At 43.5% G+C, this 72,089-nt stretch overlaps 1 protein-coding gene across 1 annotated transcript; it reads right to left on the bottom strand.

Annotated features, from left to right (window-relative positions):
• Positions 1-19,100: 19,100 nt before the first annotated feature.
• On the bottom strand, positions 19,101-72,084 carry LOC134203926 (uncharacterized; the record flags this gene model as incomplete). Its single annotated transcript, XM_062678760.1, has 5 exons — positions 19,101-19,878; positions 43,507-43,634; positions 45,062-45,218; positions 71,650-71,792; positions 71,858-72,084. Coding segments are annotated over 5 exons (693 nt in total), but the record flags the coding sequence as incomplete, so codon positions are not given.
• Positions 72,085-72,089: the final 5 nt, after the last annotated feature.

The following is a 72,089-nucleotide window of genomic DNA, read 5'->3' as shown; positions in this document are numbered from 1 at the left end:
TTTCCAACTCAATATCTTCCACATAATGTACATATTCACATAAAAATATATTTTTTGTCTTTAAAAAGGCAATACACGAACGGCTTGCTTTCATAAGAACTTGCAGACATTTTTAAATGTAGTGCCATTTCTTAACCCAAAGCTTTTAAATCCTCTTTTGTTCAATAGAATCATTGGCAATAAACTTATCTATATGTGTGTAATTTAATGTTGTGAATAAAAACAATATTAATTGCAGAATTTACTACTTTAATAACACTACATAAAATAAAAAAATAGAATTTTCGTTATTTCATATCCCTAGCTTGCAGATTAAGAGCTATTTTTATAGATCAATGTTGAAATAATAAATTAAAATGTTTCTATTCTTAAACATTGAGGGTTCGCCTTGGGTGGCCCATCTTGCCCCATCCAGCTGCTTAGACGGGCGAGGATTTAAATCATGCATGGCTAAGGAAAGTCATTCCAGCACTGCTTCTGGTCCTCTGACCGACAAAACAACATTCAGTAGTGCCTGCTTAGGGTTGGTACTTATAACGATCGGATGATAACGACACAGTATCCAAGCTGAAATTTTTATTATCGACCTTTTTTAATTGCTTCTAGGGCAAGATGCAGCAGTGCAGCACTCTTTAGTCTAGTGGTTAGATACGCGGCTAGAAAACAATACAATGCTGTACGTGGCTGGTTCAAATCTCGGTTCGGTCGCCATGTGCCACTTTGGATAGGTCTCCTACTCGGTTGAAACGCGCATTTGTATGGAACTGTCAGACAATTCTGTTCCAATTCTGACACTTGACGACACTGTTATTATAGTCACTGTAGATGCAACGAGAAGCCATTTCCCCACAGTCAGCTACTGAGTTGTAGTAGCTCATTTGAAAGCAAACTTAACTGTTTTGAATAAATTCGTCTTATTTTAGAAAATATTTTATCTAATTAACTTCCTTGACCAAAAATTCTGCTCAATGTTTCTCCTGCCAGATCGGTGTCCTGATCAGCGGTGTCAGAACCGCATCAACCACATTCGGACGTGCCATGTGCGGACGGCGTACTTCAGCAACGACTTCCGGGTGCTCAACATCGACAACCTGATACCGTACGACGAGCTGCAGCTGAGCGCGGTCAACCTAAGCCCGCACTTAACCGGCGAGAAGCGGGACACCATTCGGTTACAGGTCATCATTGCGCCGCTCGGTGAGTACGCCTGCACAGATATGCCAACGTTCGAGTTCAAAGACTTATAACGATAAGAAGCGCGCGCGTAGTTGAACCGAAGAGGAGCGCTTTTTCGATTGCCATGCGATCGGTCAATCACATCGATGGAGTCAGGCAGAGAGAGTTCACGAACGCAGGACGCAGATCAATCACATGGCTCTGACGACACGGCAGAGCAGTCGTTCTTGCGAGAAAGTAGCAAAAGAAACATTTTCGTTGAACGGTTGTTTTTAGTTTATATTGCGGTTAGAAGGCAAGGTGATGTCGATTTCCAGTTAATATTAGTAAATCTGTGCTGCAGCTGGAAATAATTATACAAAAATGGATACAATATATAGATTACCAAAATAATTATATGACGCAGATTTACAAACATAATTGATTCATGTGCTAATATCTTTCACACCAGTAAATATAAATCTATTCGAAGAAAATCCACTAGTTGCAGCTCAATTATTTCATCCGAAAGTCTTACTAGCGCAGTTCAAGATGGGTGTCGTTATCCCCAGCATCCATAATAAGTCATTTCCCAATATCTAGTCCAGTCCAGATGCGCTTCGTGGTGCAATCGTCTTCGGAGCGATGGTTGGTCGGTACATTACCCGCAATGTGCACATTTATGAGCGACTCATGTCCCAGTTTGTAATTAATTTTATTAGGAAAAGTGTAACTGTTTCCAATCGATTATTATGTCGGGAACAGGTCGGTGCATATGCGTCCATACGTAAGCGTGCACGACTGACTGTAGTACGAGGGAGCTCACTGATGGTGTTTCATTTCTCTTTTCATCGAGTTCGCATCACTTTCTTTGGTTTGTGCTATTGCGATTACAATCATAAATGAATGCCATGTTGCAATTAGAGAGATGCTGGTGCGCTTGGAAGACAATGTAGACAATTTTTTTTCTACTATCGCTTCATTCATTTTAAAGGGGACGTAGACTAAATTATTATCAATTTAACATGCGTCAGTTGGCTAAAATGAGCTTTTCCGTTTTCTTGCAACTATCCGTACCTGATGGATGTTTTGGAATGATTGCAAATATGAAAACATCTGTTACACCAGCGGTTCTCAACCTGGGGTACATGTACCCCTGGGGTACCTTCGCTGCCTTAATGATAGAAGTGCGTAATGGAGGATGTATTACAGTTCAAATGAAAACTTATTGAGAAAAGAGAAACTTTCAAAGTCTCAGAAGCCTCCTTTCAAGAGCTCGAAGCCTCCTTTCAAAGAGCTCAGAAGCCTCCTTTCAAGAGGCTCAGAAGCCTCCTTTCAAGAGCTCAGAAGCCTCCTTTCAAGAGGCTCAGAAGCCTCCTTTCAAGAGCTCCGAAGCCTCCTTTCAAGAGGCTCAGAGCCTCCTTTCAAGAGCTCAGAGCCTCCTTTCAAGAGCTCAGAAGCCTCCTTTCAAGAGAGCTCAAAGCCTCCTTTCAAGAGGCTCAGAAGCCTCCTTTCAAGAGCTCAGAGCCTCCTTTCAAGAGGCTCAGAAGCCTCCTTTCAAGAGGCTCAGAAGCCTCCTTTCAAGAGCTCAGAGCCTCCTTTCAAGAGCTCAGAAGCCTCCTTTCAAGAAAACTCAAAGCCTCCTTTCAAGAGCTCAGAAGCCTCCTTTCAAAGAGAGCTCAAGCCTCCTTTCAAAAAGCTCAAGCCTCCTTTCAAGAAGGCTCAGAAGCCTCCTTTCAAGAGCTCAGAGCCTCCTTTCAAGACTCAGAAGCCTCCTTTCAAGAGGCTCAGAAGCCTCCTTTCAAGAAGCTCAGAAGCCTCCTTTCAAGAGAGCTCAGGCCTCCTTTCAAGAAAGCTCAGGAAGCCTCCTTTCCAAGAGCTCAGAAGCCTCCTTTCAAGAGGCTCAAGCCTCCTTTCAAGAAGGCTCAGAAGCCTCCTTTCAAAAGAGCTCAGAAGCCTCCTTTCAAGAAGAGCTCAGAGCCTCCTTTCAAGAGGCTCAGAAGCCTCCTTTCAAAGAGCTCAGAAGCCTCCCTTTCAAGAGAGCTCAGAAGCCTCCTTTCAAGAGGCTCAGAAGCCTCCTTTCAGAGGCTCAAGCCTCCTTTCAAGAGGCTCAAGCCTCCTTTCAAGGTTCAAGCCTCCTTTCAGAAGCTCAAGCCTCCTTTCAAGCTCAGAGCCTCCTTTCAAGAGCTCAGGAAGCCTCCCTTTCAAGAGGCTCAGAAGCCTCCTGCTTTCAAGAGCTCAAGCCTCCTGTCAAGAGGCTCCAGAGCCTCCTTTCAAGAGGCTCAGAGCCTCCTTTCCAAGAGAGCTCAAGCCTCCTTTCAAGAAAGGCTTAGAGCCTCCTTTCAGTAAGCTTAGAGCCTCATTTTGATAGGCTTGAGAGCCTCCATTCAAGAGGCTTGAAAGCCTCCTTTCAAGAGGCTCAGAGCCTCCTTTCAAGAGCTCAGAGCCTCCTTTCAAGAGGCTCAGAGCCTCCTTTCAAGAGGCTCAGAAGCCTCCTTTCAAGAGCTCAGAGCCTCCTTTCAAGAGGCTCCAGAGCCTCCTTTCAAGAGGCTCAGGCCTCCTTTCAAGAGGCTCAGAGCCTCCTTTCAAGAGGCTCAGAAGCCTCCTTTCAAGAGGAGCTCAGGAAGCCTCCTTTCAAGAGCTCAGAGCCTCCTTTCAAGAGGCTCAGAAGCCTCCTTTCAAGAGCTCAGGCCTCCTTTCAAGAAGGCTCAGAGCCTCCCTTTCAAGAGGCTCCAGAGCCTCCTTTCCAAGAGGCTCAGGCCTCCTTTCCAAGAGAGCTCAGAAGCCTCCTTTCAAGAGCTCAAGCCTCCTTTCAGCTCAAGCCTCCTTTCAAGAGCTCAGAAGCCTCCTTTCAAGAGCTCAGGCCTCCTTTCCAAGAGAGCTCAGAGCCTCCTTTCAAGAGCTCAGAGCCTCCTTTCAAGAGCTCAGAGCCTCCTTTCCAAGAGGCTCCAGAAGCCTCCTTTCAAGAGGCTCAGAAGCCTCCTTTCAAGAGAGCTCAGAGCCTCCTTTTCAAGAGGCTCAGAGCCTCCTTTCAAGGCTCAGAAGCCTCCTTTCAAAGAGCTCAGGAAGCCTCCTTTCAAGAGAGCTCAGAAGCCTCCTTTCAAAGAGCTCAGAGCCTCCTTTCAAGAGGCTCAGGCCTCCTTTCAAGAGCTCCAGAGCCTCCTTTCAAGAGGCTCAGAGCCTCCTTTCAAGAGGCTCAGAGCCTCCTTTCAAGAGAGGCTCAGAAGCCTCCTTTCAAGAGCTCAGGAAGCCTCCTTTCAAAAAGCTCAGAAGCCTCCTTTCCAAGAGCTCAGAGCCTCCTTTCAAGAGGCTCAAGCCTCCTTTCAAGAGGCTCAGAGCCTCCTTTCAAGAGGCTCAGAGCCTCTTGTCAAAACTCAGAAGCCTCCTTTCAGAGGCTCAAAGCCTCTTTTCAAGAGCTCAAAGCCTCTTTTCAAGAGGCTTGGAAGCCTCCTTTCGATAGGCTTAGGAAGCCTCCTTTCGATAGGCTTGGGAAGCCTCCTTTCAAGAGCTCAGAAGCCTCCTTTCCAAGAGGCTCAGGAAGCCTCTTTTCAAGAGCTCAGGAAGCCTCCTTTCAAGAGAGCTCAGGAAGCCTCCTTTCAAGAGGCTCAGAGCCTCCTTTCAAGAGGCTCAGAAGCCTCCTTTCAAAACCTCCTTTCAAGAGGCTCAGGAAGCCTCCTTTCAAGAGCTCAGAGCCTCCCTTTCAAGAGGCTCAGAGCCTCCTTTCAAGAGGCTCAGAGCCTCCTTTCAGAGGCTCCAGAAGCCTCCTTTCAAGAGGCTCCAGAAGCCTCCTTTCAAGAGGCTCAGAAGCCTCCTTTCAAGAGGCTCAGAGCCTCCCTTTCAAGAGGCTCAGAGCCTCCTTTCAGAAGCTCAGAAGCCTCCTTTCAAGAGGCTCAGAAGCCTCCTTTCAAGAGGCTCAGAGCCTCCTTTCAAGAGGCTCAGAGCCTCCTTTCAAGAGGCTCAGAGCCTCCTTTCAAGAGCTCAAGCCTCCTTTCAAGAGGCTCAAAGCCTCCTTTCAGAGGCTCAGAGCCTCCTTTCAAAAGAGCTCAGGAAGCCTCTTCCAAGAGCTCAGAAGCCTCCTTTCAAGAGCTCAAGCCTCTTTTCAGAGCTCAGAGCCTCTTTTCAAAGGCTTAAAGCCTCCTTTCGATAAACAGAGCCTCCTTTCGATAGGCTTGGAAGCCTCCTTTCAAAGGCTCAGAGCCTCCTTTCAAGAGAGCTCAGAGCCTCTTTCAAGAGCTCAGGCCTCCTTTCAAGAAGGCTCCAGAGCCTCCTTTCAAGAGGCTCAGAAGCCTCCTTTCAAGAGCTCAGAAGCCTCCTTTCAAAACCTCCTTTCAAGAGGCTCAGAAGCCTCCTTTCAGAGAGCTCAAAGCCTCCTTTCAAGAGCTCAGAAGCCTCCTTTCAAGGCTCAGAGCCTCCTTTTCAAGAGGCTCAGGAAGCCTCCTTTCAAGAAACTCAGAAGCCTCCTTTCAAGAGCTCAGAAGCCTCCTTTCAAAGAGCTCAAGCCTCCTTTCAAGAGCTCAAAGCCTCCCTTTCAAGAGCTCAGAGCCTCCTTTCAGAGGCTCAAGCCTCCTTTCAAAAGCTCAGGCCTCCTTTCAAGAGGCTCAGAGCCTCCTTTCAAAGAGCTCGGAAGCCTCCTTTCAAGAGCTCGAGCCTCCTTTCAACAGGCTCGGAAGCCTCCTTTCAAGAGGCTCGGAAGCCTCCTTTCAACAGGCTCGGAAGCCTCCTTTCAAGAGGAATTCCCGGAGGAACTTCCGGAGGAATTCTCGGAGGAATTCCCGGAGGTACTTCCGGAAGAATTCCCGGAGGAATTGTGGGAGGAACTTCCGGAGGAATTCCAGGAGAACTTCGGAGGAATTCCCGGAGGAACTTCGGAGGAATTCCTGGAGGAACTTCGGAGGAATTCCCGGAGGAACTTCGGAGAATTCGGAGGAACTTCGGAGGAATTCCCGGAGGAACTTCCGGAGGAATTGCCGGAGGAACTTCCGGAGGAACTTCCGGAGGAATTCGGAGGAACTTCGGAGGAATTCCCGGAGGAACTTCGGAGGAATTCCCGGAGGAACTTCGGAGGAATTCGGAGGAACTTCCGGAGGAATTCGGAGGAACTTCGGAGGAATTCGGAGGAACTTCCGGAGGAATTTGGAGGAACTTCGGAGGAATTCCCGGAGGAACTTCGGAGGAATTCGGAGGAACTTCGGAGGAATTCCCGGAGGAACTTCCGGAGGAATTCGGAGGAACTTCGGAGGAATTCCGGAGGAACTTCGGAGGAATTCCAGAGGAACTTCGGAGAGAATTCCAGAGGAACTTCGGAGGAATTCCAGGAGGAACTTCGGAGGAATTCGGAGGAACTTCGGAGAATTCCAGGAGGAACTTCGGAGGAATTCGGAAGGAACTTCGGAGAATTCCCGGAGGAACTTCGGAGAGAAATTCGGAGGAACTTCGGAGGAATTCCCGGAGGAGGAACTTCGGAGGAATTCGGAGGAACTTCGGAGGAATTCGGAGGAACTTCGGAGGAATTCCCGGAGGAACTTCGGAGGAATTCGGAGGAGCTTCGGAGGAATTCCCGGAGGAACTTCGGAGGAACTTCGGAGGAATTCGGAGGAACTTCCGGAGGAATTCGGAGGAACTTCCGGAGGAATTCGGAGGAACTTCCGGAGGAATTCGGAGGAACTTCCGGAGGAATTCCAGGAGGAACTTCTGGAGGAACTTCGGAGGAATTCCCGGAGGAACTTCGGAGGAATTCCCGGAGAAACTTCGGAGGAAGAGGCTCAGAGCCTCCTTTCAAGAGGCTCAGAGCCTCCTTTCAAGAGGCTCAGGCCTCCTTTCAAAGAGCTCAGAGCCTCCTTTCAAGAGGCTCAGAGCCTCCTTTCAAGAGGCTCAGAAGCCTCCTTTCAAGAGGCTCAGAGCCTCCTTTCAAGAGGCTCAGAGCCTCCTTTCAAGAGGCTCAGAAGCCTCCTTTCAAGAAGGCTCAGAGCCTCCTTTCAAGAGAGCTCCAGAAGCCTCCTTTCAAGAGCTCAGAAGCCTCCCTTTCAAGAAGCTCAGAAGCCTCCTTTCAAGAGGCTCAGAAGCCTCCCCTTTCAAGAAGCTCAGAAGCCTCCTTTCAAGAGCTCAGAAGCCTCCTTTCAAGAGAGCTCAGGAAGCCTCCTTTCAAGAGCTCAGAAGCCTCCTTTCAAGAGGCTCAGAAGCCTCCTTTCAAGAGAGCTCAAAGCCTCCTTTCAAGAGCTCAGAAGCCTCCTTTCAAGAGCTCAGAAGCCTCTTTTCAAGAAGCTCAGAAGCCTCACTTTCAAGAAAGAGCTTGGAAGCCTTCTTTCATGAGGCTTGGAAGCCTCCTTTAAAGAGGCTCAGAAGCCTCCTTTCAAGAGAGCTCAAGCCTCCTTTCAAGAGAGCTCACAAGCCTCCTTTCAAGAGAGCTCAGAAGCCTCCTTTCAAAAGCTCAGGCTTCCTTTTCAAGAGGCTCAGAAGCCTTCTTTTAAGAGGGTCAGGCCTCCTTTCAAGAGGCTCAGGAAGCCTCTTATTCAAGAGAGCTCAGAAGCCTCCTTTTCAAGAGCTCAAAGCCTCCTTTTCAAGAGGCTCAAAGCCTCCTTTTCAAGAGAGCTCAGAAGCCTCCTTTTCAAGAGCTCAGAAGCCTCCTTTTTCAAAGCTCAGAGCCTCCTTTTCAAGAAGCTCAGAGCCTCCTTTTCCAAGAGATCAGAGCCTCCTTTTCAAGAAGGCTCAGAAGCCTCCTTTTCAGAGCTCAAGCCTCCTTTTCAAGAAGGCTCAGAAGCCTCCTTTCAAGAAGCTCAGAGCCTCCTTTTCAAGAAACTCAGGAAGCCTCCTTTTCAAGAAGGCTCAGAAGCCTCCTTTTCAAGAAGAGCTCAGAAGCCTCCTTTTCAGAAGGCTCAGAGCCTCCTTTTCAAGAGGCTCAGGCCTCCTTTCAGAGAGCTCAGGCCTCCTTTTCAAGAAGGCTCAGGAAGCCTCCTTTCAAGAGGCTCAGAAGCCTCCTTTCAAGAGGTTCAAGCCTCCTTTCAAGAGCTCAGAAGCCTCCTTTCAAGAGAGCTCAGAAGCCTCCTTTCAAGAGCTCAGAGCCTCCTTTCAGAAGAGCTCAGAGCCTCCTTTTCAAGAGGCTCAGGAAGCCTCTTTTCAAGAGAGCTTGGAAGCCTCCTTTCAAGAGCTCAGAAGCCTCCTTTCAAGAGCTCAGAGCCTCCTTTCAAGAAGGCTCAGAAGCCTCCTTTCAAGAGGCTCAGAAGCCTCCTTTCAAGAGGCTCAGAAGCCTCCTTTCAAGAAGCTCAGAGCCTCCTTTCAAGAACTCAAGCCTCCTTTCAGAGGCTCAGGAAGCCTCCTTTCAAGAGAGCTCAGAGCCTCCTTTCAAGAGCTCAGAAGCCTCCTTTCAAGAGAGCTCAGAAGCCTCCTTTCCAAGAGAGCTCAGAAGCCTCCTTTCAAGAGCTCAGAAGCCTCCTTTCAAGAGGCTCAGAGCCTCCTTTCCAAGAAGCTCAGAAGCCTCCTTTCAAGAGCTCAGAGCCTCCTTTCAAGAGCTCAGGAAGCCTCCTTTCAAGAGCTCAAGCCTCCTTTCAAGAGCTCAGAAGCCTCCTTTCAAGAGCTCAGAAGCCTCCTTTCAAGAGCTCAGAAGCCTCCTTTCAAGAGAGCTCAGAAGCCTCCTTTCAAAGGCTCAGAAGCCTCCTTTCCAAGAGAGCTCAGGAAAGCCTCCTTTCAAGAGGCTCAGAGCCTCCTTTCAAGAGCTCAAGCCTCCTTTCAAGAGGCTCAAGCCTCCTTTCAAGAGGCTCAGGAAGCCTCCTTTCAAGAGAGCTCAGAAGCCTCCTTTCAAGAGGCTCAGAAGCCTCCTTTCCAAAGAGGCTCAAAGCCTCCTTTCAAGAGCTCAGAAGCCTCCTTTCAAGAGCTCAGAAGCCTCCTTTCCAAGAGGCTCAGAGCCTCCCTTTCAAGAGCTCAGGAAGCCTCCTTTCAAGAGCTCAGAAGCCTCCTTTCAAGAGAGAGCTCAGAAGCCTCCTTTCCAAGAGCTCAAGCCTCCTTTCAAGAGGCTCAGAGCCTCCTTTCAAGAGGCTCAGAAGCCTCCTTTCAAGAGAGCTCCAGAGCCTCCTTTCAAGAAGAGCTCAGGCCTCCTTTCAAGAGGCTCAAGCCTCCTTTCAAGAGGCTCCAGAAGCCTCCTTTCAGAGGCTCCAGGAAGCCTCCTTTCAAGAGGCTCCAAGCCTCCTTTCCAAGAGAGCTCGGAGAATTCGGAGGAATTCGGAGGAACTTCCAGAGGGATTCCCGGAGGAACTTTCGGAGGATTTGTTGGAGGAACTTCAGGAGGAATTCCCGGAGGAACTTCGGAAGAATTCGGAGGAACTTCGGAGGAATTCGGAGGAACTTCCGGAGGAATTCCCGGAGGAACTTCGGAGGAAATTCGGAGGAACTTCGGAGGAATTCCCGGAGGAACTTCGGAGGAATTCCCAGAGGAACTTCGGAGGAATTCCCGGAGGAACTTCGGAGAATTCCCGGAGGAACTTCCGGAGGAATTCCAGAGGAACTTCAGGAGGAATTCCCGGAGGAACTTCGGAGGAATTCCCAGGAGGAACTTCGGAGGAATTCCCGGAGTTCGGAGGAACTTCGGAGGAATTCCGGAGAACTTCCGGAGGAATTCCCGGAGGAACTTCGGAGGAATTCGGAGGAACTTCGGAGGAATTCCAGGAGAACTTCGGAGAATTCCCGGAGGAACTTCGGAGGAATTCCGGAGGAACTTCGGAGGAATTTGGAGGAACTTCGGAGAATTCCCGGAGGAACTTCGGAGGAATTCCCGGAGGAACTTCGGAGGAATTCCCGGAGGAACTTCGGAGGAATTCCCGGAGGAACTTCGGAGGAATTCGGAGGGAACTTCCGGAGGAATTCGGAGGAACTTCGGAGGAATTCCCGGAGGAACTTCGGAGGAATTCCGGAGGAACTTCGGAGAATTCGGAGGAACTTCCGGAGGAATTCGGAGGAACTTCCGGAGGAAATTCCCGGAGGAACTTCGGAGGAATTCCAGGAGGAACTTCGGAGGAATTCGGAGGAACTTCGGAGGGAACTTCGGAGGAATTCCCGGAGGAACTTCAGGAGGAATTCGGAGGAACTTCGGAGGAATTCGGAGGAACTTCGGAGGAATTTCCCGGAGGAACTTCGGAGGAATTCGGAGGAACTGGGAGGAACTTCGGAGGAATTCAGGAGGAACTTCAGGAGAATTCCCGGAAACTTCCGGAGGAAGAGGCTCAGGAAGCCTCCTTTCAGGAGCTCAGAGCCTCCTTTCAAGAGGCTCAGGCCTCCTTTCAGAGGCTCAGAGCCTCCTTTCAAGAGGCTCAGAGCCTCCTTTCAAGAGGCTCAGGCCTCCTTTCAAGAGGCTCAGAGCCTCCTTTCAAGAGCTCAGAAGCCTCCTTTCAAGAGGCTCAGGCCTCCTTTCAAGAGCTCAGAGCCTCCTTTCAAGAGGCTCAAGCCTCCTTTCAAGAGCTCAGAAGCCTCCTTTCAAGAGCTCAAGCCTCCTTTCAAGAGGCTCAGGAAGCCTCCTTTCAAGAGGCTCAGAAGCCTCCTTTCAAGAGCTCAGAGCCTCCTTTCAAGAGGCTCAGAGCCTCCTTTCAAGAGCTCAGAGCCTCCTTTCAAGAAGGCTCCAGAAGCCTCCCTTTCCAAGAGCTCAGAAGCCTCCTTTCAAGAGGCTCAGAGCCTCCTTTCAAGAGCTCCAGAGCCTCCTTTCAAGAGGCTCAGAGCCTCCTTTCAAGAGGCTCAGAGCCTCCTTTCAAGAGGCTCAGGAAGCCTCCCTTTCAAGAGGCTCAGAGCCTCCTTTCAAGAGGCTCAGGAAGCCTCCTTTCAAGAGGCTCAGGAAAGCCTCCTTTCAAGAGAGCTCAGAGCCTCCCTTTCAAGAGGCTCAGAAGCCTCCTTTCAAGAAGGCTCAGAGCCTCCTTTCCAAGAGGCTCAGGCCCTCCTTTCAAGAGGCTCAGAGCCTCCTTTCCAAGAGGCTCAGGCCTCCTTTCAAGAGGCTCAGAAGCCTCCTTTCAAGAGGCTCAGAGCCTCCTTTCAAGAGCTCAAGCCTCCTTTCAAGAGGCTCCAGAAGCCTCCTTTCAAGAGGCTCAGGCCTCCTTTCAAGAGGCTCAGGCCTCCTTTCAAGAGGCTCAGGAAGCCTCCCTTTCAAGAGCTCAGGCCTCCTTTCAAGAGCTCAGAGCCTCCTTTCAAGAGAGCTCCAGAAGCCTCCTTTCAAGAGCTCAGAGCCTCCTTTCAAGAAGAGCTCAAGCCTCCTTTCCAAGAGGCTCAGGAAGCCTCCTTTCAAGAGGCTCAGGAAGCCTCCTTTCAAGAAGAGCTCAGAGCCTCCTTTCAAGAGGCTCAAGGCCTCCTTTCAAGAGGCTCAGGAAGCCTCCTTTCAAAGAGCTCAAGCCTCCTTTCAAAAGCTCAGAAGCCTCCTTTCAAGAAGCTCAGAAGCCTCCTTTCCAAGAGGCTCAGAAGCCTCCTTTCAAGAGGCTCCAGAGCCTCCTTTCCAAAGGCTCAAGCCTCCTTTCAGAGAGCTCAGAAGCCTCCTTTCAAAGAGCTCAGAGCCTCCTTTCAAAGAAGCTCAGGAAGCCTCCTTTCAAGAGCTCAAAGCCTCCTTTCAAGAGAGCTCAGAGCCTCCTTTCAAGGCTCAAAGCCTCCCTTTCAAGAGACTCAGGAAGCCTCCTTTCCAAGAGGAGCTCAGGAAGCCTCCTTTCAAAGAGAGCTCAAGCCTCCTTTCAAGAGGCTCAGAGCCTCCTTTCAAGAAAGCTCAGAAGCCTCCTTTCAAGAGGCTCAGAGCCTCCTTTCAAGAGAGGAAACTCAGAAGCCTCCTTTCAAGAGGGCTCAGAAGCCTCCTTTCAAGAGAGCTCAAGCCTCCTTTCCAAGAGGCTCGGAAGCCTCCTTTCAAGGCTCAGAGCCTCCTTTCAAGAGGCTCGAAGCCTCCTTTCAAGAGGCTCAGAAGCCTCCTTTCAAGAGAGCTCAGAAGCCTCCTTTCAACAAGCTCAGAGCCTCCTTTCAAGAGAATTCCCGGAGCAACTTTCGGAGTAATTCTCAGAGGAAACCAGGAGGAACTTCAGGAAGAATTCCCAGAGAATGCCGGAGGAACTTCGGAGGAATTCGGAGGAACTTCAGAGGAATTCCTGGAGAACTTCGGAGGAATTCGGAGGAACTTCGGAGGAATTCCCGGAGGAACTTCGGAGGAATTCCCAGAGGAACTTCGGAGGAATTCGGAGGAACTTCCGGAGGAATTGCCAGAGGAACTTCCGGAGGAACTTCCGGAGGAATTCAGGAAGACTTCGGAGGAATTTGGAGGAACTTCGGAGGAATTCCAGGAGGAACTTCGGAGGAATTCGGAGGAACTTCGGAGGAATTCGGAGGAACTTCGGAGAATTTCGGAGGAACTTCAGGAGGAATTCCAGGAGGAACTTCGGAGGAATTCCAGGAGGAACTTCGGAGGAATTCGGAGGAACTTCGGAGGAGGAATTCCCGGAGGAACTTCGGAGGAATTCCAGGAGGAACTTCCGGAGGAATTCGGAGGAACTTCGGAGGAATTCGGAGGAACTTCGGAGGAATTCGGAGGAACTTCGGAGGAATTCCCAGGAGGAACTTCCGGAGAATTCGGAGGAACTTCGGAGGAATTCCCGGAGGAACTTCGGAGGAATTCGGAGGAACTTCCGGAGAATTCGGAGGAACTTCGGAGGAATTCGGAGGAACTTCGGAGGAATTCGGAGGAACTGGGAGGAATTCCCGGAGGAACTTCGGAGAATTCCCGGAGGAACTTCAGAGGAATTCGGAGGAACTTCGGAGGAATTCCCGGAGGAACTTCAGGAATTCCCGGAGGAACTTCGGAGGAATTCGGAGGAACTTCGGAGGAATTTGGAGGAGCTTCGGAGGAATTCGGAGGAACTTCGGAGGAACTTTGGAGGAACTTCGGAGAATTCAGGAGGAACTTCGGAGGAATTCCCGGAGGAACTTCGGAGGAATTCGGAGGAACTTCCGGAGGAATTCCGGAGGAACTTCGGAGGAATTCAGGAGGAACTTCCGGAGGAATTCGGAGAACTTCGGAGAATTCGGAGGAACTTCAGGAGGAATTCCAGGAGGAACTTCTGGAGGAACTTCGGAGGAATTCGGAGGAACTCGGAGAATTCCCGGAGAAACTTCGGAGGAAGGGCTCAGAGCCTCCTTTCAAGAGGCTCAGAGGAAGCCTCCTTTCAAGAGGCTCAGAGCCTCCCTTTCAAGAGGCTCAGGCCTCCTTTCAAGAGGCTCAGGAAGCCTCCTTTCCAAGAGGCTCAGAAGCCTCCTTTCAAGAGGCTCAGAGCCTCCTTTCAAGAGGCTCAGAAGCCTCCTTTCAAGAGGCTCAGAGCCTCCTTTCAAGGCTCAGAGCCTCCTTTCAAGAGGCTGGAAGCCTCCTTTCAAGAGGCTCAGAAGCCTCCTTTCAAGAGCTCAGGAAGCCTCCTTTCAAGAGGCTCAGAAGCCTCCTTTCAAGAGCTCAGAAGCCTCCTTTCAAGAGGCTCAGAGCCTCCTTTCAGAGGCTCAGAGCCTCCTTTCAAGAGGCTCAGAGCCTCCTTTCCAAGGCTCAGAGCCTCCTTTCAAGAGCTCAGGCCTCCTTTCAAGAGAGCTCAGAAGCCTCTTTTCAAGAGAAACTCAGAAGCCTCCTTTCAAGAGCTTGAAGCCTTCTTTCATGAGGCTTGGAAGCCTCCTTTAAGAAGGCTCAAGCCTCCTTTCAAGAGCTCAAGCCTCCTTTCAAGAAACTCTGAAGCCTCCTTTCAAAGAGGCTCAGAGCCTCCTTTCAAAAAGCTCAGAAGCTTCCTTTCAAGAGGCTCAGAAGCCTTCTTTAAGAGGTCAGGAAGCCTCCTTTCAAGAGGCTCAGAGCCTCTTTTCAAGAGGCTCAAGCCTCCTTTTCAAGAGCTCAAAGCCTCCTTTTCAAGAAGGCTCAAGCCTCCTTTTCAAAGAGCTCAGAAGCCTCCTTTTCAAGAGCTCAGAAGCCTCCTTTTCAAGAGGCTCAGAAGCCTCCTTTTCAAGAGCTCAGAAGCCTCCTTTTCAAGAGCTCAGAGCCTCCTTTTCAAGAAGGCTCAAGCCTCCTTTCAAGAAGGCTCAAGCCTCCTTTTCAAGAGAGCTCAGAGCCTCCTTTTCAAGAGGCTCAGAGCCTCCTTTTCAAGAGGCTCAGAGCCTCCTTTCAAGAGGCTCCAAGCCTCCTTTCAAGAGCTCAGAAGCCTCCTTTCAAGAGGCTCAGAAGCCTCCTTTTCAAGAGGCTCAGAAGCCTCCTTTTCAAGAGGCTCAGAGCCTCCTTTCAAGAGGCTCAGAAGCCTCCTTTCAAGAGGCTCAGGAAGCCTCCTTTCAAGAGGCTCAGAAGCCTCCTTTCAAGAGGCTCAAGCCTCCTTTCAAGAGGCTCAAGCCTCCTTTCAAGAGGCTCAGAGCCTCCTTTCAAGAGGCTCAGAAGCCTCCTTTCAAGAGGCTCAGAAGCCTCCTTTCAAGAGGCTCAGAGCCTCCTTTCAAGAGCTCAGAAGCCTCCTTTCAAGAGGCTCAGAGCCTCCTTTCAAGAGGCTCCAGAAGCCTCCTTTCAAGAGCTCAGAGCCTCCTTTCAAGAGCTCAGAGCCTCCTTTCAAGAGCTCAGAAGCCTCCTTTCAAGAGCTCAGAGCCTCCTTTCAAGAGGCTCAGAGCCTCCTCAAGAGGCTCAGAGCCTCCTTTCAAGAGGCTCAAGCCTCCTTTCAAGAGGCTCAGAGCCTCCTTTCAAGAGGCTCAGGAAGCCTCCTTTCAAGAGGCTCAGGAAGCCTCCTTTCAAGAGGCTCAGGCCTCCTTTCAAGAGGCTCAGAGCCTCCTTTCAAGAGGCTCAGGCCTCCTTTCAGAGGCTCAGGCCTCCTTTCAAGAGGCTCAGAGCCTCCTTTCAAGAGGCTCAGAGCCTCCTTTCAAGAGGCTCAGAGCCTCCTTTCAAGAGGCTCCAGGCCTCCTTTCAAGAGGCTCAGAGCCTCCTTTCAGAGGCTCAGGAAGCCTCCTTTCAAGAGGCTCCAGAAGCCTCCTTTCCTTTCCAGAGCTCAGGAAGCCTCCTTTCAAGAGCTCAAGCCTCCTTTCAAGAGCTCAGGAAGCCTCCTTTCAAGAGGCTCAGAGCCTCCTTTTCAGAGGCTCAGAGCCTCCTTCACAGAGGCAAGAAGCCTCCTTTCAAGAGGCTCAGGCCTCTTTCAAGAGGCTCCAGGCCTCCCTTTCAAGAGGCTCAGGCCTCCTTTCAAGAGGCTCAGAGCCTCCCTTTCAAGAGGCTCAGAAGCCTCCTTTCAAGAGGCTCAAGCCTCCTTTCAAGGCTCGGAAGCCTCCTTTCAAGAGGCTCCAAGCCTCCTTTCAAGAGCTCAGGCCTCCTTTCAAGAGGCTCAGAGCCTCCTTTCAAGAAGCTCAGGAAGCCTCCTTTCAAGAGAGCTCAGAGCCTCCTTTCAAAGAGCTCAGAAGCCTCCTTTCAGAAGAGCTCAGAAGCCTCCTTTCAAGACTCAGAAGCCTCCACCAAGAGGCTCAGAAGCCTCCCTTTCAAGAAGGCTCAAGCCTCACTGAAAACTCAAGCTTCCTTTCAAGAGCTCAGAGCTCCTTTCAAGAGGCTCAAGCCTCCTTTCAAGAGCTCAGAAGCCTCCTTTCAAGGCTCAGAGCCTCCTTTCAAGAAACTCAGAAGCCTCCTTTCAAGAGCTCGAAGCCTCCTTTCAAGAGGCTCGGAAGCCTCCTTTCAAGAGGCTCAGAAGCCTCCTTTCAAGAGGCTCAGAGTCTCTCCTTTCAAGAGGCTCAGAAGCCTCCTTTCAAGAGGCTCGGAAGCCTCCTTTCAAGAGGCTCAGAAGCCTCCTTTCAAGAGGCTCAGAAGCCTCCTTTCAAGAGGCTCAGAAGCTTCCTTTCAAGAGGCTCGGAAGCCTCCTTTCAAGAGGCTCGGAAGCCTCCTTTCAAGAGGCTCGGAAGCCTCCTTTCAACAGGCTCGGAAGCCTCCTTTCAAGAGGAATTCCCGGAGGAACTTCCGGAGGAATTCTCGGAGGAATTCCCGGAGGAACTTCCGGAAGAATTCCCGGAGGAATTGCCGGAGGAACTTCCGGAGGAATTCCCGGAGGAACTTCCGGAGGAATTCCTGGAGGAACTTCCGGAGGAATTCCGGAGAACTTTCCGGAGGAATTTGGAGGAACTTCCGGAGGAATTGCCGGAGGAACTTCGGAGGAATTCCCGGAGGAACTTCGGAGGAATTCCTGGAGGAACTTCGGAGGAATTCCCGGAGGAACTTCGGAGGAATTCGGAGGAACTTCCGGAGGAATTCCCGGAGGAACTTCGGAGGAATTCGGAGGAACTTCGGAGGAATTCGGAGGAACTTCCGGAGGAATTCAGGAAGGAACTTCGGAGGAACTTCGGAGGAATTCCCGGAGGAACTTCGGAGGAATTCCTGGAGGAACTTCGGAGGAATTCCCGGAGGAACTTCGGAGGAATTTCGGAGGAACTTCCGGAGGAATTCCCGGAGGAACTTCGGAGGAATTCCCGGAGGAACTTCCGGAGGAATTCCCGGAGGAACTTCGGAGGAATTCCCGGAGGAACTTCGGAGGAATTCGGAGGAACTTCGGAGGAATTCCCGGAGGAACTTCCGGAGGAATTCGGAGGAACTTCGGAGGAATTCGGAGGAACTTCGGAGGAATTCCCGGAGGAACTTCGGAGGAATTCGGAGGAACTTCCGGAGGAATTCCCAGAGGAACTTCCGGAGGAATTCGGAGGAACTTCGGAGGAATTCCCGGAGGAACTTCGGAGGAATTCGGAGGAACTTCCGGAGGAATTCGGAGGAACTTCGGAGGAATTCCCGGAGGAACTCGGAGGAATTCGGAGGAACTTCCGGAGGAATTCGGAGGAACTTCCGGAGGAATTGGAGGAACTTCCGGAGGAATTCCCGGAGGAACTTCGGAGGAATTCGGAGGAACTTCGGAGGAATTCGGAGGAACTTCCGGAGGAATTCCCGGAGGAACTTCGGAGGAATTCCCGGAGGAACTTCGGAGGAATTCGGAGGAACTTCCGGAGGAATTCCCGGAGGAACTTCCGGAGGAATTCCGGAGGAACTTCGGAGGAATTCGGAGGAACTTCGGAGGAATTCGGAGGAACTTCCGGAGGAATTCGGAGGAACTTCCGGAGGAATTCGGAGGAACTTCGGAGGAATTCGGAGGAACTTCGGAGGAATTCCCGGAGGAACTTCGGAGGAATTCCGGAGGAACTTCCTGAGGAATTCCCGGAGGAACTTCGGAGGAATTCCCGGAGGAACTTCCGGAGGAATTCCCGGAGGAACTTCGGAGGAATTCCCGGAGGAACTTCGGAGGAATTCGGAGGAACTTCGGAGGAATTCCTGGAGGAGCTTCCGGAGGAATTCCCGGAGGAACTTCGGAGGAACTTCGGAGGAATTCCCGGAGGAACTTCGGAGGAATTCCAGGAGGAACTTCGGAGAATTCGGAGGAACTTCCGGAGGAATTCCCGGAGGAACTTCCGGAGGAATTCCCGGAGGAACTTCCGGAGGAATTCCCGGAGGAACTTCTGGAGGAACTTCCGGAGGAATTCCCGGAGGAACTTCCGGAGGAATTCCCGGAGAAACTTCCGGAGGAAGAGGCTCGGAAGCCTCCTTTCAAGAGGCTCGGAAGCCTCCTTTCAAGAGGCTCGGAAGCCTCCTTTCAAGAGGCTCGGAAGCCTCCTTTCAAGAGGCTCGGAAGCCTCCTTTCAAGAGGCTCAGAGCCTCCTTTCAAGAGGCTCAGAAGCCTCCTTTCAAGAGCTCAAGCCTCCTTTCCAAGAGCTCAAGCCTCCTTTCAAGAGGCTCAGAAGCCTCCTTTCAAGAGGCTTGGGAAGCCTCCTTTCAAGAGGCTCGGAAGCCTCCTTTCAAGAGGCTCGGAAGCCTCCTTTCAAGAGGCTCGGAAGCCTCCTTTCAAGAGGCTCGGAAGCCTCTTTTCAAGAGGCTCGGAAGCCTCCTTTCAAGAGGCTTGGAAGCCTTCTTTCATGAGGCTTGGAAGCCTCCTTTAAAGAGGCTCGGAAGCCTCCTTTCAAGAGGCTCAGAAGCCTCCTTTCAAGAGGCTCACAAGCCTCCTTTCAAGAGGCTCGGAAGCCTCCTTTCAAAAGGCTCGGAAGCTTCCTTTCAAGAGGCTCGGAAGCCTTCTTTTAAGAGGGTCGGAAGCCTCCTTTTCAAGAGGCTCGGAAGCCTCTTTTTCAAGAGGCTCGGAAGCCTCCTTTCAAGAGCTCAGAGCCTCCTTTTCAGAGGCTCAGAGCCTCCTTTTCAAGAGAGCTCAGAAGCCTCCTTTTCAAGAGCTCAGAAGCCTCCTTTCAAGAGGCTCAGAAGCCTCCTTTTCAAGAGGCTCAGAAGCCTCCTTTCAAGAACTCAGAAGCCTCCTTTTCAAGAGCTCAGAAGCCTCCTTTTCAAGAGCTCAAGCCTCCTTTTCAAGAGGCTCGAAGCTTCCTTTTCAAGAGGCTCAGGAAGCCTCCTTTCAAGAGGCTCAGAAGCCTCCTTTTCAAGAAGGCTCAAGCCTCCTTTTCAAGAGGCTCAAAGCCTCCTTTTCAAGAGCTCAAGCCTCCTTTTCAAGAGGCTCAGAAGCCTCCTTTTCAAGAAGGCTCAAGCCTCCTTTTCAAAACAGAAGCCTCCTTTTCAAGAGGCTCAGAAGCCTCCTTTTCAAGAGCTCAGAAGCCTCCTTTTCCAAGAAGCTCAAGCCTCCTTTTCAAAGAGGCTCAGAAGCCTCCTTTTCAGAGGCTCAAGCCTCCTTTTCAAGAGGCTCGGAAGCCTCCTTTCAAGTGGCTTGAGCTTTTTTAGATTTCGTTGGAGTCCTGAATTTTTTGGGAGTCTAGAGTGGTTGTGTGACGGTTCAAGCTTTATTATTTCTCTAAAGCATTGAACAGATTTCATTTCGGCCGTTACACCGACTCAAATTTTGGTCTAGATAAGAAAAAACAGAATAGTGGGTAGCACGTTTTGTAAAATCGACCTGGATATTTTAATCGTAGAGATAAATGTGATATAAGAAAATCCATACCTATTTGATGTAAAAACGATTAACCAAGCTTTATTATACAAATAAAATGTAATGCAAGCACTGATTTGCACTTTGGCTGTAGTAAAAAAGATAATGTTTGATTCTGATGACTCCTTACTGTTAAATGCTTCCATCTTATCTTCATAATATCATATCTAACCACCGGTGCTACCAATCAAGTCTCATAAATTTGATTTACGACATCGATGCTCGCCCTCGGTTCTGCAGGAACGATCTCCTCAATATGATCGCGATCACCTATGATCGACGGCCACCGTCGCGCGGCTGATCGACCGCGTGTGGTGGTTCATAAAATAACGTCTTAATAGGATGATTTTTCATGTGTACATACATAGTCGATGATCGGCCGATGATTGCGCTTTCCGGTTCATGCTTAACCTCTCCTTCCTAATCGACAGCTCTTTGCCTTTCACGGAGCTAATTATTTATGCAATTTTATTGGCAGATAAACCGATAGCGCGGCTATGATGCGATGGATGATGCTGACCGGGGGGCTTTCTAGTCCGACAACCTGCTTTCCGCAAAGGAACGAATATACTTATTTCTATTGGCAATGTGTTTTCGTTATGTTCCGTTGCGGTAAGTTGGCGCACCTCCGTCGCCCCGTTGTGTAAGTTGATTGACTATGTTGTCCGGTGACGATCATGAGTGGTCAAGTTGGATGATGAGATGGCCGACGGAGATGTGATGAGTCGGTGGGAAGATCGTCGTTTTATGGTACATCATGCTCCCGGTAAGGTCGTTCCAATTGCAGCACAAACTGGAGATTGGGAGAAAGGATATAGGAGAGATTTTACGATTGGTTTATAAATCGAATATAGGCTTATTATGACCAAGGATCACGAATAGAAATTAATATTTTATTTTTTAGTTTTATACAATAAGAAAACAAAGTTCTTCTGGGACGAGAATAAACGGGACATAAGGCTGAAAAAGTAAAATTTTATATAAGGCTGAAATAACTTTCTTTATTAAGGAGACTTTCAGCCCTAGCCTGGCTAGTCTCCGGCAAAACACAGAAAAATCGTGAGAAACCGTTTTAGTGGAAAATTTCACATTTGACGTTAATATGGGCACAAACATAAATGATCCGCAACCTTCTTGCGACTTCTTGTTGTTTTTCAATTTTATATGGATTTCTCATTTTTTAGTTAGTACAGCTCAATAAATTTGGAGGTAACATAGAAAGGAACAAGACTTTATTGTTCTTGGTTCTTGTATTTGGTTTTTGATTATTGCAAAGATTACTTTATTATTCTCCCTTTTTCATCTTCCCTCTTTTTTCTTTCTTTTTCCTTTTTACTTTTTCAACCCTTCCCAGTTTCTTCTTCCTGTTTCTTTCTTCCTTTATTGTTCTACCTTCTGTCTTCTTAGTTCTTCCTCCATAGTTCTACTTTCTTAATTCCTTATTCATTGATCCCATTTCCTTCTTCCTTCTGGGCTTTTCTTCTCTCTACCTTCTTCCTTTCTGTCTTTTTTCCTTTACCTTCTTCCTTTTCCTGGTTTCTTCTTGCTTTTTTTTTCTTATTCCTTTTTCTCTATGCTTTCTTCATTCTACCTTCAATTATTTCATAATTTTTTCGTCTTTATTCGTCCTTCCTTCTTCTTTTTTTTCTTCATTCTTCCTTGTCCCTTGTTCCTTCATTTTTCTATCTTCTTTCGTTCTACTTTCTTCTTCCTTAATTTTTTCCTTTTTTCTTCTTTCTTTCTTCTACTCTTTTTTAAATTTTGGTTCCTCCTTCTTTCTTCTTTCTTCATTCATCCATCTTTATCCTACCTTCTTCTGTCTTCCTTCTTCCTTGTTTCTTCTTACATCAACATTGTTCCTTCTTCCATCTCTGTCTTACTTTTTTCTTCTTCCTGCTTTTAGGTTCTTTCTTCAATCTTTCATCGTTATTCCTTCTCCATTCTTCCATCTTCTTCATTTTGTTTTCGTCCTTCCTTCTTCTCTTTGCAATTTTATTCTTTACTCTTTATTCTTTATTCTTTACTCTTTATTCTTTATTCGTTATTCTTTAATCTTATCGCTTTATTCTTCTATTCTTCCTTGAGTCGCCACGAGTATCTTGGTCTATACCCTTTCCCTTTACTAACTGTTGATAATAAGATGATATCGATTGTAAATATCATAAAGTCTCGGCTCCGTTAAGTGTTATACACGCCTGAGCCTGTCAAATAAACGCAATAGATAAAAAAATTCTTCTATTCTCCTTTATTTTTTATTCTCTATTATTTATTCTCTATTATCTATTCTATACAGAGTTTGAATCCTGAAGAGAATTAAAAAAAATCTCTCACTTATCGTGTCTGTATACATATACGATATGTAGCATTGTAACATACCGTGAGAGACTCTTTCGCAAGCCGTCATGATGAAGCACTGATTCGGAGGCCTATAACTCATGATAAATTTCTTTTATAAAGCTCTTAACTTGGGGAGCACTGGTTCTGATGATGCATTTCAACTTGTTCCACATAGCTGCGCAATCCGCAACACGGAATGAGCGAAAATCATCTTTTTCTGTGGAGGCTGCCTATCCGATTCTTTGTTCTCGCACTTGTTTACAAGTTTGATAAATTTGTTATCATGGCTTGATATGATTCGGAATAGTTTTGTCTTTCTTTTATCGTTGTTCGTTATCTATTGAGAGCGTTTACTGCAATCCCTGATTCTATATTCTGTATTCTTTATTCTTCATTCTTTATTAATTATTCCTCATTCTCGACTCATATGGTTGGGATTCATTTCATCCCATCAATTTCAGCCTTTAGATACATTTCAGCCTCGATATTTCCATGAGTCGATGGTCCCTTCAATATCGCTCATGGAGGTTTGACTGTACTTAAATGCGAGTGAATTTATGTCTGCCTAACCTCTCATCGCAGTCGAGCACGTCCCGTCAGCGACCATCAACCATCCCGGTCCTGCGTTTGAGTTGAGAGACGGGGTCTTCCGAACTCCTACAGGCAAGTACGTTGTTATTACGAACAATTCTTTGTCTGAATCGAATTCCAGTGGAACTTCGTCAATACAAACAAAGTCTGCTGCTAACAGAACACCGGGATGCTTCAGTGTCACAAGTCCTAAGGAAGCCCCTATTCCCCCCATCGCAGTCGAGCCCCTCCTGCCAGCGTGCAGCAGCCGTCCCGGTCCTGCGCATGGGAAGGGAGACGGGGTCTTCCGAATTCCTATTAGCAAGTACGATCAATCAACCACCGCCTTTCTTCCTGATATTATCCCGATTTCTGGAGCAACAGCCTCTTGTCCGAAACCGCACGTCACTATGTACTATTAGAACGTTAGCGGAATGAATGTTCTAGTGGAAGATTGTCGACTAGCGGTCGTGGATAATTGTTACGATATCATAGTTCTGGCCGAGATTTGGCTAGATTCTCGCACAATTTCGAGCTATATTTTTGGAACTGGGTACGAGGTTTTTCGATGTGTAACAGCAGGAAATCGACAGAAGGTGGCATCATAATCTCTGTAAGTTCTAGGCTGAAGGCATCAGTAATCGAAGACGATTCGTTTAACAACGTGAAGCAGGTTTGGGTATAAACTATTTGTTTGTGCGGTGTACATTCCTCCACACCGAACTCGAGACTTGGAGCTAGAGGTAGGGCTAGAGGTAGATTAGATTTGCTTAATTTCATCATGAATCAAATCGAACTGATTGCTCAGTTCGATAGGAGAATAATTATTTCTAATGTTAGAGTTAGAAAGAATATCTGAAATCTCCAGCTTTCTTCTATTTTTTCCGCGCTTTGGCAGGACGGTCTTCAGGGTTGTTACGACTACGCGGATTTCGCGATTTTCGCGGATTTCGCGGTTTTCATGGATTTGGCGCGGATTTACATAACGATTTTAGGGTTTCGCGCGGATTTGGCGCGGATTTAGTTTTAGGTGGAAATTTAATAAATAAAATGCTAAATCTAAGGAAGTTTATTTGAAAATTAGTTTGATGCCTATCTATAGATGGGCTTTATTTTCTTTTACAATGGTGTTGAAAAAAAATTTACGTTTCAAGGTTATTTAACATTATTTTTCGGATATGTACAAGTCCTTATTTAATGGCATTGTATTACACTCTCAAGCATTATTAAAACAAATGTTATGAGGAGAGATACGCCACTTGTTATCATTTTTAATCCATTCTAAATCACGACGCACACTAACCATGTTGTCTATTGAAGGACATGAACGCCCATTTTCATCTTGTCAATTTCTTTGTAATTCCAAAATGTTTGTCAATTTCTAATTGGTTGTTTCTTTTACGATGAACCACTCAGCATGATATATTATATCATTCTTCAAAAGTAGTCAAGAATTCTTTCATAATATTGGAACATTTTATATTTCCTTTATAACATTCATCTAGAACGAATAAGGGTTTATACAACAATTGAAAACATAAAAATGTTCTGTGATTTAATGCAGATGTCTCATTTTAATAAGTTCTTCCGCAGAAAGTCGATCAAAAATTAGAAAATGATTCTCAGTTATTTCTGGCGGGTTTTTTATGATGTTTTCGGTTAACTCCGATTTTACAGGATTACCAACAAAAAACAAAGAAAATTCCTAAAGAATTTTCCACAAGGACCCTATGGTGATCCTTGTAGAAATTCCTTGCAAATTAAATTGCACAGCGTAAAAAGGATTTCTGCAGCATTAAAAACCCGAAAAATTATAAATACAATTTTGGAGGAATTTCCTGGAGCGGTGACCTCAGGAATGACTATAGAAAATCGAAAAGAATGCCGCCTTGAATTTACAAAAGAGTTATAGCGATAATCACAGAAATTTCTTTGATAATTTCTCAATAATAGAACCGGGAGTTTTTCCGCAGGAAGTCACCAATCAATTTTAGCAAGAATTTCTAAAGCGATTTCCGCAGTAATTCATGGAAGGATTTCTGCAAGTAAGCTCTGAAGATTTTCCGCAGGTTATTTGTGGAGAGTTTACTTGAAGTCATGATAAAATTCTTAAATGAATTACAAAATAATTTCCCAGGAATTTTTGTAAGAATACTCGGAGGAATTCCACAGATAATTTGGAGCGACTTCTGTACTTCAGCAGATTTAAGGGCAGTTGGATTTCAGCAAACATTTCTATGAAAATTTCGGAGGATGACCCGCAGAAATTTCTGAGATGAATCTGCGCACGAAAGATAAATTCCAGTAAAAATGGTCAAACATATTTCTGCATGAACTTTTAAAAAAGCTTGTTACAAGAATTGAAGGAGAAATAACGGACTAATTTCTGTTGGAGTTTACGCAAATTATTCTGCCGTATTTCCAAAGAAATTTCTTCTGAAATTTCTAAAAATATTCCTCTGGAATTTTTGCAGAGGCGCCTCGTCCATACGTTCTACCTGTTCATGGAACAGGTAACCATTTTTAGTTCAGAAGTAGGAAATTAATTTCTTTGCAATTATTTATTAGGGCAAATAATTTACCCAGTAATTTTTTTTAAACAAAGTTTCACGTAATATCTCCAATGGTGGTTTTATATCTAACGAAAAAAAAAAATGCGTAGACAGATCAACTCAACGCCACATGCTTGGCATACAGTCGAATTGCAGCTAAATATGTGTTTCTCCGACACACGACACCAGATCACATAGAAAGCTTTTCCCAGTTGTACGATTTATAATGAAGAACCAACAGCAGCGCTGCCAGAAGTCAAATTTAATGTTTTGCGCCATGACAAATGGTTTGAAATGATTTCCTCCTTGGTATATTGCGCTGTTCACACTAAATCGAACAGCACAGTTTGAAAGTGTGACGGTGTCGATTACAATGGATTTTGACATCGATAAATGGCAGACGAAAGCAAACGGTGTGAGAACCACGTGCTTTTGTTTTAAACATTTTCTTCTGACATTTTCGCATTTTGCAACTTTTTCCATTTTCTCCTTCTAAATCAGGGCTGCCCAACGTACGGCCCGCGGGCCGGATGCGGCCCTTAGCTCCATTTTCTGTGGCCCGCGGCGTGTGATAAAAAATACTTCATAACCGGCCCAAAAGATTTTGTGTCTGGCTCGGGAAGCTCCTTCTTATTATTTATTGAAAAAAAAAAGTAATTTATTACTAATTAAAAAAAAAACCTTTCCAGGACGGAAAACTTGTTAGGGAATGCATATGGGCTGTTGTTGATATGGTGTGCTCTTAAGAAAAAGCCTCATTCAGTAGTATTTATTTATCGTAAAGCATTAGAGTTTTCACAAAAGGCTTGAAAACTACGTTCCATGAAAAAGCCACCTGCTTCTGAATCTGCCTGCTTACCTGATATAGACATGAGGAAAGCTATTGAGACCTGTATGGAGGAGCTTGAAAATCTTCTTGAAAAACTTAAGGCCTAACAACTGACAGAGCACCGGCAATGACGGGAAAGAACACGGGCGTTGTGACAACTGAAAATCAAAGAATTTTTGTTTATCTGTTAATTGATTGTTAATCAGTCACAAAAGTTAATTTGATTTATTTCTCTGCACATTAAATTTATCACAAAAATATTTATGTGAAAAACGATCAATATTCGTGATGTTGCGACGAACCAACTTAACCTCCAAAATATTAAAAAAAGAGATCGACTGGAAGATTTGTTCTGGATTTTTTTTTGCTTTTTCAGTCCCATGTATTCAAAACTCACCGTTTTGAGATCCTCCAAATTATGTTGACGAAAATTGAAGCATAACACCAATGCCCAGGCTGCATGTTTCTGAATGAGTGAGTGGCCTGGCCTTTATAGTAGCTGTCACCAAACATCTCAATGACTTTAACATAAAGCTGCAAATCAGGTATCACGTCGAACTTTTATTATCCAACATGCAAACTATTGTAACAATTGGTTGTCGAAAATTTATACATCTCTTCAATCCTGTAGAAAACAGTCGAAGCCTTTCAACAAAAATATTCAAGCCTATTCGCTATTTTTTTAGAACACAGTTCCTCAACATCGTTTATTGATGTGAATAATATGTTTGGAATGTTTCAAATTGAGGTAAATGACCTCCAAAGCGCACGCAAAAAAGCGTTCCCGAATTCATGAACCAGCAAAAATACACCGTGCTTTAATTCATGGATTCAGGAACATAAATCACGTTTTTCAGAACGTTTCAGAAAACGTGACTGTATTCCCGAATCCGTGACTGTGGTTCCTGAAAAAATTAGTTCACGAATTCATGAATGCTTTTTTTGCGTGCATGCTTAAATTAAAATTTCAGAAAGATACATCTTTCGTAAGATATTTTCTTTTCTCAGAAGTACATATCCACAACTCTAATCAATAATGAAAACAGAAAAAAAGTAATTGTTGATCTTTATTATGTGCTTGCGAAATTCGATCACCGATTGCGAAATCAATATGCGTCGAGTATTGGAAGGAAGCCAACAATTCCATGATAAAGATAAAGATAAAGAAAATAAGCACACCAAAAAATGTTAAAACTGAATTGAATCGTGCTTAGTTTTTCTTCAAAACAATTTAAGTCATTCTGTAAAAAAAAAATATTTTGGTTATTTTGAAAATGAATAAAAAATATGTACCGAATATTCTCTGGCCCGCCAGCAAGTGGCCATTTTGAAAACTGGCCCGTGGCTTGAAAAGGTTGGGCAGGCCTGTTCTAAATGATGGCCAAGGTTGCCAGTTGTGCAGTTTTCATAATTATTTCCTTCAGAAAGTAATATGATTTAGTAGGATTTGCGAAAAAGAATTCGGCAACTGTGTACACGCAATAAAAAGTGTAATTAACGAAGTGCAACGATAATCCATGTTTCAAAACAAACTGCAATACTCACTCGTTCTCCGCGCCCAGAGAGAGAGAACCAGCGTGAGCGTTGCCAGCTTTCTCCGTTTTTTCACGTCATCCTCTTTCGCATGCGAAGCAAGCACGTTTAGATGCAAGATCTGCTATGCTGCGCAGGAGTCCAACCCGTTCGACGCGCTGCGAGAACAATCAACGACGCGACGTACTTTCGGTTAGACTCGGTCGAAGTGTCGGACTGTGCTTTGCCGAAAGGCGCGCGTTTGATTTTTCAAAAGAGACATCAAATAATGCTTTTTTACGAATACTCAGAATTAATCAATATAGAGAAAACTAAATTCACTAAATTTGAAAAATTAAATAACTGGAAAACATTTCTTCTAAATGTGACAACAGCTTTTAAATGTGACTCATTGGTCGTCACAATCTCGGGTTGTAAAAAGGATTATACTAATAATAATTAATATTATTTCTTTCATAACAAAAAAATATGTGATAGTTTAAATATTAGCGGCGATAAGTCCCAAAATTTTGACAGTGGCGGAAAAGCCGATTTGAAAGATCTCTTAAATTTCGGACGACTTGCGAGAGTTTAAAATTTTAAGTGCATCTTAATTTAAAACATTTTTGGAACAAAAGAGATTAATGAGTTGTTTATTGTTTTGTAAATTCTTTTCTATATGTTTTTTTTTATTCTCTAATATTTGGTTGAGTTGTACAAGAAAAGGTTGTAATATTAGATTAAACGCACAACTTTCATTCGAAACCACTCAGCTTGATACATTTTTTTAGCGGGATGGTAGAACAGGTGTACCAAATGTCCACGAGACGCCCCTGAATTTTTGAAGGAATTTACGCTTGATTCTGACTTAAAAATTAACGGAGCTTGAGCAACTATTTTAGATTTTGTATTATTTGTTTCTTGATATGAATTCAAATATTTGTTTTACAGAAGTTTTGTTTAAAAAACTGAGCTTCATTGTCTAATTTCTTAATATCTTCAAATTGCGGTTTTGACAGATTTTTTTTAAATATTTGCCACGTTTATCTTTAATCAATTATGATCAAATCTGGCCTTAAGGGGATGCGGGAAGCACGAACAATCATTAATCCGTCATCATTTCCATCATTGAATGCTTAATTTTATTTCTACAACAAATATGATTTTGAAAAAGCATCAGCGACGCGTGCTTACTCGCTATCTACATGCTGATACATTTACAGTTACATCAAACAACTAAAAACCGTAATACGCCGCTCCAAAGTTACGAGGTGATAACGCTAGAAAGAGATAAAAGATAGGAAAAACAACACGGTGTGTAGTGCTTCCCCCAGTCACCTTAACATTCATTTGTATATCAACGTACCTTGTGCTGAATTTTTGAAAGTTCTATTAACAAAAAAAACCCTGACAATAACGGAACAAAACATGCCAAAGCCATAATCTAATCCAAATAGCGGTGCTTATGCAAATAGTTTTGACTGTTTAGTTCTTGTTCCTTTAGATTCAGTACTTCTAGTGGTGAATAAGGCCATTTAGTAGGGTTGTAATACTTACTGCGGTTTTATTAGTCCTATTAGCATTTTGATACAAACATATGTTGCAGTTTAAAATCATATTTGAAATCAGTAATATTGTAAAAAAAGAACTTGAAGAGAAGACGTTCAATAAATTGTTATACAAAAATTGACATTTAACGTGTATTTGCTTAGAATTTAGATCTGGATCGCGCGGATTTGGCGCGGAATGGATTTCATGTCGCGCGGAAATGGCGCGGATTTGATTTTAGTCGGCGCGGATTTGGCGCGGAAAATATTTCAGGATCTCCGTAACAACCCTGGGTCTTGAAACCTTGTTTCTTAGATTGAAGTGGAGAATTCAGAGATTCCCCCTTCCTCTAGTTTTTATTAATGCTCATTGTTGAGCGTGGAGACGTGACCTTCTATTCCTTTTTCCCAGAACGGTGTCCCTGCAGGATTACCACCGCTTGTCGGAATTTTACTTCCGCAAACGGGTCCAACGTAAAACGAAGGCACGGGTCCAAGCAAATATCGTATCGGGATCAGTGGATACAAATAGCGCTTAGAAGCACAGTTGAAATTAAAATAGCTTCGGGTAGTATTAAAAACTTCCTTCAGCAAAGAGAGAGAAAGAACCGCAGAAAGCACGATGTGGTACGTGTGGATAAAAGATATTTTAGTTACCAGATAAAGATTGTCGCTTCGGTTCCCTTTGTTCTGCTGTCCGAAACATGTGTGGTAGCTAACTGTCAAATCGTATGTATTTTTCCTTCATTGACATTTAGATCCCCTTTCCTCACCAGCCCTCCTTAGCCGTGCGGTAAGATGCGCGGCTACAAAGCAAGACCATGCTGAGGGTGGCTGGGTTCGATTCCCGGTGCCGGTCTAGGCAATTTTCGGATTGGAAATTGTCTCGACTTCCCTGGGCATAAAAGTATCATCGTGCTAGCCTCATGATATACGAATGCAGAAATGGTATCCTGGCTTAGAAACCTCGCAGTTAATAACTGTGGAAGTGCTTAATGAACACTAAGCTGCGAGGCGGCAATGTCCCAGTGTGGGGATGTAATGCCAATGAAGAAGAAGAAGATCCTCACCAGCAAAAGATGTTCTGGACAGCGACGACAGCGACAATGTTTATCTTGTAACTAAAATATCTTTTGTGTGGATGTGCCGCACTGAATGGGCCACCACCAAAGCCGTTGTCGAAGCAGAGTCTCGAACGTCAACTGCAGTGTTTCGGCTTTTGAGACTGCCGAGCGCAGCATGACTTGCCGGACTTGCGAATCAACAGCACCGATTCGGAAGTCCAGGTATATGAGATGTAGTAAGATCTCCAAATTGTCCTGGAGTTGGAATCAAATGGTATTTCGAATCAACCAAAGCCTTCATGATGTTTCCAGCCGCGGTGTCAACCCAATTTTGTCTTCCGAGCATTGGTCTTTCACTAAAGTCTCAAAAACAGGCATATGAGATATTGTAAGATCTCCAAATTGTTCTGGAGTTTGAATCAAATGGTCTACCGAATCAACCAAGGCTTCCACGATGTCCCTAGCCACGATGTCAACCCAATTTTGTCTTCTGAGTATTAGTCTTTCACTTACGTCTCAAATACAAGCATATGAGATGTTGTAAAATCTCAAAATTGTCCTGGAGTTTAAATCAAATGGTCTACCGAATAAACCAAGGCTTCCATGGTGTCCCCAGCCTCGGTGTCAACCCAATTTTGTCCTCCGAGTATTTGTTTTTCACTTGCGTCTACAATTCCTGCATGTTTGAATTTGTAAGATCTCCAAATTGTCCTGGAGTTTGAATCAAATGTTCTACCGAATCTACTAAACCTTGCATGATGTCCTCAGCCGCGGTATCATCAAAATCATGCCCTCCGAGTATTTATCTTTCACTTGCGTCTCAAGTCTAGGTATAGGAGATGTTTTAATGTCTCCAAATTGTCCTGGAGTTTGAATCAAATGGTCTACCAAATCAACCAAGGCTTCCATGATGTCTTCAGTCGCGGTATACACTCACTTATATTCCCCAGTATTTGTCTTTCACTTGTCTCAATTCCTGGCGTATTGGGTGTTGTGAGGTCTCAATGTTGTCCTGGAGTTTGGATAGCTTGCGAATTTCGTCTCAAATTCTGGCATGTAAAATGTTGTAAGATCTCTCAATTATTCTAGAGATTGGATCAAATGGTCTACCGAATCAACCAAGGTTATGTAATCCACTAAATTCTTGGATCACATGGGATGCAACCATTTTTGGGGATGTATCCAATTAGGTTCTGATATTTACAATTAGGTTCTATGGATCAAATAGAGCATGAAGCATTTTTGAAAGAAGCTAACAACCCTTTGGTTATGCGTATAGATATTGAAGCCTACGCTACAGAGAATTCTTCGATGACCTGGAATGGAATAATAGTTGAATGCGTATCTAATATGGATCTATGGATCAAAAGAGGATGAACCATTTAAAAATAATAAACCTGTAGACCTTAAGACCTGTACTCCGTGACTTTCTTAAATTACCTTGAATGGAAAAATAGTTGAATTTAGTCCTATGGATCAAAACGGGTATGAGCAAGTTTTATTTAAAGAGATAACAGCCTTTTGGGTACGCGTGTTAACCGTAAGGAGTGGAAGCCATTGTTGATTCGGTAGACCATTTGATTAAAACTCCGGAACAATTAGAAGATCTTACAACATGTCATATGCCTGAATTTGAGACGTAAGTGAAAGAAAAATACTCAACTGACATAATTAGGTTGATACTGCGGCTGGGGACATCATGGAAGCCTTGGTTGATTCGCCAGACCTTTTGATTCGAACTCCAGGACAATTTGGAGATCTTAGAACAACTCATATGCTTACATTTGAGACGCGAGTGAACGACAAATACGCAGAGGATATAATTGGGTTGGACAGGACAATTTGAAGAATTTGAATTAGAAGAATTAGAATATCTTATATGCCTACATTTGAGACATGGAAGCCATTGTTGATACGGCAGAACATTTGATTCAATCTCCAGGACAATGTGGAGATCTTGCAACATATCATATGTTTGGATTTGAGACGCAAATGAAAGACAAATATTCGGAGGACATAATTGGGTTGAAGCCATGGCTTGGGACATCATGGAAGCCTTGGTTGATTCGGCAGACCATGTGATTCAAACTCAAGGGCAATTTGGAGATCTTAGAACAACTCATATGCCTGGATTTGAGACGCGAGCGAAAAACAATCCAAAAAACAAATCAATCCAATTAATTGCATATTATTTGGCAACTCGGCCATACGAAAACCATTTTTTTGTTAAATATCTTGGCTGTGCATATGCACAGCATATGTTTCGAAATGGACAAATTGATATGAAATTTGTGAAGAAGAATTCACGTGTCTTGGAGGGAATCGAACCCTCAACCTCCTACTCTCTAGATAGGCGTGATAACCCCTACACAACAAGACCACTTAAAGGTCTCGTTTGCGGAAAAGCCATCAGAATCCGAGTACCAACCTTCACCGCGGTTAGCTCTCTTTTTTGCAAATTGAATATCTTTCGGATGCTTGATTTGTCCAATCTCCACATGTGCTTTACTGTTGTATATCCACAGTCAAGCGAGTGCACATTGTTTATTAAACGAGAGGATCGCACTCCATGCCCCCCAGAAACGGACTGGGCGGGATGGTATAGAATGTCCGTTGCTGGGGGGCATGGAGTGCGATCCTCTTGTTTAATAGTGTCTAACGTCTAACTAAGTCCAAGTGTCTAACTAAGTAAAACACATATTCATAACCCCACAATCACGTTGAGATTGAACAAGAGTAGCCAAAGCCGAACGTCAAAGACGAGACACAGAGTACACTGTGAAAAACGCATAATGCGAATCCATATAGTTGACAATTTGTTGAAAACTAAGTAAAACACATATTCATAACCCTACTCTTATTTAACCTCACGATGAGGTTGAATAAGAGTAGCCGATTATCTCGGAGAACTAAAGACAACTACGCCATAGCTCCGGTTAGCGCAGCGAGGGCTAAAATACTGTGAAGGGGGCCCTGGTGCTTCACAGGCTCCGTTTGCGGTTAGGTGCTTATTAGACCCCCTAACCATTCATTCGTAGGCACGGTAAGCATAAAGCCGCATCACACCGAAAATTAGGGGTCACCTGTATGGTGGACTTTTACCACTGGAACATGCAATCCGTAATGTTATTCTTAGCCAGATAACCAGCTGCCGACACCACACGGCTATCTAGGCTGTTCGTGGAGAGAAGTTGACATTGACTTTACGTCAACTCTCAATGTGGCCGAACAGCCGAATGTCTATTTTCTATATCTAATTTTTTCTCAATGTGTTCTTTTTACAACAAAGCGAGTCCCGGAAGGTTAAGAGTAAGTGAGTGAATGAGTAATTCAGGTATAAGTATAATAAGGTATAAGTCAGTGAATAAGTGAGTGAGTGAAGAGTTAATCAGATAATGAGGAAAGCCTGAGAGTGAGAAATATTTAATAAACGAGGGGAACGTGTGATTCCGTGAGTTAGTAAAAGGACTAGATAATTAGTAAGGAAGTAAGCGTGTGAAGCCGTGTGTGACTGATTGGGTAAATGAGCAAATTAATGAGTAAGTGAGTAAATAAGTGGGAAGTGAGTAAACGAGAGAACAAATTAATGATTATTTGAGTAAGAATAAAAAAACGGACAAATTAAACAATAGGTGAGAAAGTGAGTGAATTAGTGACTAAGTGAGTATGCGAGATAGTGAGTAGGTAGGTGAATAAGTGATTCAGTAGGTGAGTAAGAAAATGTAAAAGTATGACAGTGGGTAAGGAACCTAGCTAATGAGATAACGAAGCAATATGTGTGTAAGTTAGTGACTGAGTGAAAAGTTTGTGAGTAGATGAGAAAAAAAGATTAAGTGAATATGTGAATGAGTGATACTGTAAGTGAGTGAATTTTTAAGATTGAAAACAATAATGAATGAGTTAGTCTTCACTAACCATTCCAACATCGCATTGATTTCACCTTTTGTGTCAAGGCATCATCAGTCTTCGAAATTCATCTACCAGCTGACCATCATTTATTTCTTCTAGGAAGAGTTTTGATGTTATCCGTGGTGACAACTTGCTCCAACGAAATCATGTTGTTTACACTGGCATCGCTTTTTAAGCAACTTATACATTTTTACGCGAATTTTCATGAGTTTTCTTAGCGCATTTTTTTAAAAAGATCGAAAACTCCATAAAAACCGTGAAAAATCGATTCTTGATTAAGTCATTTTTATGCGGCTTTTAAAGTTTTCGCGGTTCATCTTTATTCCAGCTAGATTGGCAAAATACCCCTATGTGTGCCGGTTGGGTGTACTGATGCACACACCATGTGTACATATGAGCAGCACGAATTTAACCGATGAAGAACGTTCGATAAAGCCATTGCGTAAGACCGCATTGTGCTCTTGTACTGTGCGATTGATTTTTCTCTTTGCGGAAGGAAGTTTTTAATACTACCCGAAGCTATTTCAATTTCAACAGTGCTTCTCAGCGCTATTTATACCCATTGATCCCGTTACGATCTTTGCTTGGACCCGTGCCTTCGTTTTACGTTGGACCGCGGAAGTAAAATTGGTTTGGGTCGTTGGTTTGCGGAAGTAAAATTCCGACAAGCGGTGGTAATCCTGCAGGGACACCGTTCTGGGGAAAAACCTCATAGAAGGTCACGTCTTCATGCTCAGCAATGAGTATTAACAAAAACAAGATGAAGGGGGAATCTCTGAATTCTCCACTTCCTTCAAAGAAACAAATGTTCAAGACCGTCCTGCCCAAGTGCGGAAAAAATAGAAGGAACCTGGAGACTTCAGATATTCCTTCTAACTCTAACGTTGACATCATTTCTTCTCCGATCGAACTAAGCATATTGCCATTATAACTGAAACATATTTAAAACCAGGACTCTCCATTAAAAGAGATCCAAATTATTTTATCTACAGAAATGATCGTCTTGACAGCGCCTGTGGTGGGGTCGCCATTGTCATTAATAGACGTATCAAACATAAATTATTTTCTTCGTTCGAAACCAAAGTGTTTGAAACCTTGGGACAATTTCCCTTCATTAAAAGCGGGCTTGGTAGTCATATGGCTACTGCTTCTGCCTCATACGCAGGAGGTCGTGGGTTCAATCCCAGGTCCGTTCCATTCTTCTACTTTGTATCTTTCTCTTTATTTCTCATGTTCTAGCAATCGCTAGAACTGAAAATGGACTTCCATACCGTTTCCATTACTATTCCTATACCTTCAACTTGAGTGTTCTATCAGTAATCTTGAATTTAATTGAGGCATTGCAGTTCCTAAATGTGAAATTAAATTCAACTCCATTATTATTGACGATGATCTTCAGCTACTGATCCGTGTTAAAAATGTGCGGCGAAGGTAATACCAAAGAACTCCAAGATGGAAAATAGAAGATGCGGATTGGGAAAAATTCCAAAATAACATTAACATTGAGACGAAAAATGATGTCATCGATCAAGTAGAAGAAATAACTAAACAAATAATAATAGCAGCAGAACAATCAATTCCAAAAACTAAACCAACAACTGCTGGAAAACGTGTGCCATGGTGGAGCAAAGAAGTAGCCACAGCTGTAAAAACTAGAAGAAAAGCTCTACGTAAACTTAAAAATAACATGAACAAACCTCCAAGCCAGCAACTAATATACGAATATCAAGACGCCAATGACAGAGCACACAAAATCATCACAGAAGCAAAAACTAGCTCTTGGAAAGAATTCGTCAGCAAATTCAACGTTCATACTCCGGCCAAAGAGATGTCGAGCAATTTTAGGAAAATTCAGGGAAAATACCAATCATCAGCTATCAGAGAAATCAACTTTAACGGCCAACGCATGAACACAAACATTGAAATAGCAAACAGCCTAGCCGACCACTTTGGAAAAATATCAAGCGATAAAGAGTACAATCAAAACTTTATACCATTGAAGAACAGGGGTGACATTGCGCATCTCGAATCGAATCACTCGATTCGTAAGTTTTTCGATTCGTTTCGAAAAAATTGCGGCATTATGTATTTCGTTCGACTTCATTCAGTCGCAGTACAAGATTTCGAATGGTGTTGTACTAGTTCAATCGAGTATGTTCTGTCAAACGGAATGTAAACAGAGAGAATAAGAGATAGCTGTCTCCGTGTTTAGTATGCCGCCTGCAAGAGAGACAACCTTCAGCGCATGGCGAATGTGAGTAAACAGAGAGAATAAGAGTAATTTCATCTGCGTGTAGTATGTTGCCTGTTGGAAAGGCATCCTTCATGGCATGAACTGACAGTTAATTTATAAACAAGCAAATTGTGCTCGATGACTTTAAAAAGCAATATTATTTATTGAGCAGTTGCAACCGATTAAAACATTATGCCGATACGACATGTTTTGTAAATTGAGATATTGTTACGACACAAATTATAAGTTTTTGTTTATTCGAATTTATGCCACAGATCCAATTTTGAGCTAAATAATTTAAAGCTAAAGAAGGATTCGATAATAAATTTCTTTGATGTTTCTATGTGTTTTAGTTAAATGCACTTGAGTCATCTCATGCGCGTTTTTTTTATTTAACTCATTTATTTTTACGTAGATCTATATTAGAGTGGGGCGCAGTTGTATGGAAAAACGCAAACTTCGTCCGATCAAGTGAGATCAAGGTTTTTCTGAATCGTTTTGGGACCCCAATCAACTGTGCAAAATATGGGCTCGATTGGTTGCAACCTCGCATGCCGCATCGCGTTTTAAATTTACATGAAGATTAGTATGGGAAAACGTACTTTTTTACATTTTTGCTCTTAGCACCTTCAATTTATCATCAATCACGTGACTCAATACGTTAGCATCTAGTCTGGAAGATGCCGAAAGACTTTGCCGAAGAAGGTACGTAGCTGGAAGGTCTACAAAAAATGTTATTACGTTTCGAAAATTGATTGTGTAAACCATATGCAAGAAATCAATGTTTCTGCCAGCACTACCGGACAACCTATGGCTATCGAAGGCCAAACCTATCTTCCTTCTCGTCGGATTTTTTTCTTTGTAAAATGATTCCTGATAGCTCCCGTTAGCTCTTAAGCCCTATAAGATCAATTCTCGCTTAACTTTTCAAAAGGTCCTAAGTAACATTTTTTTCATGATTTAATTTGAGTACTGCAATCAAAAGCTTTCATATTGGTCGGTTGATTGCAATATTCAAATTAAATCATGAAAAAAATGTTACTTAGGACCTTTTGAAAAGTTAAGCGAGAATTATTTTAAAATAACACTCAGTGAAATTATTGGTCTACGTAGTACGGAAGTGCTGGTAGAATAAACGATTTTTTGCATATGGTTTGAACACTCAATGTTCTAAGCGTTATAACTTTTTTCGTGGACGTTCCAGCAACGTACCTTCTTCAGCAAAGTTTATCGGCATCCTTTGGGTTATACTTTAACGCAATGTGCCACTTGGTTTACGATGAACTGAAGCCTCTAGTAGTAGAAATGCAAAAATATACGTTCTCCCATACTAATTTTCATACAAACTTCAAACGCGATGCGGAAAGCGAGGAAGCAACCAATCGGTTCCAAATTCTGCACAGTTAAGGACCCAGAATGGCTTTGAAAAACCATTGATTTGAAAAAATGCCCATGACGCCCCACTCTAATCTATATACATAAAAATGAATTTCTGTCTGTCTTAGAAACTACTGAACCGATCGGCGTGAGAATTTGTATGGTGGGGTTTTTGGGCCCGGAGAAGGTTCTTAAGATGGTTCGAGACCCCTCCCCGCTCTAGAAGAAGGGGCTCCCACACAAATGGAACACAACTTTTTGCTTAACTGTCTCTGATCATAAATCAATTTTAGGCGAAACGTAGTTCGTCGGGTCTGCTAGTTGTGGAATAAACACGTTTTTACGCAGATTTTCCTCATGGATTTTTCACGCGGTTTATCTAAATCGTCAAGAAATACGTGAAAACTTCGAAAAACCGATTTTAGTTGAAGTCGTTTTTACGCGGATTTCGGGATAATTGTTTTCCTCAAGAAACAATAATAAAACATTTAATATAATTAAAAACTTTCAGCAAGAAATGACTCTCGAACAACATTCGAAAGCTAAAAAGGTGACGAGTGTTTTTCATTCGACTTGAGTCGTTTTTCAGTGTGCTATCGAGCATCCGTAATGCCAAAACATCTCGTTATTCTTGTACCTCCTCGAGCATACTCGAACGATGAGTCGTTTTCGAGATCGAATCGAAACCCGTAATGCCAAACATGTTCGACTCAATAGAATTACGTTCGAATCGAGATGCACAATGCCACCCCAGGATCGAGCAAACACCTCTCGAAATAAGAAATGAGGATACAGCAGAGTACAACGCACCATTCTCCAAAAACGAACTAGCAGAGGCAATGGAAGGATTAAAAGGGTCATCTCCTGGTCCAGACAACATGCACTATGCCATGATCACTCATTTGCCAGTAGAATATAAGAACCTCTTGCTGAAAACATACAACTGGTTGTGGGATGAATCCATGTATCCAGTTAGTTGGACCAAATCATTCGTAGTACCTATTTACAAAGGAAAAGGGGAAGGAAACAACCCTGGAAACTATAGACCTATTTACCTAAACAGTTGTCTTGGAAAGATCATGGAAAGAATGATCAACAACAGGCTAATGTTCATCTTAGAAGAAAAAAATCTTATCAATCAACACCAGTATGCCTTTAGGAAAGGTAGATCTACTACCGATTATCTGAGCCATTTTAACAACATCCGGAGAGAAACAATGCATAAAAAACGGCTAACACAAGCAGTTTTTCTGGATATTAAAAAAGCCTACGACACAACCTGGCGCAGATTAGTTCTGAATAGAATAAGTGAATGGAAAATAGGAGGAAACCTCATCAAATATCTTCAACAAATGCTGATGAAAAGGAGCTTCAAAGTTAAGGTAAACGGCACATACTCCCGCGACACGCTAATGGAAAATGGTTTGTGTCAAGGATCAGTTATAAGCGTGACCCTGTTCTTGATAGCTATAGACACCATATGCTCAGACCTACCACGAGATCAAAAAAACAAGCCAACGTAAACCTTAAAATTAACAACGACATAATACCGTACAAGCTCAGTCATAAATGTCTTGGAGTAACACTAGACCAACACCTAACATTCAAAATACACATCGAAGAAATAAAGGCAGCATGCCAGCAAAGAATACAGTTTTTACGTTGCACAACCACCAAACAATGGGGTGCAGACCGGCAAACTTTATCAATAATATACAAATCAGCTGTACTAGAGAAAATGCTCTACGGCGCGCCAATCATCTCCTCAACCTGTGAATCTACAATGAAGCAGCTAGAGAGCATACATAACCAAGGACTGCGAATAATAACAGGAGCTTTTCAAACCAGCCCAATAGAAAGCCTACAAGCCGAATCGGGTATACCAAATCTTAGAAGTTTCTTCAGTCAAAGACTCGCTATCTTCGCAACAAAGCAAACAAACAATGAACAGGCTTTAACAAATAGTGCAACAGACGAAGAGAATAACAACAGCTCAGGAGAATTGTAGGCCCAGCATCAGAGCCAAACAATATCAGAACAAGAAGCAAGAATATTATCGAAAATATTGGAATTCCTCTACCACCAAGCAAATCCCTAAATACCCTTATACCAAAAACTCCGCCATGGATAAGAAAAGACATTCTAATAGACAAAACAATGATGTCCGCTAGTAGAAACAGGAAAACCCAAATGAACTTAAAAACTGTTTGCTGAAAGAATCCACACCAAATATAAGTTCTGCAAGCTGATATACACGGACGGATCAAAAAACGACTCTAAAACGGGATACAGCATAGTAACCGACGAAGGAATCATACGCAAGCGAACCCATAGTCTACTCAGTATTTATAGTGCGGAGAGCCTTGCAATAATAGAGGCCTTAAACTGGATTTCAAACCAGGAAAAGGCGCATATATTATTTGCACCGATTCTTTAAGTGTTGTCACATCACTAGAAAAGAAGAAAGTCAGAACCAGCTTGAAAGACGAGATAGTTCATCTGTACACCAACATAGGGAAGAAAGGTACATCGGTAACATTCATGTGGGTCCCTAGTCACATAGGCATCCCAGGAAATGAGAAAGCGGACAAAGAAGCAAAGAGTGCGCTAGAGATGAGCACAATTACGCGGAAAACAGTTGATCACCACGAAATAAAAACCATCATTAAAAATAGTATGACTAAAAAATGGGAATCCGAATGGAATTCAACACCCCACAACAAACTCAGAGAGATAAAAAACACTACCAAACCATTCAAAGAGGCGCTAACAGGAAATCGCAAAGAAGATGTCATACTCAGCAGACTACGAATAGGCCACACCCGGCTAACACATGCATACTTACTGGAAAAGGAAGACCCACCAAAGTGCGTAAAATGTAACCACCCGCTCACCATTAAACACATTATCGTTCAGTGCCCTGGATACGACGACGCAAGAAAGAAAATCGGACTCCAACCAAACATGAGGGAAGCATTAGCCGACGACAACAGTCAAGCAAAAAGAGTACTGGAGTTCTTTAAAGAAATATCGCTGATCGACGCGATTTGACCCCAAAGTGAGACCTTGAAGAAGAAGATGGAAACACCTTGATGAAGATGAAATCGCTGCAATAACTCTCAAGGAGAAAACGAACGATGTCATACAACGTAGTAATTTAAGCAGTGTCAATAAACTCTGTAAACTCTTGACAGACTCGAATAAAATTTTAAAGAGTCTCTAATAAAAAAAAAAAAAAATATTAGTAACAATTCTATTTTTGCTGATGAGCAATTTGGTTTTCGCCATAGGCATTCAACCACCCATCAGTTAATAAGAGTTACGAATGTAATTCGGCTCAACAAATCTGAAGGACATTCGACTGGAGTTGCTCTTCTTGATATCGGGAAAGCATTTGACAGTGTTTGGCATGAAGGTTTGATTGTAAAATTGATGAATTTTAATTTTCCTCTGTAAGGTACACCGGGGGCAAGTTTTTTTTTTTTTGTGTCTTTATTAAGGAGACTTTCAGCCCGAGGCTGGCTCGTCTCCGACCGGGGCAAGTTGAAATACGGGGTAAGTTGAAACGGAAGCTGTAATTTAGATTAGCAGTGACCGAATGCCCTGATTATTTTTTTCAACAAATTACTCCCCTAAACGCACCTTCTGACTGCCATTCCCGGAAGATTGCAGCTACAAAAAGCAATCCCTGCCATTCTCTATTTTTCGTCCTTTGCAAAATTCGAATCAACTTTTTGAAATGCCAATGAAGCAGGTCCCAAAATGATGTTTGAAAGTGTTTTTTCATCAAATTTTCACGGTAGGTAACCATTCAATGTTTAATAAACATAATGATTATGAAAATTCGATGGAAGATACGTTTTAATTTTTGTATTTTGGTAGTTTGATATTGCTCCGCATTTTCAACCCATTGGGGCAAATAGAAACGCGTGGTGCGGAGCAAGTTGAAACAATGATTCAAAACGTCACCCTCGCAATGAAAATTTCCAGAATTTAATATGGTCCGTAAATACATTCGGAAAACAAAAATTAATAGAAAGGTCCAAAACGCTGAAAATTAATAAAATAAATTTCTGCCCATTCCGTCGTGACAACCGGCAACCCTCCTACAATCTCAACTTAAGAATAGAATAAAAAGGGGTCATGTTTAAGCTGCACGGTCTAGTTTTGAGATTCTTAATCTACTTTGCCTCGCTGTGAGCACTGGCTCTCAAAAAATAAATCATAGAGCATGTAAACATTTCGTTAACTTTACCTTTCACTTCCCCAGCTCCCCTGTCTCCAATCAAGGGTCTATGAAAGATACACTGGTTAATTAATGTGAATTTATGAAGAAGCCACAGCTGAGTTAATCAAGCGTACAATTCAAAGAAAAGAGTATAGAGTATCAAAATCTGGAATGTGACTTTTATGCGAGTAAATATCAAGATGAGACAAGTGGGATTTGAATTTCAAATTTCTAGAACAAAGCCTACTATTTTATCAGGGTTATAGGATACAATTTTAAGCTAATTTCTGAAAGATAATCAAAATCGTCAAAAATATACATGGGATTATTATGCGAATTTTGGCAGTCACCTTTATAACCTCGTGCATCTTGAGTCAAACTGCGTACATATATTTTGTTTTTGATACGGTACAGTTAGCTTATGTCTGTATACAGCGCAGTGTTTCAACTTACCCCGATATGCGGGGCAAGTTGAAACGGAGCATATAAAAAAATAATTTTAGTATGCAAAATATTTATAAAAAAGTTTGGTAAGGTTACTTATTTTTCATGTAAAATCTTTAGCTCTCACTAGCAAACACCGCAAACGGATTCAAAATTTATCAAAGGGTGATTTTTTTACAGCACTTCAAAGTTCAACTTTGAAAAACCCGTTTCAACTTGCCCGGTGTACCTTATATTATTAAACTGATCCAAAATTATTTATCAGATCGCTCACTGCAGGTAAACTATCAGAATTCTAAATCTGATAGATTTCCTGTAAGAGCTGTGTGGGGAATATAATGTAACTGGAATAATCAATTGAACGCTATAACATGCATTGGTTTGAAATAATAACACTTTGGTACTTCTTAATACAATACAAATATAGTTGTGGGTGCTAGAGAGAGAAAGCATCGATCCGATGGATGTACTTTGTTGAGAAATACGGGTTCGCTCGGGTCATTCAGTATTCATATTTCGAATAGTAAACACGCTGTTGTAGGAAGGAAGGCAAATCAGAAGATGGATTTGCTTGGCTACGACAAGCTGGTGTTCCCCAAGGCAGCATACTGGGGCTCATATTGTATAACATTTTTACTTCTGACTTACCTGATTTACAACCAGGGTGTCACAAATCTTTGTTTGCAGATGACACGAGCCTTTAGCCAAAGGGCGAAGCCTTCGTGTCATTTGTAGTAGATTGCAAACAAGTTTGGAAATTTTCTCCACTTATTTGCGAAGCCGAGAGCTTCTTATTTGAAACCTTCTAGCAGACATATTGTCACTATGAATGGGGTTCCAATTAATTGGTCTAGTGAAGCTAAATATTTAGGACTTCTGCTAGATCAAAAATTAACTTTTAAAAATCACATTGAAGGCCTTCAAGCCAAATGTAACAAATACATATATTAAGTGTCTATATCCACTTATAAACAGAAAATCAAAACTTTGTCTTAAGAGCAAACTTTTGATTTACTTACAAATTTTTAGACCAGCCATGTTGTATGCTGTGCCAATATGGACTAGTTGCTGCAATACCAGAAAGAAGGCACTTCAGAGGATTCAAAATAAAATTTTGAAAATGATTCTGAAGTTGCCTCCATGGTATAGTACCAATGAACTTCATAGAATTTCTAATATTGAGACATTGCAACAAATGTCCCACAAAATAATTTTCAATCTTAGACAAAAATCGTTGCAATCTTCTATTGCAACGATTTGCTCCTTGTACCCTTAGTATAAATTAGGTTAAGTTTAGTTTAAGTTGAAAACATTTTAATTCCTACATGGTTCAATTCAACCAGTTGAAAAATCATAACTGCCAGAGGCAATTTAAATGTAATAATAATAACTGAATATGTAACATAGCAAATAAGGACGATAGTGTTAAGAAAACACCTAGTTTAAGAGATGAATGCATGTATTAGATAATTAGCAAATAAAATCAGTTAAAAAAGCCATTGCGTCAACGTTAGCAGCCAGTTCAAAATCAAAAACAAAATTATTCATTTTTTTTAAGTGGTGCTTTTGGTGAAAATTGAGTAAAACTTTCTTGGGAAAAAGGCAACGGTAATACAATTTTACTTAGTCGCTTAATAGATGAAAGTTAGAGATCTATAGATCGAGCCGCTTAGGATTCAGTCTGATAATGAAAATTCTAAAGCAACTTGATGAATTATTTATCTAAATTCTTGCAAGACACATGTGTTGAGGGCTCTATTATAAAATTATAAAAAGCATAAATTTCGTACCCATTAGTACAAATTAAATCAGAACTCACCGATCAGCAGCCCCCCGAGCAGGGTGAAGATCATTTCGCAGTTGTGGGTGAGCAGAAATCCGACCACGTTGCTGCCGATCATCGCTCCGAGCCGGCCGGTCATCAGTATCAGACAGAGCGCCATTGCCCTAATTCCAGCAAACCGCATCCATCCGGAGCATAACCGTGGAGCGCCACACCGGTGCAACAAACCCCACATGAGCCCGAGCCCGAGCGCGCGCACACGCAATGGTCCAATGCATTTCAGTTTTCGGATTGGAAGCACCAACGAGGAAAAAACCGTTGGATTTCGGCGGGTTAGTTCGGGCGCGTGTATTTCCACGGCGATGCACGCAGTCGCGTTGCATTAATTCGGATGTTTGCATTTTTCGTTATGTTCCGAGATCATGTCCGGTCGGTTCCGCCACAGCACAGGCGTCGGTCCAGGCAACAGCATTGGGGTTGTGAGGAGAGGGAAGTAACGAATAAATGATTAATCTCATAATTGTTATGGTGGATGGTTGGATGGGTGCGATGTTGAAAGGGATGAACATTTTTCTATCGCCGGTGGTGCGCGGAGGAAAGCGCGAGAAAGCGATACGCCTTGGTAGGCTTTCGGTATATTGGGAGGCGTTTAGCCTTACTATTTGATAGTGATGAATATTGGAGAGGACTTCTATATGAATTCTTCATGCCTGCCGTATCCTAACGGAACTATCAAATCTATACTTTTGCATTTCTATCTCATTGTAAAATAACGTTCACGTAAAAGTCTCTCATTATTTAATTAGGATTTGCCTTTCTTCCGAATCATTCGTATAAATTTCGTTCAATTCGCTAAGATAAACACTAAACAGCCGTATCGCCCTACTGATCTTTTCGTTTTATTTGCTTTCATTTGTTCCTAGATAATCAAATCGTTGGAATAAATAAAGGAGAGATAAGACTACCAAAATAAGCGGCAATTGGCCTTTGCCGTAAACTCTACACATCATATTTATAAAACGTTTATCACGATCGTCCACATTCTCCAGTAGATAATTGAAAGCGCTCACTACATTTCCGTTGAATATCCACCAATCAAGCTGCTCATGATTTCTAATTTTTCGGTTGCCAATTCACTCATCTACCTTCGCTGGCGCGAAATTGGGCACTAATTTTCCGCATTTGTTTACAGGTGGTGCCGCGCATTTCAAATCCCTCTTATATCGCTCAGCAAGCACCACATGTACGTTAACATTGCATACACCGTGGTGGTCGCGGCCTGCCAGAGATCTAATGCGATACGGCAGATAGGAAGCCGACTCGCTTTCTCCCGTATAAATCCGATATCGCTCGTTTTAAAATTGTGTGTTTTTCCACTGTACCGACTTCAATGAACAAATCAATCCGATTCTTTCCCCATCACTTCTATCGCCCAAATGGATCGTATTTAGCCCCGGCGGTAACCGTCGACGGTAAAGTGATGATGATGGTCGTCTCTGCCGGATGATTGTAATGACGTGCACCCAAACCGATGCAGTGCAGCAGCGCGCCGCGATCGCATCGCCGAGTCGTCGTCGTCGTCAATACTCACCGATAATTAGTTGGAAATAGATCAACCGATATGGCGCTGAGCACCGATCCGCAGCAACCAACGGCGAGGAAAACCACGATCACCAGCAGCGTCAGGTAGAAATCGGAAGTCCACAGCGCGGCGACGCCGCACGCGCCACACGCCACGTACCAAATATCTGTTAGGGTGATAGGATGGGGAGAAAGAAGCGAAATAATGTTATAGGAAATCAAATGAGTTGGAGATTTTCGTGGCGAGGGAAACATTTTCAACAAAACGCAACCAGGTGGAAAGAAAAATGTCGAATGATCGATGCTCCAGATATTTTAATGGTTCGGTCTGTCTACCTGAACGGCCTTGTTGATGTTGGTTTAGGCTGAAATGGGGATCAGTTTTAATGAAAGTACAAACGAAGTTAATCATTCATTAATGCAATGGGATTAATAATACTTTTGTGGTGAAGGATTTTTTTTTAAATTATAAGGGTGCCTAAAAGCATAAGATTCTCTTACTACTTCATTTATTAGTTACTAGCAGACCCGACGAACTTTGTTTCGCCTACAATTGATTTATTCTCTGATTAGTTCTCGAGTTAAGCAGAAATGTGTGTTCCATTTGTATGGGAGCCCCCCTTTCCAAAAGGGGGAGGGGTCTCAAACCATCTTAAGAACCTTCCCCGACCCCAAAAACCTCTGCATGTAAATTTTCACGCCGATCGGTTCAGTAGTTTCCGAGTCTATAAGGGTCAGACAGACAGAAATTCATTTTTATGTATATAGATTACTTACTACTTCATTATTATTCATTTATTCACTACCAGGGCTTGTAAAAAGTGCAGATTTGTGAATATACTCTATGATAATTTGTTGCATGGAAATTCTCAGATTCATCGAGAGAGAGGAGATACACATATTCGATGTACTGTGTTTGTCGCACAAATACTGCACGGGAGAGTTGTCGTGCTTCATTTTTGCGTATGAAGTATTGTTGCTCGGTGTTGCAACCTACTCACAACATCATTTAGCAACAAAGCTTCTCTCTCGCTTTGCTTGTGTTGCTGGCATAATTTACTGGTTTGTTTTGCTCGGAAGTTCCATTTCTACGGGTCGGAACCGAGAAGGATTGCTTCATGCTACAACATGGCACTGAGAAGATACATGTTTAATTCGTTCAGTACTGTAGTAAGAGAGCGTATAGACACAATCAGCATACGTTCACCATTCGCATGCTGGAAGCGTGCAATAAAAGAATGGTGGAGAATAGGGAATGCACCTAAATGTTGAAGTATAAACACAAACTCTTATTATCGTGTAGCTTCTAAAAAACGAAAAATTTAATTATTCAATTATTTTCTATGAGAACATCAATGCTTTCACAGAAATAATACCTTATGTGAAAAAATCCTTAGAATATTCAGAAAATTGTCGCCCACAAACTTTTACTCCAGAATGTTCAATTATGAAACATACCATCAAACAGTACTGTGGCGTGCATTGTACAATTCTTTTAAGCGAACAAAGATTGTGGGAAAAGTACACGGTGGACAATATTAAGCGTGAAAATGTTTAGAAAACTGCTAAAGTATTTTTGGTCTACTGAGCTCCATTGTATACAAACGTGATTTGAAGGCCAAAGACACGAAGCAACTGATCAATAGGATAAGAAGCAGCATCCGGAAATGGCATCCGTTAAACTACGCCGCGCAGCGGACCACGAACCATACACTATCATTCATTAATCTATGTTTAAATACTAAGGACTACTTTTTATAATAACGTAGATCAGATTGAGCTGCACTTCTTTGCAGTTTTCTTCCCGAGCCATTTATTCCATTCCCGCTATTTAGTGGCCACCCATTAGATGTGTTATTTTTAGGGAATGTAAAACAACAACATTGCTAATGAGAACCACATTTTCCTTTTTTGTGAATGTTAGGACAAACTCAACTCGCAATAAACATTTGTCCCAAACTGCAACAGAATAGGACAATGATCGCCTGCCGCGCCTTTCGAGAATTAATCGATTTTCGACGATGTGTTAGGTTAAATAAGTTTCAGTTATGGGCTGAAAGTCTCCTTTATAAAGACAAAAAAAAGTATCAGTTATCAATATTTAGAAATAAACTTAACCATCTGTTAACATGATTTGTGTTTTACTTCTGAAATATACAAGTTATTGCAGTTTGGAAAGTTCCCAACATATACCTCTCCATGTTTGTTGCAAATATTGCAAATAAACTGGAACTCAGCATTGTCTTTATCCTCTGCAGATGAGGGCAAAGACGAAAGATATTTCAGTTACCAGATAAAGATTGTCGCTGTCGTCGCTGTCCGGAACATCTTTTGCTGGCGAGGATAGGGGATCTAAATGTCAATGAATGAATTTGACAGTTAGGTACCACACGTGTTTCGGACAGCAGAACAAAAAGAACCGAGGCGATAATCTTTATCTGGGAACTAAAATATCTTTTGCAAAGATTTATCTCTTCCCTTTTATAACATTGCTTGGTTTTTTGCAATAGAAAATTTTGTATATATTTGTTTAGTAGGCTTGTGAGACTACCAGTTGAATTAGATATCTTGGAATCTTAAAAATTTAAAGAGTTGTGATTTTCTACAAAGTTGTTCGAAAGATCAAACCCATTGTGAACAACATCTAATTAATTCGAAATTCATCCGCATGGTGGCTAGCGTATATGAGACTACCAGTTGAATTAGATATCTCGGAATCTGTGAAATTTAGAGAGTTGTGATTTTCTACAAAGTTGTTCGAAAGATCAAACCCATTGTGGACAACATCTAATTAGTTCAAGATATATCCACTTGGCGGCGCTAGCGTATAGAGCACTACCAGTTGAATTAGATATCTCGGAATCTGTGAAATTTAGAGAGTTGTGATATTCTACAAAGTTGTTCGAAAGATCAAACCCATTGTGGACAACATCTTATTAGTTCGGAATTCATCCACTTGGCGGCGCTAGCGTATATGACACTACCAGTTGAATTAGATATCTCGGAATCTGTAAAATTTTGAGAGTTGTGGCATTCTACAATGTTGTTCGAAAGATCAAACCCATTGTGAACAACATCTAATTAATTCGAAATTCATCCGCATGGTGGCTAGCGTATATGAGACTACCAGTTGAATAAGATATCTCGGAATCTGTGAAATTTAGAGAGTTGTGATATTCTACAAAGTTGTTCGAAAGATCAAATCCATTGAGGAGAACATCTAATTAGTTCGGAATTCATCCACCTGGCGGCGCTAGTGTATATGACACTACCAGTTGAATAAGATATCTCGGAATCTGTGAAATTTAGAGAGTTGTGATTTTCTACAAAGTTGTTCGAAAGATCAAACCCATTGTGGACAACATCTAATTAGTTCAGAATATATCCACTTGGCGGCGCTAGCGTATAGAGCACTACCAGTTGAATAAGATATCTCGGAATCTGTGAAATTTAGAGAGTTGTGATATTCTACAAAGTTGTTCGAAAGATCAAACCCATTGTGAACAACATCTAATTAATTCGAAATTTATCCGCATGGTGGCTAGCGTCTATTTGAACGAAATATGCACACTTAAATTCAGAATCTCAGCTCATTAATATTTTTTACTGATTTCAATCGGTAAAAGTAAATTTGAGCCGAGAGCTCAGTTATTTAAAATAAGTTTACCGATTTCTGTAAATATTTTTGCCGATGTCTCAGCTGTTCAAAATAAAATACTGATCTCTGGTAGTATAAATTACCGAACAACTCAGTTCCAAATAAAACTTCCTGAAACTGTAAAAAATATACCGATTGTTCAGTAAAAATCAATGCGTTTAACTGAGCTTTCGGTGAAATAAGTACGGAGTTCTCAGCAAAGCTCGATGTGACGATATCACCGATGGTGATTGTTTATCGACGCCATATTTATGAAGTACACATCTCCGATTCATTTGAAAGAAGTTGTTGCACGAGCGATTTGCTTTATTTAATTTGAAGGCTTTGCAGTACATATAATAGAGTAATATTTTACGGGTTGAAAGTTTAAGTAGTTCAGGTAGGTTTCAAGGTTTCATTACTGTTTGTTACATTTTATCAACCATTACTGTTTGAACATGATATTTTCAATTTCCTGACAAAAGGCTAAATTATCTCGCTGTTTAACCTAGCTGGATTCGTCAAAAAATATAATATTACTAGCTGACCCGACAGACGATTTCCCCCATAGGTGATGATTTTCTTATGAGGAAATATTGGAGATAATAAAGTACTGGAGGAGTAAAGAAAATCCATCCAGCTGTTTGGAAGTTATGCGGTTACGAACGCACACCAATTCACTTTGAAATATAATAAAATATGCTTGTCAATGAATAATAATAAATCGATGAATGACAAAATTCTTGTGCTTCCTTATTTTATTATCTAAGAAAAAACAGAAACCCAAATTACGATTTATTCGGTATTTTTCATTACCGAAATCCGTAATGTACGTGCAAATAACTCGGTATTATTTACCGAGTGCTCAGTTATAACTGACATTTCGCCACCGGGTACTCAGAACCGAGACCTCGGTAACTTTTTAAACTATTTTACTGAGGTGGATACCGAGAGCTCAGCTGTTGAGAAATCGGTAAACTGGTAACCGAGCCCGGTAAATAAGATTAAGTGTGAATTGTTAAAAAGATCAAACCCACTACGCAGAACATCTAATTAATTTGAAATTCATCCGCTTGGCAGCGCTAGCGTATATGAGATCATCAGTTGAATGAGACATCTTGCAATCTGTAGAATTTAGATAGTTGTGTTTTTTTACAAAGTTTTTCAAAGGATCAAAACTATTACGGTGGACGTCTGATTAATTCAGAATTCATCTGCTTGGCGGAGCTAGCGTATATGAGAGAATTAGATATCTCGGAACTTTAAAAAAATAGATTTGTGATATTACACCAAGTTGTTATATATCAGAATCTGTTTAATTCTGAGAGTTGTGATGTTCCACAGAGTTAGAATGATCAAAACCTTACGTCCTTAACTCGGGATTGAGTTTTTTAGGTGGCGGAAACGCACATGAGGCTACCAATTGAAATAGATATCACAGAATATGTATCATTTAGTGAGTTTTTCGGAAGGTCAGAACCATTATATTTCAAATCTCATTATTATGGTATTCATCCGCTTGGTGGCGCTAGCGCACACAAAACTAGTGGAATATGTGAAATTATGAGAGCTGTGATGTCTTCAATCACTATCAACAACCACCGCTGCTGCTGCACCATCGATGATTGCCCCCAACGCAATCACTGCGGTAGCCGTTTTCGCAGACAACAGAAATAACACTCGTCAAACCTCCATCGTTCACTGATTTACTGGTCAATTCAAATAATCATTAGTTGGCCAATTTTATTACTCGTGGCGTACGCATCGGATATGCTCTGGTTTGACGTTTGCTCACTACCGCCATCTGGTTCGTGATTTGCCAAATTAACTGAAATCAACAGTTGTCGTTAGTGTTTGAACGACGATGAATTTGATGAGAATGTTCAATATGTTATGTCTGTTTGTCTGTGCTTTAACCTAATGATTTGGACCTTTCGAACAAACTTTGTAGAAGACGGCTTTTTTCTAAATTGAATAGATTCCCAGATATCCTACCTTGCCTAAATACACTTGTACACTAGCGCCGTTGGGTGGATGAATTCTGAACTAAGCTAATATTTAACGTGATGGTTTTGACCATTTGATATTTCTAAATTGAATAGCTTCCGAGATATCCTACCTACCTGCCGAAAGTCTCTTGTACACTAGCGCCATTGAGTGGATGAATTCTGAGCTAAACTAATCTTCAACATGATGGTTTTGTCCTTCCGGCCAACTTTGTAGAAGACGGCTACTTTCTAAGTTGAATAACTTCCGCTATATCCTACCTTACCGAAGCGCCGTTCGGTGAATCAATTCTGAACTAAACTAATCTTCAATATAATGGTTTTAATCTTTCGAACAACTTTGTAGAAGACGGCTTTTTCTAGATTGAATTGCTTCCGAGATATCCTACCTTGCCGAAAATCTCTTGTACACTAGCGAATGAGCGAATGAATTCTGAATTAAATTAATCTTCAACATAACATAATCGTTTCGACCTTCCGAACAACTTTGTAGGAGACGGCTACTTTCTAAGTTGAATAGATTCCGAGATATCCTACCTTGCTGAAAGTCTCATGTACACTAGCGCCGTTCGATGGATCAATTCAGAACTAAACTAAGCTTCAACATAATGGTTTTGACCTTTTGAACAACTTTGTAGAAGACGGCTTCTTTCTAAATTGTATAGATTCCAAGATATCCTACCTTGCTGAAAGTCTTATGTACACTAGCGCCTTTGGGTGGGCGAATTCCGAAATAAACTTATCTCCAACATAATGGTTTTGACTTTTCGATAAACTTTGTAGAAGACGATGAATTTCTAAGTTAAATAGATTCCGAGATATCCTACTTTACCGAAACTCTCACGTACATTATCGCCGTTGGGTAGATGAATTCTGAACAAAACTAATCTTTAACATAAAGGTTTTTACCATACAAACAAATTTGTAGAATACAGCTACTTGCTAAATTGAATAGATTCTTAGATATCATACTTTGCTGAAAATCTTATGTACACTAGCGCCTAATTGCAGTAACTTAAACTAAATGATTGGAATTTTGTTATTATTTAGTCTAAGTTACTAAAGGAATTCAAACAACGAACCATTAGACAGAGAGTTGCAGAAAGCCTTCTGCACTAGAAGTCCACCATACAACACATTTTGAAACTCATCTTTTGGGATGAGTTATTGACAAACTACTAAATGATTGATAACATCCTTGACTTAAGGTCTAGATTACGAGATATCTTATCTTGTAAGTCTCAAGAACAATGAATTCCGAAGAACTTTGTAAAATACGACTACTTTCTAAATCTAACCGCTTCCATAGTAGGCGAAAATGCGCGTTGTGAATTGCCCATGCGAAATATCCATATGAATCTTAATTTCAGTTTTTCACGATTTGATCATCCTTACCATAGACTTTTGCATGAGGAAATATCATATAAACCCGTCGGAAACGATAACGACATATCTGCTGAAGGAATGAAGAAAATCCATACAGCCGTTTTCGAGTTATGAGGATACGAACACAAATCATTTCATTTTTATTACATAGAGAAGAAAATAGAAGAAGACTAGTCGACCCAGCAGACGTTCTCCTGCGAAAATGCGCGTTCTGAGCTGCCCATGCGAATTATCTTAATTTTAGTTTTTCATAATTTCTCCACCCTTACTCGTGATTTTCGCATGAGAAAATAAAAATATCATATAAACCCTTTGGAAACGACAACAGATATAGGGTAACTGTTCCGTTTTCTATCTCACTGAACATATATTCATCTCATCGCAAAACAAAGAAATACAGCACCAATATCGTGGCTATTTTTTGCTAACACGCGTGCTCACTACTGAAAAAATACAAAAATTAGAAACAATTCATATTCCTTTTCATTGCTTTGTTTTTGATGGGATGGAAATAGGAGCTATGGAATGAAGTGCCAAACCGTTTCCCTATTTTCTGAAGGAATGTAGAAAATCTATCCAGCCGTTTCCGAGTTATGCGGATACGAACACAGACCATTTCATTTTTATTGGGGTTTGGCAGGTTTTGTTCTATTATTGTTGTTTTTGTTGTCCAAATTTTATGAAATTCGGCCACAATATTCTTTGATATGCAAAGAATGTTTAGGCCAAATTTGAGCATAATTGGTTATAGAAAACCCCCTGACAGGGACAATAATAGAACAAAAACTGCAAAAGCCGTCATCCCCCCTATATAGAAGATAGATTATACCCAATTAGTCTCTAGCCCGTCGAAATAACCGCATTTTTTTGTTGCGCGTGTGGATCAAAACTGCTTCGTAAAAACATGTATTCAGAGAGAAGCGCTACATTTGTCTCGTATATTGCAGCCTGAGAACAGCTGCAAAATTCAAAATTGTTTTGGTTTGTTATGTTTCATCTTCTCCCGTAATACAACGCAGGAGTGACATCAACACAAGAGTTCGTTACAATCGCTTCCCTCGGTAGGCGATCAAACAACGAACATGTATGATTCAGTAGCTTATGTGTGACAAGAGCATCGAAGCTTCGTGTTGCTTGCCGAATTTGTTTCCTCACTACCACTGGCTGCTTGTGAAGCAAGCAAGAGAATGAGGCATGCGAGGTTTGCTCATCTTCATTGGGTTGCAAGCCCTGTTCACTACACTTAGTCTACATTATAGATAGTAGAATCTATAGATGAGCGAAAGCATGGCTGAGTCGATTTTTTTGCCCGTGCACACGCGCATATGACGTCACAGCCCTTAACGTTTTCATTGAAATCGTGACGTCATGCTCGTTTGGAGACACGTTTGACAGTTCGTTTGGAGACAGAGGATTTATCTTCGCTCATCTATATATTCCACTATCTATAGTCTACATCTATACAGATAACACTGAATCAACAATTTGACGCCACAATACACGGTTCGAGGCCGCATCTCGAATACGCCCCACGCTCGCCAAGTCGTTTTGCACCTGGTCTGCCAACCTCGCTCGCTGCGCTCCACGCCGTCTCGTACCTGCCGGATCGGAAGCTAACATCATCTTTTCAGGGTTGCTGTCCGGCATTTTTGCAACATGCCCTGCCCATCGCACCCTTCCGGCTTTAGCTACCTTCTGGGTTCGCCGTAGAGCTGGGCGAGCTCGTGGTTCATTCTTCGCCGTCTCTCGAATACTCCGAGTGCTTGCAAGGAGGACTTGCATTGTTTATGTCCGTAGAGGACTACCGGTCTTATCAGCGTCTTGTACATGACAAATTTGGTGCGATGGCGAATCTTTTTTGACCGCAGTTTCTTCTGGAGCCCGTTGTAGGCCCGACTTCCACAGATGATGCGCCTTCGTATTTTACGACTAATATTATTATCAGCCGTTAGCAAGGATCCGAGGTAGACGAATTCCTCGACCACCTCGAAGGTATCCCCGTCTATCTACTGCTTCCCAGGCGGGCCCTGTCGCGATCGGTTCTGCCCACAGGCATGTACTTTGTCTTTGACACATTCACCAGTCCGTTTCAGGCGGGTGTACAGTTCTGCCAACTTTGCAAATGTTCGGCCGACAATGTCCATGCCATCCGCTCCCCGCATGACCATCACCTTGTCTTAGTCCCTGGCGCGATTCGAACGAACTGGAGTGTTCGACCGAAATCTTCACACAGTTTTGCACACCATTCACCGTTGCTTTGCTCAGTCTCAGTCTGTCGTAAACCGCCTTGAAATTAACGAACAGATGGTGCGTTGGGACCTGGTATTCACGGCATTTTTGAAGGATTTGCCGTACAGTAAAGATCTGGTCCGTTGTCGAGCGGCCATCAACGAAGCCGGCTTGATAACTTCCCACGAACTCATTCACTAATGGTGACAGACGTCGGAGGATAAGCTGGGAATCACTTTGTAGGTGACATTAAGGATGGTGATCGCTCGAAAGTTCTCACACTCCAGCTTGTCGCTTTTCTTGTAGATGGGGCCTATAACCCCTTCTTCCACTCATCCGGTAGCAGTTTCCCAGATTCTGACTATCAGATACCATCCTTACCAGCTGCTTAATTGGTCTTTAGCTGTTGAATAGCATCCTTAACTTCCCTCAAGGTGGGGGCTGGTTGGCTTCCATTGTCCGCTGAACTGACGTAGTCATCTCCTCCGCTGCCTTGACTTTCACTGCCTGTACTCTCAGCGCCATTCAAATGTTCCTCGTACTGCTGCTTCCACCTTTCGATCACCACACGTTCGTTCGTCAAGATGCTTCCATCCTTATCCCGGCACATTTCGGCTAGCGGCACAAAGCCTTTGCGGGATGCGATGAGCTTCTGGTAGAAGTTGCGTGTTTCTTGAGAACGGCACAGCTGTTCCATCTCCTCGCACTCCGCTTCTTCCAGGCGGCGTTTCTAGGTAGCCAAAGGTACGCAGACCAAGGCCCTCTCCTCCCCTAGCGGTGTTACTGCGGCGAAAGAGGTGACCGCCCTTACGGCCAGTGAGGGTAAGAAAACGCCAAGCTCGAAGCGAGCCAAACGCGCTACCATTAAGGCAAAGCGTCGCCTGGATGGTGCACCGGAGTCTGAAGGGCGCGTGCCCAAGAAGGCGAAAGGCACTAGACAGGCACAAGTTGCTGAGCCACAAGCTGGCCCCAGCCAGCCATCGGTATCCGCCGAAGGGGATAAAAATCCTTGGCAGCTGGTCAGTAGGGTGCGGAAGTCAAACACCCCTCGACCTGCGTGTTCCTTCGGAGAAGCCAATCGGAAAAAGCCGTGCAAGTAACCACTGTGCACCTGCCCAGCAACTGCTGTGGCAGGCGGTCTCGGAGTCGAGGACCGATGTCGCCCTCCTGTCCGACCCGTACAACGTCCCTGCCGACAACGGCAACTGGGTGGCAAACGGGTCTAGGTCAGTGGCAATCTGCACAACGGGAAGGTACCCGGCTCAAGAGGTTGTACACTCCTCCGCGGAGGGTGTCGCGATAGCCAAGATCAATGGGGTGTTCTATTGTAGCTGCTACGCCCCACCAAGGTGGCCAATGGAACAGTTCAACCAGATGATCGACAGGCTATCGTCCGACCTAGTAGGTCGGAGCCTGTTCGTTATAGCGGGAGATTTTAATGCTTGGGCAGTGGAATGGGTCAGCCGCTGCACCAATCAGAAGGGACAAGCGTTACTCGCTTGGGGGCAGCAGGGACAGCAGGGACAGCATGGACCATGTCCAAGGGCTTGACGACCCCTCCCCAGCTGTCTGCGAGTCAGGGAGAACTGCCTAGGGCGTGGTGGGATTTGGCAGTGGGCTCTGCTAAAATCCCTCCCAAAAAACCACAAGTGCCCGTAATCAGACTCTATCAAAGCGACTGTGTGCCGCTTCAAAAGCACAAGCCCAGGGAGTGCCAATTGGCATGGGGAGTGTCCCTACTTCGGTAGGGTAGCGCGTGAGCTGCTTCGGCAGGGAGTGAGTGATCTGGTTGTGCTGAGGCAGGAGTGTCATAGCGTGTCACCGCTATTACCACTTCGAAGCGCAGCAGAAGTCTGAGTATGGACTGCACATGCTGAGGTAGGAGTCGAGGTACCCATCGACATCTCGAGGCATTGCAGTGGAGTGTTAGAGTGAGAACCCGAAAAAGGGTCACATGGAGCGAATGGTCTTTGGAGAAGCTGCTTCGGCGGCAGGGTAGCAGTGGGTTGTACCCACACACCTACAGTTGTGCACATGTGGTGCATGGGGAGTGTCCCTGCTTCGGCAGGGTAGCGTGTGGTCTGCTTCGGCAGTGGTGTGATTGATCTGCTCGTGCTGAGGTAGGAGTGTCGTAGCGTAATATCTGTAGGCCCAGGCAGTTACCGCTATTGACACCTCGAGGCATGGCAGCGGAGCGCCCGGGAGAGCATCCAAGTAAGACTCAAATGGAGTGAATGGTGTGCGTCTCGCATAGGACGAGTGCCTGTGTGAGCGATAATGAGCGAGTACGCTTAGTACTGCCATCCCCCCAGAAGTAGTACTGCGAGGTAGTTCCTGGGGGACACGATTGTGGAGCCCAAGGGAGTTTAGTCGGTATTACCGGTATGGTCGAGTCCGACACTCCAGTACACTTCCGTGTGGTAGTTTGGCAACTACAATGCACGTGTACTGGGTTAGTGTGTAAATGCATTCTCCCTTGTAAAAAAAAAAGCGTTACTCGAGGCACTTGCAAAACTCGACGCAGTGCTTGTCAATGACGGAGCCAGTAGCACATTCCGTAGGAATGGGGCCGAGTCATGGATAGATGTAACGTTTGTCAGCCCCGGTCTGGTCTCTGACATGGACTGGAGGGTAGACGAGGGCTACACCCATAGTGATCACCTAGCAATTCGCTTCAAGATCAACTATGGTGTGCAGCGTCCGAGGGCGGGTGATCCTTATCAGGTCCGTGGGTGGAAGTCCAAACACTTCGACAGCGAAATTTTCACCGCGGCCCTGGGACTGGAGGCCAACACCGACAGTCTAAGCGGGGATGCGCTGGTAGCTGTCCTATCACGCGCGTGCGACGCTACTATGCCGAGGAAAGCCCTGCCAAGAAATGGCAGACGCCCGGCATACTGGTGGAGTGCTGAAATTGCAGATCTACGATCAGCCTGCCTCAAGGCTAGACGTAGGACGCAACGAGCCCGCACCGAGGAGGAAAGAGCGGTCCGCCGGGAAGTGTTTCGAGCTGCGAGACTGGCCCTTAACAAGGCCATTAAGAGCAGCAAGAGAGCGTGCTTCGACAACCTGTGCGAGGGTGCCAATGCGAATCCGTGGATGACGCCTATAGGATCGTGATGGCCAAGACCAAAGGGGGCTCTACACCCCCGAACGGTCACCGGACCGGTTGGCGAGGATTATCGAAGTACTCTTCTCGTCCCGAGCCACAAGTCCCTGGCCTCCTCCTGCGCTGCAAGGCGCTGGGAGTGTGGCCGAAATGGTGGCTCCGGTGACGAACGAAGAGTTACTCGCAGTGGCTAACACCCTTGCGATGAACAAAGCTCCAGGCCCCGATGGAGTTCCAAACAGTGCACTCAAGGCAGCGATCATAGCGAACCCGAACATGTTCAGGCTAGCTATGCAGAGATGCCTGGATGAGTGTCGTTTCCCTGAGAGATGGAAAAGGCAGAAATTGGTACTGCTGCCGAAGTCCGGGAAGCCTCCGGGCGACCCATTGGCGTACAGACCAATTTGCCTGATCGACACGACGGGTAAACTGCTCGAGAGGATCATCCTCAACAGGTTCACCCCGTACGCAGAGGGTACGGATGGCCTGTCGAGTAACCAGTTTGGTTTTCGGAAGGGTAAGTCCACGGTGGACGCTATCAATTCAGTTCTCAAGACTGCAGAGGTAGCGATCCAACGGAAAAGGCGAGGAATTCAATACTGTGCGTTGGTGATACTGGACGTGAAGAACGCATTCAACAGCGCAAGCTGGGATACCATCGCGCTATCGTTACACCGGCTTAGCCTGCCGGTGGGACTGTACCGGATCTTGGAAAGCTACTTCCAGAACCGTGTGCTGCTATACAAGACCGATGCCGGTCAGAAAAGTGTTCCTATTACCGCAGGAGTCCCGCAAGGGTCAATCCTGGGCCCGGTACTATGGAAAATGATGTATGACGGGGTTCTGGAGCTAAAGTTCCCTCCTGGTGTGAAGATTGTCGGCTTTGCTGACGATGTAACCCTAGAGGTCTACAGGGAGTCAATCCCCGAAGTAGAGCTAACCGCAGAACACGCGATCAGCACTGTGGCGGACTGGATGAGTGCGAGAGGCCTTGAGCTCGCTCAACATAAGACGGAGGTGGTTATCGTCAGTAACCGTAAGTCGGCACAACATGCAGTTGTACACGTGGGAGACGTCGCGATCACTTCAAAGCGGAGTCTGAAGATTCTTGGGGTCATCATAGACGACAAGCTTACTTTCGGTAGCCATGTCGAATATGCGTGCAAGAAGGCTTCGACTGCTGAGGTGGCATTATCGAGGATGATGTCCAACAGCTCCAAGGTGTGCGCCAGTAGACGTAGGCTACTGGTAGGTGTTGCCGCATCTATCCTTAGGTACGGTGGCCCGTCCTGGACAAAAGCAGTGGGGGTAACCAGTTACCTGCAGAAACTGGAGAGCATCTACCGATTGATGTGTCTCAGGGTGATATCGGCCTACCGTACGGTATCGCACAACGCATCCTGCGTGATAGCGAGTATGATGCCAGTCGGGCTGGTCATCCGGGAAGACGAGGAGTGTTCTGAGGAGCTGCCAGAGGAGCCCGCGAGCGTACCAGGCTGACTTCGGTTGCCAGATGGCAGCGCGAGTGGGATAACTCTTCGAAAGGTAGGTGGACCCACCGGCTGATTCCTAACATATCAAGCAGGGTGGGGAGACCGCATGGGGAGGTTCACTTCCATCTGACACAATTCCTGTCAGGCCATGGCTGTTTCCGACAGTACCACCACAGGTTTGGGCACGCGGAGGTCCCTGTCTGCCCTGACTGCCCAGGTTTTGACGAAACTGCAGAACACATACTGTTCGTATGTCCTCGTTTCGACGTCGAAAGAAGAGCAATGCTAGACGTTTGCGACCGGGACACAACTCCGGATAACCTTATCCAGAGGATGTGTCAAGCGGTGGAGAAGTGGAACGCAGTCTCGACTGCAACCACTCAGATTGCCTGCAGCTTGCAGAGAATCTGGCGCGCCGAGCAGCAATCGACGTGTGTGAATGGTCTGCCCATGCAGAGGTATTGGCGCAGCGGGTGGCAACCGAGATCGTCACCTCGAAGCATGGCAGAGGCGTGGCAGAGGAGTGTGGGTGAGCATCCAAGTCAGTCTCACACGGTACGAAAGGAATGAGCATACAAATCAGTCTCACACGGTATGTTTGAGTTGAGCGAGGTGAGTCAGACTCACATGGTATGTCAGTGGGAACCTAGGTGAAATGTCCCTCAAGGGATGCCAGAGCGAGTGTTAGGTCGAATGACTAGAGTAGTATGTGTCAGCGCGAACTGAATGAAAGAGGTGAGCAGACTCACATGGTATGATAAAGGTGGGCATACAAGTCAGACTCATAGGAGCGTTAGCGTGAGTGCAAGCATGGAGTGCATGAGCGTGAATCAAGTGTTTGGGTGAGCATACAAGTCAGACTCACACGGTATGAGAGAGGTGGGCATAAGACTCGCATGGGACGGGTGCCTTTGTGAGCGAGAATGAGCGAGTACGTTTAGTACTGCCATCCCCCAGAAGTAGTACTGGGAGCTAGTTCCTGGGGGAAACGATGGCGGAGCCCAAGGGAGTTTAGTCGGTATTACCGGTACTCCAGCACACTTCCGTGTGGTAGTTTGGCAACTACAATGCACGTGTGCTGGGTTAGTGTGTAAATGCATTCTCCCTTGTAAAAAAAAGGCGGCGTTTCTTCTGAGCATGGGCATGACCATGAGCATTATGACCGTACAATTTGTAGTTGCTACTCCGTGATAGACTGAACTTGCGAAATTGTACAGAGAACACAATGAATGGGGCTTGGGATTAGCTGCCCATTCTCAATGTACACGTTTCGGGAGCTCAAATATTTAAAGTCAATAACGGCGCCGGCCACGTCCTTACGGTCATATAGGAATGGAAGGATTGTTAGTCCGACTCTCGTTGCTACTAGAGACCGAGTATACCTCTGCATCTCCACGATTGTCTTGGGATAGGATATCGTTTTAGTTACAAAGGATAATTTATCTGGATTCACTTTGGTAAGCGATACGATCTATGGGATGGGAAATAACACTAATTCGAGTTAAAAGTTAAAACATGCCCCGTGGCATATGAAAACTGAGGAGATTCGCGTTTTGGAGGACCGCATGGAAGCGCAGCACTCTGTACTCACTTGCTCGATGGCTACAGCAAACTATTGAAGGACGCGCTTTATTCGACAGCACGCGACAGGCGCATGAGCCACCGAACACAAGATAGATATTTTATTTCTATCCCGACAACTAAAACACGCACTGCACTTACTTGTTCCAAAATATTTCGGCCGATCGCGCGATCGTTCTGCTGTCCGAAACAAGAGAAATCTCGCACTGAACTGATTTTTATTACCGGCCTCGCAATGCAGAACACAATATTTCCGTCTATAACGTTCCACGTTCTTCCGGGTACCTTGCTGCAGCGCGACCGCCCGCGCTGCGTCCTTCTCCTCCAGAATCTGTCTGCACTCTTCGTCGAACCAATCGTTCCGTCGACTTCGTCCCATATACCCGACGTTGTTCTCCGCTGCGTCGTTAATGGCTGCTTTGACTGTATTCCAGCAGTCCTCAAGGGGGGCCCCATCGAGCTCACCCTCTTCCGGCAACGCTGCCTCGAGATACTGCGCGTATGCAGTGACGAGATCAGGTTGCTTCAGTCGCTCTAGGTCGTACCACGGCGGTCGTCGGTACCGAACATTGTTGATGACGGATAGTTTTGGACGCAGTTTAACCATCACCAGATAGTGGTCAGAGTCGATGTTAGCGCCACGATATGTCCTGACGTCGATAATGTCGGAGAAGTGCCGTTCATCAATCAGAACGTGTGTCGATTTGTGATTCAGTCTGCAGTGGTGCTCTCCAGTGTGCCGATACGGGAGGCTGTGTTGGAAGTAGGTGCTGCGAATGGCCAAATTCTTGGAGGCGGCAAAATCAATTAGTCGTAGGCCGTTTTCGTTCGTCAGCCGGTGTGCGCTGAGCTTCCCAATAGTCGGTCTAAACTCCTCTTCTTGGCCAACCTGAGCGCTCAAATCTCCAATAATGATTTTGACGTCGTGGCTTGGGCATCTGTCGTACTCACTGATTATGCTGAAGTTGAAGAACCGGCATTTGATCCTCAACCTGCACATTCTTTCATTGATCGGCCAACACCCGATCACGCGTCTTTGCATATCGCCCATCACTATGAAAGCTGTTCCCAGCTCGTGTGTGATGCCGCAGCTCTGGTAGATAGTATGATTACCTCTAAATGTACGCACCATTGATCCCTTCCATCAAATCTCCTGCAGCGCTACGATGCCGAATCCACGGTCCTTGAGCACATCGGCGATTATGCGTGTGCTCCCGATGAAGTTGAAAGCTTTACCGAGTTTCCAATCGCTAGTCCCTTTTCGTCGCGGTGGTCTCCGCCGATGAATCCGGTCCGTACTCTCTTGTTGATTGTTCGTTGCGTATGTTTTTTAAAGGCTGGCTTGCAGGGCCTGACACAAAACCCTCTGAATTTTCGGAGGACCATTCCTCCTTATTCCCGGTGGACCATGGTGCACAGTTTCACATAAAGTCTCTGGTCACTGGCACTCGGACGATGATCAGCCGCCCCTAGCATTGAGAACAGACGCTGTTGTGAGCCGATCCTGACATGGAGAACAGACGCTCAGTAAGATTTGCTCCGGGTAGGAGCAAACCCCCGCTTCCCTGTTAGCATACGACCATAGTTCCCACCGGGGTTGGTTACTTGATCTTCCTTAAGGTTGCTCGTATCCCGGCCAGCACCACGAGGAGGTAGGAATAGGAGTAGCTGGGTAAGAGGCTAAGGACCACGAGATGGACTCTATTTTATTCCTTCAGGTACGCGAAGTACCAATGGTACGCTTTACCCAGCATTTGCCGTGCCTTACTACTACTTCTTTTCAATTACAATAATAATTTAGATTTAAATACAGCTCTGCTTTATTCATATGCAGGTATTGCATAAAAACTAGGCATATACCAGAATTGTATAAGACTAAACCGCAGTACCCTGAATAATATTGCTCTGGAGAATTTGAAAGGAGTATCTACACGTGTATTGGTGTAATACGTCACGCAGTAAATTTATTTTTAATTTTTTAAATTTCGAAATGGTGAGTTGACATCCGGGAAGGGGCGCCTAACATAACTCTGGTCCTCACAAGTTCCAATACTCACGCTTCCACGGGTCTTCCGATGACAATTGACCGCCAACTAAGGGTTGCATACTTAGCTGGTAGTGTAGCCTGGGCACTGTTGTTCTTCTTACATCAGCTAGAGTGCGAGAGTGCGTCATGTGGGGTCTGCCTAAGATGTGGTGGGGTTCAACAGTGGGCTCTGTTGAACTTCTATAAAAAGCTGCATGTGTCCTTAAGCAGGCCCTATCAAAGCAACCGTGTGCCTCTCAAAGCGCACTAGCCTAGTCCTGGTGTTGGGTGGGACTTTAAACAAATTTGACCCGACTGATCGAGCGTCTGTCCACCAAGGAGGTGCGGCTCCAACAGCGTCTGTTCTGGCATCCAGCGGCAGAGTATGAAATGCTATTCCCCGGAGGCTATACCTAAGATGGCAGCCTCATCTCGGTGGATAGGGAACCTTGGGCCAACAACCTACTGTTCCCGAAACATCAATTTGTTCGAGAATCCGATAATGAAAGAATACGGACTGAATTTATGGCGACGACTCTTAGCGCGAAACAACGGACACGAATAGGAACATGGAACGTTTTAACCCTAGCCCAGCAGGGTAAATTGCCACAACTTGCCAATGAGGCACGCCGCATAAAACTTGAGATCCTGGGACTGAGTGAAGTCCGTTGGCCTAACTTTGGAGAACACAAAACGCCGTCGGGACAAGTTCTGCTATACTCTGGTTTACGAGATGAACACGCTCCCCGGCATCGCGGAGTTGGCTTCCTACTAAGCGCTCAGGTACACTCTGCGCTTATGAAGTGGGAACCTATAAGTGAAAGGACAATCGTTGCCAGATTTAGAACACGGGTCCGAGTCCTTACTATAATCCAATGTTATGCGCCAACCGATGCTGCCGATCTACAAGACAAAGAGAACTTCTACAGTCAACTCAATGCCGTCGTAGATAGAATTCCGAAGGGTGATATCAAGATCTGTTTGGGCGACTTCAATGAGAAGATCGGATCCGACAACTCGAACCATGAGCGCATTATGGGGCGCAATGGTCTCGGAGAAATGAGCGAAAACGGAGAGTTGTTCGCAGAATTTTGTGGTAACAACGACATGGTGATCGGGGGATCCCTCTTCCCTCATCGACTGGTTCACAAGGTCCCGTGGGTCTCCCATGACGGCTATACAGAAAATAAAATCGACCACATCTGCATCAGCCGAAAATGGAAACGGAGCCTTCTGATGTACGGAATAAACGTAGTGCCGATATCGTGTCTGATCATCACCGAAATACGCCTGCGCATTGTGCGGATTCGTCGGCAGGAGGAAAGAGTTGGACGACGATTCAACACACGCCGTCTGGAAGATGCCACGGTGAAACGGTCCTTCGTTGAAGAACTGGAGACCAATGGACCGCCATCAAAAATGCCTTCATCGCCACCAGCGAGAACAATCTGGGCGAACTGCGCACCCAGAGAAAACAATGGATCAACGATGAGACCTGGAGGAAGATAGAGGAGCGAAGAGAAGCCAAAGCCGCGATAGAGCGATCGAAAACCAGAGGAGCCAAAGTCTTAGCCCGTCAACGATACGCGGCTCTTGAGAAGGAAGTAAAACGCTCATGTCGACGGGACAAGCGCATGCCTCCATTTGACTGCATGGAAAATGTACCTATATGGCCTCCACTTTGTACACTTATTCGCTATGATATACGATCTTGTGTTTGCTGGGTACACATTAACATCTGCCTATGCGGAAAGGTGATCTCGGTCCCTCGTCGGCTTCCATAGACAACCCAACCTAAGCGCGTTTTCGTGGCTATAGGCTCAAATTCACGTCCTTCTCTTATCTTGAGGCTTGCGAGTAGATGTACGTTGTTGTGACCGATTAGAATACCGGGGGAAGCAGCTTCCAAATCCCGAACCGGTAAATTTTGGAGGTGTGCAAATTCCTTTGCTAATTCACCGATCTTCATCGTTTGCTCTGTTAGACCAGCGCGTTTCCAAACATCCAATTAGAAATTCCATCAGTTGCTTTCTTCTATCTATCACATTGGCAGCTCGTAACCAAGACGGACCTCTGCCTCTCGAACCTAACCCAAAAATTCCAACAAATTCCGCATAAGCTCGTGGCAAGTGCAGAGGTATGAGGCTTGAGGTGGGCGAGTGATTGCATCATCATTTCCTCCCCCTTCCCTACATTGATTTGCATTCTGACGTGGCAGGCACCAGTATGACCTACCTAATGAGATCACCAGTACTTGTACATTGAAGATGTGAGCTAGTCCCAAGCAAACATCTGTTGGTTCCCTGTGCAAGAACAGCTGATCTGGCCATAATGGAGTAGCAGCTACGAGCAGTCAATCAAGCTCAAGCTCAAGCTCATCCGAAACTTCTAAAGACACCATCTGGGTGTTGGAATAGTTCTTCTTGATTCCTCCAGTTCAATGATCACAAAGTGAGTCGGCGACACCATCTAGTCCAAGCGCGTCAGCTATCTTGTCTTCTATCAGTGACACAGACGATCCATCATCCAGAAATGCGTATGTGTCGAGTTTTCCTTTTCGCCCATAAAGAGTCACGGGAATCACTCTGAAAAGGTTGAACGATGACGGCCGACGATAAATAGATACCGAAACCTTTTTTCCCATGACTACCTGTTTCGGTTCCGAAGAACTTTTATCATGGAGAAGTCGATGATGACGTTTTGGGATTTTAAGGACGGCTACGCAGTCTTGAATTATTGAAACAAGATGTTTATTTATCCGACGTTTCGACACGGGGATGGTGTACTTTCCCCTGATGAAGACACCATCCCCGTGTCGAAACGTCGGATAAATAAACATCTTGTTTCAATAATTCAAGACTGCGTAGCCGTCCTTAAAATCGAAATTATTTTGTAAATAATATAATCTACCATCCTTAAGCTCTGCTTGAATGAATATTATTCAGAATACATAAAATTTTTACCACTTGATAAATAGTATCTTCACGTGAATGTTTGCCAAACTATTTGTCACTGGGTATAAAGTACATATGGGTCATTCCGCGCCTAGTGACCGAGCACGTGCAATTAACCTATTTAAAAATAATGAAAAACACCTAGCACATATTAATTTTGGTCCATTATTTTGAATAACCATATGACCATGGTGATTGAACCGCCCCTTCGGCCAGAAACCCCTCCCTGTTTTTGGAGATTTTTAAAAACATGCTATTTTCAAATATCGATATCTCAGCCCCCGATGAAGCTACAAGAAACTTTAATACCAGTTTTCCGCTTGAAATTTGATGAAGTTTTTAGAAAAAATACTTTAAATGCTGAGCAGTGTTGCCAACTACATTATTTTTCTCATTAAATAATAAAAAAGCATTTTTCTCAAAATACGTATATTTTTTTCTTCGATTTCTCAACGGATTCGAGCTTAACAGACTTTTTCCAGTCGGAAACACTTATCGATACAAAGTAAAATGCGCCGTTGCTGAGATATGGCAGCTTTAATAAATCTTATTTGGGTCATTCCGCGCCAAGTGACCGAGAAAAAGTGAAAACTTGCAGGTGAATACTATGAATTCCAACCAAAATAGGTGTATATACTTACTTTGGGCCCACATTTCGAAAAAGCATTTGATCCGACTGTTTAAGCCGCCCCTATGGCCAAACACTCCTCCATGTTTTTGAAGATTTTTAATAACATGCCATTTTCAATAATCGATATTTCCGCCCCTGATAAAGCTACAAAAAACGTCAGTACCAGTTTTCCGCTTGAAATTTTGTAAAGATTTTACCAAAGCAGTGTTGCCAACTACATTATTTTTATTAAAAAAATAAAAGATAGCATTTTTCTCAAAATATGTATAATTATTTTTTGATTTCTCAGCGGATTTGAGTTTATCAGGCAATTTCCTGTCAAAAACACTTATCGACTCCCAAGGCAGTCGCGGGCAGTACTGGAAAAAGTAGTGATCATCATCAGACAGAGAGCAAAGCGCCTTTTTCTATATCAGGCGAACAAATGAAAGAATCATGGGTTCTTTGATCAATTTCGTATGAAAGGCTGTCATGAAAGGACGTTGTGCTTTATTTTAAAATTAAAATTTCTAAGTCATTTTAAAGATATATGCGAAGAACAGTGACTGGTCGATAAATTAATCATACTCCTTTAATTCACAGAGTTGAGAGTGCTAATAAACACAAAAATAAAGCAGATATTGCACACTTTCATGGCCTGTCACGGAACAAATATTTTTTGAGATTTTTGTAGCATGCCATTCATCTTTCGCGTTTCTATAGATATTGAAAGGGGCAGATATGTAAACATCGCGTGACATCTCTCATTGAAAATGAGAAATTACAGTAGGGTAACAGTTCCGATAGTCGTGGGTGTTCCTATAGTTGCGGTAGTACGGTTTGCAGGGAATTTACAAATTAAACGCAGTAACCCACATCACCGATCAATTAGTCGACCTGTCATAACACGATGGAAACAAAAATATCATTGGAATCTCATTTAAACTGGTAAAGTATCTTTAAAATACTTTTTTTTTCCTTGCACCAATAGTTGCGGTAGTGTTCCAATAGTTACGAATCCCGTATAAAACTTATGGGATTCGCAACTATAGGAACGCGAATAACAAAATACCGCAACTATTGGAACACTGTACCAATAATTGGAGGATTGATTTTAGGTAACAATAAAGGATTTTGATGAAATTATGGCACGCTTCGAATAAAATAGAGATAATGAGCTTTCGGATGCACTATCAAGGTAAGGGAAATGAAGTATGGATTAGGTGTTATGGAGAAATTAGTGTTGGAACGTGCTTAGTTTCTCCACTATTGGGTATTTTGCCCTACTGGTCGCGGGTTAATCATTGATGTGCCGCGAAAGACAACTCTTGATTCATACTTGAGTCCCTTTTTTTGTCCTAAAAATGTATACCAGCTTTTAGATTTGAATCTTATAAGTAATGATTAGATTTGGATTACTAATAAACGAATGACTAAAGAACAACAATCCAAAAACAATATAAATTCAATTGAAAAATCTATTCGAAATCCAATCCGTATCTAAACCAAATTCAAACCAAAGCAAATCAGAATCCAGTAAAATCATATACAAATCCAATTCAAATCAAATCCAAACTCAATATAAATCTAATCCAATCTAAATCCAATCAAAATCTGATCTTATTCAGATCCAAATCTAATCCAATCCAAAGCTGATCCAAATCCTATCCAAATTCAATCCAATACAAAGCTAATCCAAATCGTTTGAAATTCAATCCAAATCCAATCTAAAACCAATCCAAATCCAATCAATGAAGGAATATAAAGTAATTTATTATGATTCGCTCAATATAACTCACTTTTTATTAAATTTCTAAAAATCAATTCATTTTGCACCTTGTGGGTCGCAAACAATATTGGATTCTGCTAGACCCACCTAGCATATCCACCCCTTATTTATTATAAATTTATGATCTGACATAATTATCAAAATTTTATTATCTTCAGACGAATTCCAGTGTTCAGAACGCTTAGTAAGGAACATGAAAAACTGCGTTGACACAAAAGGTATTTTGTGCTGCCCCATTCTTAATGCCCCCCTCCAACAAGAAATCGTACAAAAAGTTCAGGATTTCTATCGCGAGGCCGACGTAAGCAAGGAACTGGCAGGGAAATAAGAATTCAAATGCGTACGTGAAAGAGGAAAACGGGTGCAGAAGCAGAAGCATTTGTTTCTAGCGAATCTGTTTGAAATATATACCCTCTTCAAGGAAAAAATGTATTTTATTTACAAAATTGGATTTATCAAATTCGCCGAACATCGGCCGCCCGAATGCGTTTTAGCAGGAGCAGCAGGCACAAATACAGTATGTGTATGTGTAATCAAACTGATGTTTACGGGAGCCAAACTTGATCTCATTGAAGTTAATGGAATCAAAGCATTTCCCTCGTTTAAAGATCTATTAAAACTGAACCTTTGTAGCCCACCAGCAGAGCTAATTGAGCAAAATGCAGTCATTTTGTCCTAATGTTGGTTTTTCATTACAGCACCCAAATGAGTGCTATAATGAAATTTATGCAACCCATTTGAGTTGCATAATGGTAATTAAAGCACTAATTTCGTTGGTAGATTGTACGACAATTCCCCGAAAACCAATTCCCCGAATGCAATTTCCCCGAATAACGATTCCCCGAATGTAACATTTCCCCGAATGTAACAATTCCCCGAATGAAACAATTCCCCGAATGTAACATTTCCCCGAATACTTCTCTCTTCTTTTTGAGTGCGGCACAAAGCGATTGGAGGATTTCTGATCCGGAGGTTGCGAGTTCGATTCTCGGTTCGGCTTAGGATGCTTCCGGGTGAGAAGTATTTTCGGCTCTTTGAGCACAGTGTGTCCATTGCACTTGCCACACAAGACATTCATGCAACTGGCAGGCACGGGAAAGCTTTCAATAACTGTGGAAATGCTAGTAGAACTAAGTTGAAAAACAGCCCAAGGCGAAGTGAAGAGATATTGCTTTCTTTAAATGTATTAGTATCCTTGGTATGATGAATTCATCTGCCCGGTTTAAGGCAAAAGGAAGAAACAATGTCTTCCTCAAATGAACACATTTGCCCGGTATAAGGCAAAGAAGATAGATAGTCCCTTCTTTAAATGAAATCGTTTGTCTGAAATAAAGTGAATCAATGAGACAGTGCCTTGCTTTACTTCGTGGAAATGATTTCTTTTAAAGAATGGATTACATCCATATTATCTTATTTCGGGCAGATACGTGTTATTAAATATAGAATAATAATAACAATAATCTGGGGAAACACTCCCTAAAGAAGCGACGCATTTACCATTGCATTAGTCCGAGCAAATTCATTATTTTTAAAGAAGGAATCACATTCACCATCGCCTCAGTCCGGGCAAACGCAATATTTTTCTTTAAAAGGATTCACATCAACCATTGCCTCAAACTTCTTAAGAAGGTATTTACAGGACAGGAGTTTAATTTCGAAAATAAAAAAAAAATTACCAAAAACGCTTTAAATCGGAATTGCCGTTTGCGATTCTGCTTTAAAAAAACACAGCCGTTGTTCGACTATTATAGATCAAAAAGCACCTTGGAAATCATTCTACCCTGATATTTTTATAATTTAAAAACACATCTTAGAGGATAAAGAATATCCAATACTACCAATGGATATTGAGCGGATGAACGTAGCATAGTTACGGTTTACTTTGTAGATTGGACACTAGTGATACTCATGTTTTCTTTTGATCCTTATTCAAATTGCTATCAGAAATCAAGGAAGGTGTGATCCTTGATTTCAATCTAGGATAAAAATTACGAAAGCGAGGATTACTACTCCTGGTCACGCCCACGCCCATAATGTCCAATAAGACACACTTGAACGTATCTTTAAACGCTGCTTTTTTTTCGGACGCATACAGTCGATTGCGAAGATGTGTTTGTAAGAGGTACTATGTTTTCGGGGAATTGTTCCATTCGGGGAAATGTTACATTCGGGGAATTGTTACATTCGGGGAAATGTTACATTCGGGGAATTGTTACATTCGGGGAAATTGCATTCGGGGAAATTGCATTCGGGGAATTGTCGTACAATCTCGTTGGTATGGAAAAGTAGGTCGTTTTATCAATCAAAGACTAACTGTAAACCAGGTATTATGATCAGGAATTGCAAAAATAACTTTAAACCATTAAAAAATATTCAGTGGAAATCTGGCATCACTGGCCTCAAAAGCATTATGTGCAGCAAAAATAAGTTTTTCTGTAAATAATATTCTTCGAATAAAACTTAAAAAAAAACTACATTATCATAATGATATGGAAATGCTAATATCATCTTCCAAACTTGGACGTACATGTTCATGATAGCATTAGAGGCGAAAGTATAGAATTGATAGTTCCGTTAGGATACGGCAGGCATGACATTATCACATTATCATAGTTGTTTACCTTTACAGAACGAATTGCACGATATGCTGAATGAAAACCTTCTATTATGTCTAACTAAAACCGTCATAACTCGGCAACTGCTCATTTTACTTTGTAACGATAAGTGTTTCTGACAGGAAATTGCCTGATAAACCCAAATCCGCTGAGAAATCAAAAAAAAATTATACGTATTTTGAGAAAAATGCTATTTTTTATTTTTTTTTATGAAAATAATGTAGTTGGCAACACTGCTTTGCATCTGAAATATTTTTTGTAAAATCTCCACAAAATTTCAAGCGGAAAACTGGTACTGACGTTTTTTGTAGCTTTATCAGGGGCGGAGATATCGATTATTGAAAATGGCATGTTTTTAAAAATCTTCAAAAACGAAGAGGAGTGTTTGGCCTGAGGGGTGGCTCAAACGGTAGGGTCAAATGCTTTTTCGAAATGTAGGCCCAAAGTAAGTAGATACACCTATTTTGGTTGGAATTCATAGTATTCACCTGCAAGTTTTCACTTTATCTCGGTCACTTGGCGCGGAATGACCCATATAGCGTTTTTTTTTGTACCTTTCTTTATTTGGTAGACACTCCGTGTCTTAGCCACTACTGTGCCGAGAACTACTGTGGTTTTCTGCTGTACAAAATCCACACAGAATCTAATTTTAGATTTCCATTACCATTATTGTTGTCCTTGCCAGTCCATCTCATCGTGAGTCCATTGTGTCCGTTCGTCCATGTCGTGTATCCAATGATCGTTGCATTGTTCGATTGTTATTTATCCGGGTAACGTTGGGGCAATGCCTCCGAGAAGAACAAAATGTCAGTCGTCATCAGGCAGCCGTGTCGGTAAGGCGCGTACCCCAAACGCCACCGTATGGGCTGCGGATCCGGCGACTGACGAAGGTTTGGTGGAGGGACTGGGAATCGAACCCATAACCATCCGCTTGTAAGGCGTACGTGTAGCTAACTACTCTACGGGACCCCCATATAACGTTTTCTGTCAAGGTTATCTTTATCAAGCTGGTACTAAATTAACGTAATCTTTATTATCTGATGTGAGATAACCATATTGTAGAATATTTACGATCCCGTATAATAAAAAGTGATCCCCAGTAGCGCATAAAATAAAAGTTGTGTCTTCTGTTATCTACAGATCATAAGCCAGACGGTACTTACTTAATAGCAGCTTCTTTCCTACTATGTTAATAACAGCTCCGTTCAGAATGTAACAGGCCAGGAACAAGATCCCCATGATAGTGGTTATCATGAAAATAGATGCGTCGATACTCACAGGACAACTGGTATGCATTTCCTGTGAACTGAAGTTGATCGGAATTGTAAAAGTACGGTACAAAGTATCCACAGTGTAACATTCGAAACTCACTTCATTTTGGTTCTGTTGTTTTGAATTATTTCCACCACATCGCAGATGGTGACCTTGGCATCCTGGTAGTTGACGTAGGTGTTCAATATGTCCGGAATCCACATGAACAGTCCCGAGGAGGACATAAACAGCCCGAACATGAGAAAAGACGCTCGTAATGTGTTACCAACTAAAGGTGCTCGGAATAGGGGAACTGTTTGCTCCCAGACGTATCGTAGGCCCTTGTTCAATT

The sequence above is a fragment of the Armigeres subalbatus genome, unplaced genomic scaffold (genome assembly GCF_024139115.2).
Source record: "Armigeres subalbatus isolate Guangzhou_Male unplaced genomic scaffold, GZ_Asu_2 Contig296, whole genome shotgun sequence".
Lineage (NCBI taxonomy): Eukaryota > Metazoa > Arthropoda > Insecta > Diptera > Culicidae > Armigeres > Armigeres subalbatus.
The sequence above is the reverse complement of the archived record's forward strand: the minus strand, read 5'-3'. Positions and strand labels throughout refer to the sequence as shown.